This window comes from Pinus tabuliformis, chromosome 6 (assembly GCF_031772625.1).
Source record: "Pinus tabuliformis cultivar Carrire ecotype Pingquan chromosome 6, CPIR1, whole genome shotgun sequence".
NCBI classification, from domain to species: domain Eukaryota; kingdom Viridiplantae; phylum Streptophyta; class Pinopsida; order Pinales; family Pinaceae; genus Pinus; species Pinus tabuliformis.
Window position 1 is genome coordinate 621,425,970 of NC_142292.1, and position 72,089 is coordinate 621,498,058.

Genomic DNA, 72,089 nt, shown 5'->3' on the forward strand with positions numbered 1-72,089 from the left:
AGCCTAATATTCAAGATCACATAGCTTATTATTTTGTTTTGGAGAGATTCAAACAAAACCGACTGACCTTACGGGCATCAGTTTTAGATTCAACCAATAAATTTTGGTCAAATGTTTATGTTGACAGGGGCATCCACAGTGGAGTGGCACCTCTTATTAGCCTATTACTTGATCCTATAGGACCAATATGCCTTCTGCTTAGCCTCCCCCTATACACCCTTTGTAAGTTTGTGTTACTTATTAATAAGGATAGAGTATTTTAAATTTTTGTTGATAGAGTATTTTAACCTTTTTTTATGACAAGAGCTTGGCTAGACAAAATCATACCAAATTTTCTCCTCTAAATTCTATGAGTACAACTAAACCCATGTAATATCATCTTTCTTCCTCTCTTAGATTTCAATAATATTGAAACATTAATATGGAGGTGTATTAATAACATTAATAAAAAATTGGATTGTTTGTGAATATAAGTACAAGCAGAAATAGTTCTAATTAAGTGGGTATGATGGATGAATTGTGTTAATGAATTACTATTGTGTTTATCTCTGTATTGGCATGTAGAATTTGAGGAATAGTCAAGACGTCCCAGAATGGCCTAAGCCATCCTGAACCAGAATGCCATAAATTTAAAGGGTTGGATCAAATAACAACATATGCAAAAATATGATGTGCAATTGAAAACAAATATCAATGTGTGAGCAAAGATTAAGACGAAAATTTAGTCTTCGGTTATTTACATTATTTATCAATTTGAGTAGTGTCTAAACTCAATTTATGCAATGCGTAAAGGCTGTCAAAAAGCAAATACTTGGTGGGCGATTTATTCATTTTGGTATATCTTCAACATCTACCATGGGTACATTATCTCATCATGGATTGTAGTAATGGTGATCTAATATCGTCTAGAATGCATGTCAACGCATGGTGTCATGACATCTCATAAAAGAAAACAGAAAGTCATTCACAAACAATACACAGAATCCACTCACTCACCTAACACAAAGAAGGTTCACATAAGCCGTCGTTCATTAAAATCACATAAAATCCCATTCAAATAAAGAAACCAACCATTCATTCACTATGAAAATTACTTTCCCAGGGTATGAGTAACTTATCATCTTTATAGATGTGGGTCATCTCTGTAGTGGCATGTAGAATTTGAGGAATAGTCAAGATGTCCCAGAATGGGATAAGCCATATTGAACTAGAATGGCCTAAATTTAAAGGGTTGGATCAAATAATAGCATATGTAAAAAGATGATGTGCAATTGAAAACAAATATCAATGTGTAAGCAAATATTAAGAAGGAAATTCAACCTTCATTTATTTACATTGTTTATCAGGTTGAGTAGTGTCTAAACTCTATTTATGTAGTGTGTAAAGGATGTCAAAAATAAAATACTTGGTGGGAAATTTATTCAGTTTGGTAGATCAACATGTACCATAGGTACATTATCTCATCATCGATTTCAGTAATGGTCATATAATATCATCCAGAATTCATAACACATGGTGTGAGGACATCTCAGAAAAGAAAACAGAAATCCATTCACAAATAGCATACAAAAGCCACTCACTCACCTAACACAGAGAAGGTAACGACATATTAAAAAAGATGAAGTGCAATTGAAAACAAATATCAATGTGTAAGTGAAATTAAGAAGGAAATTCAGCCTTCGGTTATTTACATTGTTTATCAATTTGAGCAGTGTCTAAACTATTTTATGTAGTGTCTAAACTCAATTTATGCAATGCGTAAGGGTTGTCAAAAAGCAAATACTTGGTGGGCGATTTATTCAGTTTGGTAGATCTACAACATCTACCATGGGTACATTATCTCATCATGGATTTCAGTAATGGTGATCTAATATCGTCCAAAATGCATGTCAACACATTGTGCCAAGACATCTCATAAAATAAAACATAAAGTCATTCAAAAAAAACACACAAAATCCACTTGCTCACCTGACACAAAGAAGGTTCACATAAGCCATCTTTAGATAAAAGCACATAAAATCACATTCAAATAAAGAAACCAACCGTTCCTTCACTACAAAAATTACCTTCCTGGGGTATTAGTAACCTCTCATGTTTGTAGATGTGGGTCATCTTTGTATAGGCATGTAGAATTTTAGGAATAGTCAAGATGTCCCAGAATGGCCTAAGCCGTTTTGAACTAGAATTCCCTAAACTTAAAGGGCTAGATCAAATAACAACAGATGCAAAAAGATGATGTTCAATTGAAAACAAATATCAAAGTGTAAGTGAAGATTAAGAAGGAAATTTAGTCTTTGGTTATTTACATTGTTTATCAATTTGAGTAGTGTCTAAACTCTTTTTATACAATGTCTAAACTCAATTTATGGAGTGTGTAAAGGTTGTCAAAAAGCAAATACTTGGTGGGATATTTTTTCAGTTTGGTAGATCTACAACATCTACCATGGGTACATTATCTCATCATGGATTTCAGTAATGGTGATCTAATATCGTCCAGAATGCATGTCAACGCATGGTGTGAGGACATCTCATAAAAGAAAACAGAAATCCATTCACAAACAACACACAGAAGCCACTCACTCACCTAACACAGAGAAGGTTCACATAAGTTGTCATTCATTAAAAGCACATAAAATCCCATTCAAATAAATAAACCAACCGTTAATTCACTACAAAAATTACCTTCCCAGGTGTTATAGACATTTTTGTGCCTTACAGCTCTAAGCATGAAATGTCCATAAACCAAGGGCTCCTAAGTCCCTAAAAGTGTTGTTCCAACCCCTAAAGGAACAAGGTCAACAAATTACAGCTTCTCCCAGAAGTTCTCCACCAAAAACTGCTCAGAATAAGTCAAAACAGGATCATTTCAGCTGCTCCACTGGCTAGCTGCGTTGCATAGCACCTAAACACACTAGCTGGGTGCGTTGCAACGCACCTAAATGCACTATGAGGGTGCGTTGAGCGTGAAATGACAAACGACAGTGCCATTCCGCGAGGTGGAAAGACAATGGAAGCTTCCAAAATCTTCTCCTATGACACTTGCCTCACTGAATTCGACCAAGGATGAGTAAGAGGCTTTCAGTCTCCAAGTGGAAGCAAGAACTGATAGAGAGAAGACACTAATAAAATCACAGGCTGACTCATCCTCCTTGCATACATCTATATATGGATCCCTCATCCCAGAGATCCAGAGGCTAGAATTTTGCACATTGTAAGGAATTGCTGTTGGTTTTGAGATAGATATCAGAGTATTGGGTGATTTATGCTTTGTTGGAGGTGAAGAGGGGCTTCTTTGCTGGGAGGTTGATGCTGGGTCAGGAATCATCGGTTGTAACTCCTCCTGGATCTTCTTGTATATCAATAAAAACTATTTGAGTTTCCCCTCCATGCTTTTGTATCATTGATGCTTGTTACATTTGTATGGTTAGCTTAAATCTGATCCTAAGTTGTTTATGAATATAGATCCATGTCTTTGTATAGTTTTCTTCTTCTGTGATCTTACAGGTACTTGGTGAAGCTAGGCAAGTAAGGGAGCAAGTAGCTGGAAGCTGTCAAAGAAGAGAGGAATTGGATCAAAGGACTAGCACAAGGCACAGGTCCGTTCTTTCTATCCCCCTCTATCTTTAATTCATAAAGGAAATACAAAAGTAGTTTTTCTCTGTTTGTTTCTAAGGCAGCTGTCACACCTTAGTGGGATAGAGCAGTTCTAAATAGACACTTTTCCCGGTAACACCAGGGTATGAGTAACTTCTCATCTTTGTAGATGTGGGTCATGAATCAAGATCTTTCCGGGAAAGCATCCCCCAATTCTACTCTATATGTATTATTATATGTTGGTGGAAAGCAAACCCATCGCAAGTTCATATCTTCATCTCCATGGATAGCAAGATTGAGAAAGCTAGAGACAACCCTTCGTCAAGAAGCAAGTAGGATCAATGAGCATGTGCCTAACCTCACAATGTGTATCATTAGCGTAACAAATCATCGGGGCACTGGATAGTCATACAAAAAATTTCTAATGACAGATCCCTAATTCCATTAACACTAAATATACTATGAGTACAACTAAACCCATGTAATATCATCTTGCAGAGTAGATAACGATATGGTTTTTCGAGAAGCTTAGAGAGACAGAGAGAAACCATACCTACCAACTAGGGCATCACAAGTTTCAGCTGGAAAGAGAAGCTTAGAGGGGATGGCATGAGAAACCTTGCCTCATGGTCCTAGTGTTAGTTGCAGAGTAGTTGTCCTCATAACACCAACAACACCATAATATAGGAAATGCAGCTTGGTGATAGGAACACCAGTGACTGATTCCACTTCTGGATATGCATATACAACTATAATCCTGGTCGAGAAATTGAAATTAGAGAACTCAACACAAAATATATAGAAGAAAGAAAAGAATGTAGTTGTTTAAATAAAATTATGAAAAACTTGGCCCTAACTAATAACCATCAAGTCATCATCATAACATGCTTGTGATGTAGAGGTCGCCTTCTTCAGATGCAGGGCACCGCTGGCAAAGACGACTCCTTGTAGTTGTGCCTACTGTTGTTGCAAAGGCATTTGTTGAATCACTTGTCGTTCCAGCTACCCCTCCTCCTATTGCACGGGCGGTTATTCACGCACAACCCTGCCTAACAGGAAACTATTTTAGGGTTTATGAATTAATAAATTCGTTCCTTATGTTTTTTATTTAATTTTAAAACTCTTTTTTTAAATCTGATGGCAGACCATTGTTCAATCATCTAACAATGGATCTGACGGTCAACAATAGTACAGAGTGGCAGTTGGGGGAGTTCTTCCAAGAGGGAAACACCTTATGGCGTAATTATTATTTTATAAAAAAATCCAATAAATAAAATATGGTATTATCAATATTATTCTTTATTTATATTTGAGATCATTTATAACATTATATATATATATATATATATATATATATATATATATATATATATATATATATATATATATGACTACCATCCCTAAGGGTTAGTTCATTTTTTCGATTTCCTATCCTTAAAGAACTTCTATTATCGAGAAGTCACAAGTTCAATTCTCTTAACACTCTCGGGTTAGGCTCAGTGCTTGAGCCCAGTTTTCCTCTTGAAAGCACCTCTACTATTGAGGAGTTACAGACTCAATTCTCTCAACACTCTCAGAGTCAGGCTCCATGGTTAAGCCGACAGCAGGGAAAAGGGAAAACTACCTAATTATTTTAATTTAAAAATAATTTGTATCAATTAAAGTTAAAAAATTGATTATAATCACTATTGAAATTTAATGTTTTGTATATTGAATTTTTTATTTAAGATATATAAAAAATAAAAATATATAATTATTATTTTGGTATGTTTGAGAGAATTGATTTTATTTTAGATAATTAGGAGAAATAAATATTATCCATTTCATTCTATTATATAAATTTGAATTGGAAAATAAAATATGATGATTAAAGTCCACCGAAATCAAAATGATTTATCAATTCTTAAGAAGGTAACATATTGTTTGAAATTCTTTAGTATTTTATTTCTATGCTAAAAAGATAATAAAACAAGTGTTCCAAGATCGCCATAGTTTTAGTAACTTGTAAAAAAAATTGCTAGTGTCCAATACTTGCAAATGTAAGTGTAATGTGAGTATAAGCTAGAAAATTCAAGAAAAAATGCTTTTCATAGTCAACCTTCTTAGTGTGACAAAGGTGATAGATGATCTCATCCCATAGTATTTTGGAAAACCACCAACACATTTTCACTAGAAGCTCATGAAAATTTGTTCTTATTTTATCAATGTGTAACATATTCAAATCACACACATAATTTTTTTTTATGTATGGGCCAACGTTTAAATTCATGACAATTAACAAATATATATATATATATATATATAGAGAGAGAGAGAGAGAGAGAGAGAGAGAGCATCATGTAACTATATAACAAAACATAACTTAGTTATATATAATATTTAACGATAACATAACATAACTATATTTAGCTATTATTATCTATGTCGCTAGCATGATATCTCACATTCGATATGCATTGCCTTTCAATTAATTTGGTAGTTGACCAAAAATTAAACAAAATTTTACAAAGTTAACATTAGGGTATATGATTTTATTTTTATTTATTTATAATTTAATCTATTTATTTGCATTTTTATTGGTTAAGACCAATAGAGTCTTATTGTGCCATCATTACTTTCATTGTCAAGTGGTATCACATTTCAAGGCAAGGACGTCTCAATTTATGGTACTAATTTGAAATTTGTGCATAAGACTCTGATTATGAAAAGACTCTCTGTGGGTAGTGAAAAGGGGAAATCCTTTCAGCCCTCTTTTCTTCATTTGTACAAATTAAAACAAGTTCTAAACTCGCAGCCCTTATGTGAATCCAAAATACAAGTCCAGTCTCACTAGTGGCTTTATAAATCAAATCTCATGTTCATTCCTTGCCATATCCCATAAACAGTTCAATCATCATTCATTGGCTAGACCGAGACTTCATGGGTCCCATTCCAGGTCATGATTCGAGGCTCTCACCATAATTTGATCAAGGCTTGTTCTAAAGCCCAACCTCTGACTGGTGGCTCACTGAAGTTGGTAGTTAGAGGTAAACTTCACTGCACAACGCTTAACACTAGAGGTTGATGACACATTCGCTCCTACAACTCTCCCGACTTCCAATTAGTTTGTTGGGTTCTTCACGTTTCTTCATGTCGTCGTGTGTTTTTAGGTATTGATATATGACCTCTGCATTTTGACCAAATTATGAATAATGAATAAGTCATTTTACTCGGTAACAAAAAAATAAATTGAAAATACTATATTTTTCAAATTTCCAAGGTTGCACACTCATTTTAATAAATTGTTGTAAGTGTATTTAACATTTTTGTAAGTGCACTCTAATATATATTCTTCAAGATTTAGTTTTGCTTTACCATTTTGTTAAGTGTACTCTAATATGATTATAATTCTACCCTTGAATTAATCGTTGGTTGACCAAAAATTAAAGAGGCAATTTCTAAAGTGAACATTAGAAAACAAAAATAATTTTTTTTAATTATATTTATTTTCATTTTGATTGGTTAATGGGCCTTGGGTCTTATTTCGCAATGATTTTTTCGTTGCCTTTTACAGTAATGTAGTGTACTATTGTATGATTAGTCATTGTTCTGACCGACTGCCCAAGTGCATTTTCAAGGGTGTTGAATTAATGCAATGTACGATGAGCAAAAAGATTTGATAAATTGAAATGTTACACATTTAAATGCACAAAAGTCATGACAAAAACTTGAATGTAGACCAAAGACACATTATTAATTACTCGTATAAAATTTCAAGGAAATTTAATATAACAACACCTCTACATGATTCCATAAAGAAATTCAAGGTCAAGGCTTTTCTCTGTTCGCCAAGTTCTTTCACTATCCACTCCCAACTCCCGACTAGCCAGCAGAACTCAGGGAGCAAAGTGGGAACACAATAACGTAGTGGAACACCAAAGATTCAACTATACATATTATGTTTCCCTAGGCTTATATTTATGTGATTCTATTTACTTATATTTGTACAGTAATGTTCAATGTGCTTGTTGCAGGATAATTCCAAAGCATACACAATTCAAAAAGCAGGTCGGGGTGAGTTTACTCCTTCCTATTTGCAGTAGTCTTAATATTGATTTTTCTGTCTGCCTACTAACTGACGACCTAAGTGCATTTACAAGGGTGTTGAATTAATATTATCCCATGCATCAAAGCACATATAATATTAAACAGAAAAAAACATGAATGTCCTTTCCACCCAAGGGGTTCAGTTGCCCAGATGTCAGTGGCAGTATTTAGGTCAAGTACTAGTCAAATTCAGTGTTATCCATCAAGGCAGCCACTTTTGTTGTTTCTGGGCCCAACCCCCGACCTTCGACCTAGTCGGGGTCGGTTCTCTTCGTTAGTGAATTGACCTGGATGACCTGGGCACATTCTCGACCGCGACTATATATACATATATATCTATATATATATATATATATATATAGCAATTTATATTATTTTAAACTATTTCTTATATTTATATTCATTTTTATAAATAGCTTAATTATCTTATTTGCATAACAAATAATAAAAAATTTCCCAGGTGGCAGTGTTTCAATGGCCCACATGGCAGTGGAAATATTTAGATCAAGGAGCAGTCTAAGTCGACGCTTATCATTGTTTTTGGGCCCGACCCTAACCTTTGACCTAGTCGGGGTCAATTCTCTTCCTTGGTGCATCGACCTGCTTGACCAGGGTGCATTCCCAATATATATATATATGCAATTTATATTTATATTCTCGACGTGGAATTAGCACATTGGCGTAGGTGGCAGTAGCCATCTGAAAGCCCTAACAGAATGGGGCTTATCCATGAGTGGGCTCAATTTTAGCTAAGTACTCCACATGGCAGTATATCATTGTGACAAGACCATCCATCATGTAGGCATAAACGTCTTTGTGGCCATGGTGGAAGATGTGAGTTCAAAGCCCAGTCGGGGTCAGCCCTATCCATTGGTGCGACCAACTTTGTATTTTTGGCCTTGACCCTTGACCTTCAACCTAGTCGAGGTCCATTCTTGTCTGTGGTACATCATACTCAGTGCTGGTCCCATTTCTTGGTACATTAATGTGCTTGATGGTGGGCCATTCCCAAATGCAACTACATCTCGATGCTTGATGCTTTGCTCATTCGTTTGTCTCGGGGAATCTTTCTACTTCCAACTTAGTGCTTCTTCCACTGCATAGTGATAGGGTTATCCGTGGTTATCCAATCTAGAGTTAGCACAACTAGGTCATAGTAAATCTGGATGGATAAGCATTATCCGAGATGTGACTATGTGCAGGGTCTAAATGAGCACTTCGATGTATTTTGGATCTGGTGGATTTTACCACAATTTCTCTAACATAGATTTTCCTATGGCTTGGTTATAGTAGTTGTGCAATCAGCTTGGCCTTCATGGACATGCTACCAAAGCCACAACTTCTCACTATAGTTCCACGGGTGTTATCCCTCCATAGATTTCGACAAGGCGATTGTTTCTTAGCCCACCAAGTTCTCAAAGAATAGTGAATGCCACACGAAGATTGACATTCAACAAAGGCATGGGGAATATGTTTTCAAGGTTAAATTAGGGCCCTAAATACTATGGACAAGTGTACATTGGATGCATTATCCACGTGTAAAAATTTATGCGTTGGGGGTAGGGAATTCGACACATGTCTGCGCAGGTAATGTTTCAGTCGCTTGCTGCTAAGAACTTGGTGACTCCTGCAGAGTATTTAGTTCAAGTGATATGGTAGCGAGTCAAGTCAATGTTGAGGCAATCTGCAGGATGGAGGTGTTGGCCATAGGAATTTCAACAATAATGCAATGCAAATTAATTTCTCGACTAGATACAAAATCCTTCATGTAAAGTTAGAGTTTTTCTAGTGTGTCATTGCATTTTGTAACATAGCATTATTTCCCTCATTAACTAGCATTCTAGGTTAACAGCCATTCACCAATGTAATCTATTGATTTCAATAAATAAAATACATTAATATGTTTTATTTAGGCCCTTTTCCTCTCGCTTAAGGGTGTAAATACAGACAAGAATAATTTTGGGCATATTAATTGAGTATGATCTGGATAACAATTGAAATTAAGATGGCATCGAGTGAGCTAGCAAGTAAATCAAAGCAGTATAAATTTGATTGTAGGACTCACAATTGTGATTTGGATTTCTATTGATTTCTCTTGCTTTGTATTAATTGCATATTCCAACTTCTCTTTTAACTCATTATTTATTGTTTATACAAATTCAAAATGAAATTTAATATAGCAACACCTCTCTTCTACTCGTGCTTTACTATTTCCATTTATTTTTTTAGGGTTTCCATGTAATGAAAACATAAATATTTGAGCCAAATCAATCACAGGACACACATCAATGTGTAAGCTCAAGGTAAAAATATTTTATGATACTCCCACACTTGTAGCGATAGAAAACATTAATGGCCCAAGTACAATTTCCCAAGGGAAGTCGGTGATCAGGACTTTTCTCTATTGGCCAAGTTGTTTCACTATCCATTCCCGATTGATTGGATAACAAGAACATTGTGACTTTAGCGTAATCAAGAAAATATTATAGTTTTAGAGTTTTGTATTTCCATTTATTTTATGTGACTAAAAATTTATTATTGTAAATATTATTCAGTACTACGCACAAAATTTCATAATTATAATATAGTTACAGTAATAATGATGAAAAAATATCAAATCTTTTGAGCTTTGGATTATACTACAATGTTCACTAAATTTTATGCAATCCTATGCATTGAATGAAATTACTTAGAGCTTTAACACTTGAAAGAATATTTTATGCCATTGCCAAAGAAATCAAATAGTAAGTCTCTAAACATTTATGTCTGTTACAATTCATTCTATGGCAAATACTTCATATATCATTTCAACTTTGCTAATAGTTTTCATGGGTTGAAAGCACCTGAAGGAACTGGCAGAAAGGTCTTTGAAAGAACAGGAAGTTTGGGAACCTTGGTGCAATTGAATCTATATCGACATTGTCAATAAGGTATGTGAGTGTCTCAGTTTTTTTTCTAAAATTCAACATATTCATTAGTTGTATTCTTTGCTTAACCCCTTATGTGTCCTTATGGTTTTCTCTATGTTGTGAGTAATCTGTCTATGTAAAAGATCATGGGTTTTCTTTTCGCTATTGATAAAATCCATTTAAAAAAACATATGTGAATTTAGCATTTTAAACAAGCTCTTCCGATTTCATTATTCGTTGTCTACAGTCAAGCTCCTGAATAGGAATATTTACACATTTGTTTTAATTTGAGTGTTGCATTTGCATTTAAAAACATTTTAAACACTAAGTAACGTGAATATTTACACTATATAGCTCTTAAAAAAAACTTTAGAGCTAGTCTCATGTACGACAGAGAACATTGCTACACAACAAGAAAAAAATCCATAAACAAACTTGAATTTCCTAGGAAGTGCATGTTCCTTTAGATGCTATAAGAAATTTCACATAATAACTAATATATTTAACCTACTAGGGAACATAAACTAGAGAAAGGTTGGCAAGCTTAGTCCATTCAATGGTCGTTATTTTGCTTGCTTGAAGATTTTTACTGCTTTTGTTGTATGCCATAAGTCAATATTTTCACAGATAGAAACTCATATGTCAACTGCATTATTTTCTTTTGCAAATGTGTTTTGCAAATACATGAAAGTGGAAATGTAGAATTATTTTCATGCTGTGTTGTATTGTTCCTTTTTGTCCATTATTTCATTCCGAGTACAATTGTCACAAACACAAAGCAATTGCATTTAGCTAACCAATTTCAACGAAAACTCTCATGGAACAACTATACAAAAATGCCTAAAATAATTGATGTTGACAGTTGGAAATCGAAAAATATATGTAGCAATCATGTAACTATTGATGATGTCTTGAACACAAATAATCTTTTTAGACTTCAAGCAATTTCATACACCCCAAGTGATTGTGTTTTCAATGCAATTGAATTACTTTTGCATATCTGCTATACATTGACTAAATTACGAAATGGAAAAAATTACCACTTCTTGATATGTCTTAAACAATGCCAAATAGAAGCAATAGAATCATTTCATTATGAGCTAGCACCGGATTTCCTATATCAGCTTCATGGAATTCATGACGTTGAAACATATATATCAACTTCATGGAATTCATGACGTTGAAACATATATGTGGAGGATGTGTTTCCCTGCTTCCAATGGTCCTGTTGAAAATGAACAAGGACCATGGGGAGATACATTTTGCATAAGTTATTTGGCCAAATGGTTGAACTTACCAATAGGGATCTAGTCAAGCACCCAAAAAAAAAGGTATCTTCTCTTCAATTCAAGCAAAACAACAAACCCATTGCATATATTATTCCATGATGAGAATCCTCTTAACAGTCACTATGAACCATTGATGTACAAGAAAATAGGCCAAAGCATTGTAACATGCAGTGAATAATTTCCTTCTTCTTGCAAAGATATAAAAATATATTGCAAAGCGGTCAATGAAAAAATGCAAGCCCATGAATCGCATAAGGTGACAAATCCTATATTTATTTGTGGAGATAGCATGATGTCTACACTTTATCATTTGGTCGCGTCTGACTTTGATACAAGGTCCTTGAGGCTTTACATTTTCGATTCATTTTTCAATTTGATAATGTGCATCGTACAAGATGCATTGCATTGTTTACAAAAATATCTATCAAAAGATGTCATAAAAAGTAAAAAAAGAGTTGCAAATTGGCAAGCATACCTTATCAATATGGAAATTCCATATGAAAAAGGTGGGGTTGAAGGTGGGTTATTTTTCTTGCAATTGGCAACAATAATATTGAAAGTGAACATTCAAGAGTGGTCCTTTTTAACTAGAAGCATTGTAAATTATTTCCAATGCAACAGTTATTCAAGCCAAACATATAGCTTAATGTCACTTCGAACAAATAAATTGCATCCTCATTATGCACCTTTGCCAATAGATGAACATAGCAATAGATACATTGTATAACATCAAATGCTACCAATAGGAACAACCCCCATGCACATTGAACATGGACCCATGCCAAAAAATGCACATATGCATCAAGGGACATTGCAATGTGTCATACCACCAATGCAAACACAAAAAAGACAGTAAGATCAATGTCCATAGATTAAAACAACTACTATGTTTAGAGACAAAGAAACATAAAAAATCATGGAAAGAAAAATTGCAAAGTCGACTTGTTGCTTGTCCAAGAAAGATCCCTTGAAAATTTACCTAGCCAAGATAGAAGACACGCTTGAAAATAAATGCCTGATATGTAAAAATTGCAGTTCCAGAAGAATATAGTAAGCATTGGATAGGACCTGGAACAATTATATGTAGATTTATCGATAGTCATAAGAAACTTTGTACAAGAGTAATATGCAAATTTTTCAAAAGAGCACTTCAAAATGGAAAATTGCCGCAATTTGTTGTTCCTAAGACGATTAAATGGAAAAAAACCATTGCAAATTAACCACACTCATAGAACTTGAAGAGCATCTTGTTGCATTGAGAATTGCATTTTCACAAATAATACAGTGGGGATATAAATGAGCACAAATGGGCTTCATGGGATCGATTATCAATGTTCTTGTCTAAACACACATTGTCCAAAATGCATTGCCATAATCTATGGAGGACACAATAACAATCATTGCTGCATTAAAAAGATGATTGAAATATAAAAATACATTTCAAACAAGAAAATTTTGTGTTCACAATTTGATGAACACATTGAGAGAGTTATGTTCTCGACACTTTTACAAAGCTAAAAACTTAAGCATAAATAGAGATTTGAATAACATTCTACAATCAACTGCTTTAGCTGCTTCAATTGAAAATAATGGCATTGAAGACAAAAATGAAACAACCAACGACTCAGAAAATGAAACACCAACTAAAACTTTGGTGCATGGATACATAGTGTCCCAATGCATCCGTGATTTGCAAGACAAGCTTATCGAGGTTGCTCCAGCTAAAGGACAACAACCCCATGGAATTTTTAAAGACAAGTATGCATAGGTGATTAACTTTCCATCCATTTTCTTTATAGACCCGCATAATAGTGACAATGTTGAAAGATTCCACTACCAAAAAAGTGTGCAATGGGAGGTTATGCATTATAGTGGTGATTTCTCTTAACACACAACTAATCTGTTTTTCAAAACATTGCGATTAATAATTGAAAAAGTCCTTTCATGCATTTCAATAATAATTAAAAAATAATAATAATAATAAATAAATAATAATAATAATAATAAATTAAAAAGAAGAAAGTTACGAGCTAATGATGTTAAATACAAACCCAACTTGGACAAGAATCTTAGAAGTGACATTGGTTACATGGATTTCAAATACATAAGAATTTCTCTTAATTTCTTGCAACAAATGAAGAAAAATATATTTTCCATGATACGTCAACAAGGACCGCCAACTTTCTTTGTCACATTTACAAGTGTTGAACATCGGTGGGCTCCATTGGTCAACACATTGACCATATTACATGACAAAAGAAGAAAAAGAAAACATATTGAAACAATAGAGGACTGCAATATTGACTATCTGATAAGGGAAAATGCAGTAATGTATAGTCATTCTTATAAGCATAGAATTAATGTGTTAAAGAAAATGATATCTCAAGATAAAACATTCTTTGGAAACATAGTGGATTACTACTTTGTAACTGAGTTCCAAAATAGAGGAAGTGAACATGAGCATGGGCTTTATGGGTAGAAAATGCATCGATATATGGAGTCAATAGTAACACTGACATTCAAAACTTTGTTGATAGTTATTTGACTTGTAACAAATACCACCTTGATCCAGGGCTTTCAAAAATACATCAACACCATCATACAAAAATTTATAAAAAGAGAAAAAACTCACATTATAGATAAAATTTTCCAATGTCACCCATGAGAAGCACAAAAGTTCTTGAACCAATTCCCTTGGTATATGACACAATGAATGAAAAAGCTAAATTATTATATGGTATTCTAGAAACCAAAAAATATGATAGCAATAACACTTTTGATGATTTTTTGGATCATATACATTTGACTAAAGATGATTACATCGTAACAATACAAAGTACATTGAAACAACTGATGATTTTACTATAACAAAAACCATGTCACATTTGGAGCAATATATTTGCAAAGAACATGCCACAATTATGGAATGCAAATACTGATGCCCAGTTTGAGCTTAATGCATATGCAGTTGCATCATATTTCACATCTTACATAACAAAAATTGACAAATCGATGACATATGCATTCAAAAGAATAAGAAGAGAACGTGAAAAGAGTAAAATAAATGCTATTGAAATGATACGTTCATTGGGAAACGCTTTTCTTAATCTCCAATGGATCTCGGCGCAGCAACTAGTGCATTTAGCTCTTTCTCTACCATTGAATCATAGTTCACAAGAATGCATATTTATAAACACATGACCAATGGATGAACACACATGTATCCTTAAACCATTGTCCCTAATATGACAAGAAAATGACAATTCTGAAAATGTCGCATGTAATTCCATTGTTGATTATTACATTGCTAGACCTAATGCTATAAAGCATGTATGCCTCGCTGAATTTGCGTCAAGGTAAAAAAAAAATGGAACGCCTATTACAAAGAGAAAAAAACCAAAGGTAATATGATTCATCAAATACAAGAAGCACATTGACTATGAAAACTATTGTAGGAAAAATCTTTTGCTACTGTCCCATTTGAAGAAATTGAGAATGCATTGAAACAAAACTTGGGTTCATGGGAAGTCACTTATATATTACATGAAAACATGATAAAAATAAATGAATCTGAATTCACATATAACATCAACCCAATATGGGGAAATCTAGAGAATGTAATCCATGAAATCCAGAACAATTCCATGCATTCCAGTAATACAATAAAAATACAGAAAATCAATGAACACCTCAGTGAGAAATATGATTTGGAAATAGATCTGCAATGTTCCCATCACCATCAAAGAAAAATATAGTTGAATATTGGATTCCATTTGTCTAAACATCCATTTCTACTTGAGAATGCAGAACATCTCAAGATAAGAAGAATGCTCAATAGGGAGCAACAAGCAATTATCAAAGACATTGCAATGAAAAAATGTATGAACATAGAGAAACCATTGTATCTATTTCTAACTGGAGGAGCCAAAATTGGGAAAACATTCACAACAAAAGAAATATTCCAAATTCTATAAGTCTTTACGATGCACACTATTCAATTGATCCTTTGAAACCAAACGTATTGATACTAGAATACACAGGCAAAGCTACATATAATGCAGGTGGAACAACTTTCCATTCTGCACTTCTCATGACATTTAAAAAGTCGGCCCCTACACCACTTAGCAATGAAACACTAGATGCACTCAGAAAACTTTACCAAGAATTGAGACTAGTTTTCATTGACAAAGTTTCCCTTCTAGGAAGTCGCTTCTTGTTTTACGTTGATGATCAATTGAGAAACATTAAACATGTCTAGACAAAGTACTTTGGAAACATTGACATTATATTTTTTGGTGGCCTTTATCAAGCACATCCTATACAAGATTCCTTGATATTTGAACAACCTATTTTCAAAAAACAACCAATCGCATATGATTTTTGGAAATAAAATGTAAAATGCTATGAATTGCATACTACAATGCATCAAATAGATGAGAAATTCATCTCAATATTGAATAGAATGCACACAAACACTCAAACAGAAGATGATATGATATATTTCAACAAAAATTGTGTTAGACCTACACCTATTGACCCTGTTTTTCCTTATTTCTTTTATAAAAATGAACATGTTGCTTTGCACAACAAAAAAATGTTGGAACTTGTTCCTGAACAGGAAATTGTCATCAAAGAAATTGACCAAGAAGAAGAAAACCACAGTAATTTTCATTCACAATTACATATAGCAACATTGCCTTCAGAAATAGTCATGAAATTAAATATGCTAGTTGAAATTGATGTTGGCAATTATGATTCACAAGATGGCTTTGTCAATGGAGCAAATGGAATCATTAAAGATTATACACAAATGATATTGATTTCATATGGATCAAGTTTTTCGATACGAACATAGGACATTGCCAAGCAAGAAAATTGGCTAGCATATATAACAAAGGAATTTCCAAATATTGGATCCAATTATTGTGAGTAGCAAAACCAATAACACCATCAACAATGATAGGCTATATCAAAATACGAAAATAATTTCCTATTCAATTGGCATGTGCACGCACAATACATAGATCACAGGGCTTCACACTAAACAATCTTGCATTTTATCCTTTTGGAATACATACTCATGGATTAGTATACACAACATTGTCTCGTGTTAGGAAAATGAAATCCTTGTTCATGTTAAAGCCTTTACAAAAACAAAACTTGAATTTTAAACAAAACTTCAATTTTAAACAAAAAATAACAATTGAAATGGACCATCTACAACAAAATGAAAAATGGGAACTGGATTACAAGTATAAGCCTTTGTACACACATCCATGCACATTAGTTCTGTCTTTAAACACCCGCAACCTAGAAACCTAGATTAATGATGTACTCAATGACTATGATCTAATGGACACTAACATTTTGTGTTTTCAAGAGACACATTTGAAACAAGATACACTGCAACAAAGGTTCAAAACCTTCACTTTCATATCTAACTATAGAAAATATGGATTGCTCATATGCTTAAAACAAAGCATAACAATCCTTGAACACATGCAGTTTGAAGAAGGCAATGTAGAAGCACTTATGGAAAATATCATTCTACATGAAATGAAAATTAGAATTGTCAATGTCTATGCAGCACCCTATGCTACATTGCCCAATATACTAAGTATTATTGAAAAAACATTCTCCAATATAGCTATTGGTTAACCAATGCTCATTGTAGGAGATTTCAATGTTAACGTGCGTCAAAGCAGCAATAGAACTAAGTCACTAACATACTATATGCATAGCCACAACCTTAGTTTCCTTCTAGATGCAAATTCCTATTTTCACACATTGCTTATTGATCATGTACGGTCTAACATAAAACATAGCTACAAGATCTACAAAATGGATACAAATTAGTTAGATCATGACACAATTTGTTTCATAATGGACCATATATATGAAAATGAACCATGAAACATTTTGAACACTTTCCATATTTGCAATTAAACCATTTCCCCCCTTTTTGTTGCCATTGAACCTTAACCATTTACTAATGTCCTTTTGCAAGCATCCATTGCATCCATATGCAAAGAAAGCTTCTAATGCAATTTCCTTTCTACTATAGAAGAAAAATGGATCAAAGTTGCAGTGAGAAAAGACAAAAATGGTAAGTATTTACAAATACCATATCCACCTATATTTTGTTCCTTTTATATATATATATATATATATATATAGATATATATATCTGTATATATATATATATATATATATATATGTATATAGATATATGTATATATATATATGTATATGTATATATATATATATATATACATATACATATATATACATATATCTATATATATACATATATATATATATATATATATATATATATATATATATATATATATATATATATATATATATATATATATATATATGTATATATATATATGTATATATATATAGATATATATACATATATATATATACATATATCTATATACATATATATATATATATATATATATATATATATATATATATATATATATATATATATAAGTTAGCATGTATCCATTGTTACTAATTGTGTTTTTCCTGCCCATTGCCACTTGCATTGCAACAAAAAAACTTGTAGGTTTGAACAACAAAACAACACAACAACAAAATAAGAAAAACAATTGCAAAAAGAAGCAGAAAGGCAAGTCAACCTATGCATATTGTTTTTGTGCATCTGTCATATCTTCCATATACACATCAACATTTTCTTATTGTAATTGGCTCTAATTTGCATGATTTGTGCACAACAAGAATGCATTGTCATCCATTCCGATATCAATTGAAGAACTACACATTCGCAAATCTTAGAAATTGTTTCATGGTGATGTCATGGTAGTAGACACCACATTTCTTAACAAAGAAACAAAAATTCATCAAATATTCTATGTTGATTTGACTCATCAAGAAGGATTGATTACGGTGACGATGGTTGTTCCAAGTGACCTCATCGAAAAACACAAACAAAAGATCATGCCAATAAAAGGTATTACAATAAAAAATTTCCAAATTGCACTAAAAACCAACTATGACCATGGTGATTGCGAATGCACTCTGTTGTTAGACAACATGATCACTGTAGAAAACGTTGAGACAGTTTGTGCAAAATACAATTTTTTTCCCAATGCAACAACTGGGAGAAAGCATAGAAACATTCCCAATTGCAACAGTTGCAGCGCTTGTAACAGTAGCTCAAAAAGTTGGAATGCAATATACACTGCAAATTAAAGACAAAAGCTCTGAAGACAAGAAAGTATCAGTAACATGCTAAACTTTGCACCACTTATCCATTAGTCTTATGCATTTCATATTATTGTCTACATGCAATTTGAACAAGTATATATATATATATATATATATATATATATATATATATTATTTTGTCCGGGTGTGCTTTATACTACAACTACAACTATTCGAAAACTTTGCATCTATTTACAATGAAATAGAACAACACTTGCAAATTGGAGATATGCCAACCATGCTCTTCAAAAACATAACAAAAAGAAAAGATGCCAAGGAAAAAACATTTCATACAACATGGGTCACTTTCATTACACATTTGAATATTGAGATAGAACAAGACCTCAAAAAAAAATTGAAAAATAGATCCAGGATGTACATACTCAGTAACCAACTTATGTTTCATACGACAGTTACTTATTTTTTGCTACAAATATATTGACTAGTTTTCTTCTCTAACAGGTGCAAGGAATACTTGCCATTGAAAATGCATACTCAACACCATTTGAACTTGTTTGTGTAGTATGCAGTTTCCCAATGTCTTCCTCTGCAATGATAGAAGATATGTCAATATTTTGTGTTAAGTGCAAACAGAAAACCCCTTTTACTTTTCAAAATTTTATCAATTGCACTATAAGAATTCCTAATAACATCATCATGTGGTGTTGTCTCAGAAACATGCTAGTTCTAAAGAAACTATTGCCTTAATTAGCTACTATGTCTTACCAAGAATATCTGCAAAAAAAAAGCAACAATTTATATGTTGCAGAATTTACAAATACATGGTCTTTTCACTCTCAATGGCGACAATGAGATTCTGGATGTTGAGAGCAACAACAAACAAAATAGAACAACCCAAAGTTCCAATTAGCAACTTTCTCTTCTCTCCTCATGTATCATCGCCTTCCTCTCAAGTTTACTTTTTAGTCATATAACAAAATGCTACAATTTTCTATTTATGTAAACATCAATAAGAACTTTGTATTATTTTTTTCCTCATGCAAGGATGATAAAAGTGCAAAAAACAATACACCAGGTTATTATAGATCTTAAATGTCAATGTCGAAGGAATAATGAACATTATTCTGTTTAGGCACAAAAAAACCTAAATGTTTTGAAACATTGTCCAAAAAAAAATTGTGTCTTGCTATACATGATTTTTTAATTCTTGTCAACTAAATAGTTTTGTAAACACTGAATTCTATTTAGTCGAAATATTTCTAGAAACGTCCAATGCAAACTTTTGCTATACTCGACTCTCTTTCCTTAAGTATTGAATTCTGTTTATTCAAAATTTTATCATTTTTATGTTATTCTATCAATATGAATGAATGTTCTCTTGAAATTTCAAGTCTCAAAATGTTAATTGCAATAGAGACATATTTGCAAAAAATTCTCCTAGCCATCTGCCAAATATAAAAAACAGGAATGGGAACAAAGACATAACAACAAACAGGTCTCCTAGTCTTGTCTTGGATATCATTAGTCCTATATTGGATATCATAGTATCAAAGATTAACATTCTTACCACAATAAACTAACTACCCCATCTACATATACACGGATACCATGAAAATCTATTTTTGGTACTTATAAGGCAACACATTCCTGAACTTGCCCTCAAAAGTGCGGCACCCTGCCCTATGCCATGGATAACATAGGAGACAATTCCCTTGATATAGCCATTGTGCTTCCCATAGTCGAGATTGCGAAAGCTGACAAGTCCTATCTGTGTTTCATGTGGGATTTGAACACCGACCCCACTCCATTCCTCTCTCCTTTGATTTTCTCATCAACCCTTCCTCCCCCAATATAGAAAAATCGTGACGAAAGAATCTGATTCAGTCCAGTCCAGCTCTCTTCATGGAAATTTGGCAAACATATTAAATTATTTTTCTCTACTCTACCAAGCACCAAACCATGACAGAAGAACCTTCTTCAGTCCAGGTCTCTTCGTGAGAAACATATTAAATTATGTTTTCTTTGCTCTGTCGAGCATCACAAGGCCATTGAACATACCTTCCCTTTCCTTAACATGGTCAAAACTATCTCGATTCCATGATGCCTAGCTTTTACAATCATAAAGTCCAATGTCTGCAACCACTTTCCTCTGAATTAGGGCTTTGTTGAAAAGCCAAAAAAATATCATACATGCATTTTACACGTCCACACCTTAATATCTTGTCACGTCCACACCATGGTTGAGAGTCGGTGTTATCTCCCTTCACATTGTCAAATGAATAGGCTCTAACCCCTAACTAGATTGTGTTGGGTTTCTATTTCATCTCCCGAGAATTTTAAAATTGTGTCTACAACTTGGGAAGAATTATTTTATTTATGTAATCAAAGCTATATTGGAAAAAACATTACAAACTCTTTAAAACACACTCTCAGATGCAAAAAACAGTTAATTTATCAAATGTTCCTATTGAAAGGAAAATAGCATTTGTATATAAAATAAACTTTATGTAAAAAAAATTAAAAATGAAATGTATGTATATAATGATATAGCTTTCATGATTTGCTCAATGGTATGCCAAAAATTGTGAATCTTTTTACCAAAATCTATGTTATCTAGGGTTTCACAATTATTTAGCTCATGGTACTGCTACATGGGTCATGTTTGTGGTCTCATGCTAGCAAAAAAGACAAATAGGGGATCTATGTCGATTTTCTTTACTATAAGAAAATTAAATAAAAATTTATATACATTATTTTGTGTAAATGTGCTTTACCAAGTTTCATAAATTCATAATATTGTTCCAAATCTAGTTAGAACCCCTTGCAATTCGATTTTATCAGAGCTTTTTTAAGTTACTCTCTACACTCTGAAGTATTTATTATATATTTATTTTATTGTATTATTGAAATAGTTAATGTTAAAAGAAATGTGATAATTTAATAATGTTTAATTTTTCTAGTTTCCAACATTGCTACCAACTCTATCATCAAACTTATGTAATTTATATTCAACAAAACATGCATTATGTCAAATGACTAAAACCTACAACTAGTGTTAGTTACAATGAATTTTTATTATATTACCATTGAAAATTGAATTATTAAACTAAGTGACATGGAACGCTAACTACGTGGCCTTGTTTAACTATAACATCACATAGCTATATATTATAGTTCTATATATAAAATATAACATAACATAGTTTGATAATTGTTTAACATTTAACATAACTCTCTCTCTCTCTCTCTCTCTCTCTCTCTCTCTCTGTCTCGCTATATATATATTAGATGACTATAAATACTATAAATTATGTATAACATAACATTATAACTATGGCATAACATAGCGTAACATGTACAACATACATGTAACATAATATAACTATAACTATAGTATAACTATTTAAAACATAACATATATATAATGCACTTTTCATGATGGATTTAATGTATCTATTAATGGTGCATTGTTGAAACTTGAACTTATATATATAGTTATATAATTATATAGCTATATATATATAAGTTCAAGTTTCAACAATGCATCATTGATAGATACATTAAATCCATCATGAAAAGTGCATTTAAAGTGAATAAAAGCATTTTGACTCTTTTCTAATTTGTACCATATTGTTTTATTATGTAGTGTGTTGTACAAGAAACATTGTCTTCATGTGCTTGCACCTAGTACATGTCAAAGTCAAACATTATAAGAACTTAAAGTCTATTGGAGTATTTGGTTGGCATGAAATTTTATTAGTTTTGCAAATAGGTTTATTTTAAATTTTTACATATATATTTACATATTTATGCCATATGAATAAAATGCATTATTTAGAAATGGGAAAAAGTGTGAAGGTAGATTTGATCACTTCTTTTGATTGTATTTACATGGAACTCAATAATTTGCCTGATAAATTATCAAAAAATGAACTCTAAAGTTTAGGACTTCAGGCTATATTATTCTACTTGAGTTTAGAAATAATTTTCTTGTCAACATTCTTTATAAGCCAACATTTTTTTCTTGGATTAGTTTATATGTATTATATGTAATAGTTTTGTATTATATGTAATATGAAAAGGAATCTCTTATACACCCCCAACCATAGATCGTTTAAGTGTGGGAGGATCCGCTATACATGGTTGAGCTTGTGATAGATCGTTTAAGTGTGGGAATGTACCGCCACGTTCGAGATTGTTGCACTACTGTCTCAAAGCATGGTATTTCCAACAAAGCTATAGGAGCCATCGTAACTCAGTGCTAAGACTAGGGATACCATTTCAGATAGCATGCAAACATCATTGGTTAGTGCATGTGTTGCATTGCATGGAGAGATTAGTAAAGTGCCATGATTGCCTTGTGAGCCACCAATTCCTTTATATGATGATTTAGTTCTCGCGAGTTTTCCCGTTGACCAGCTTTTGGCATATGCATCTATATGTTGTGATGTCATCCGTGACACTTGGAGGGTGTACGGCGCGCATGACACAAACTAGGGACACACACACACACACACACATATATGAAACTTTTGACTCTTATCGTCAAATTATGCATAATTATTTATATTATTTTAGTCTGATTAGATTGCATTTATATTAATAAGTTCATGATAAAATGTAGACATAGGGCTCCAGCTACATGGATGAGCTTATGAAGTCATCCGATGGGGCAGTTGATTAGCCAGACTGTCCTCCATGAGTGCATGCTTCCATGGATTCTCCTCCACCTCCACCTCCACCTACACCTCATAACACTAACATGGAGGATGCAAGTCAGATAGGATGCGGGTCCATTAATGTAGGCCCCAATCTTTAAGCCACAGGCAAGGGAGCACCAAACCCAGATTCATTAGACCCCCATCCTATCTGACTTGCATTTGGACTTGAGTGAGGTTAGTAGATTCATATATGTAACTAAAAATGTGGTTCAAAATCATTTATTTCCATATTGTTTATGATGTACAAATAATGATCTAATTATTTTGAATTTGTATGTGTTGTATTGCGATACTGGATTGTGGACACTTACTTTACGCAATGGAACTTGCATAAGAGTTCTGGTGATACTTAGAGTGGATAGTTTGTATATTTGCAGGCCCATTTCATGGGGCACATTCACATGTGATACCAACTTTGTATATTTTCATACATGGAAATTTTATGGATGTATATGGACATTATTTCAATTTATGGTGTAGAAATTAGGTTGTATATTTGCAACTTCTCAGGAAGTTTTAAACTAAATCACATGACACAAATCTACATTACTGATCTACGAACATTAATTCACATTTTAGAACAAAAATTTCAGACATGCAAGAAGAGATAACACACACGCAACAAATATTTTTATCTGGGGAAAGAAATATACTAAAAACCCCAATGTATCTTGCATTAATCAAATGAAATAGAGATGTATTACAATTGCTTTGCTCAACTACGTTCACCCTACAAGTGCACAACCTATCTCTATGCTCACTGAAGGCCTCTAACCCAGACTCAGTGAAATTTTGCCTCCTCTTGAGCTCCTATTTCCTTGCATTATTCCTTTAGGAATTAGCCCCTATTATTTAGGAAATTCCTCTAATTGAATTGTGCAATTCCTTAGGTTGATCATCTGACTGCATGCAACACCTGTACACTCAAGACTAGTCTACAACTAATGTTACACTGCCTTGGAATCTCCACCTCAACTGGGTAACTTGAATTCTCTGCATGCACTAGCTATTTTGGGTTGATTGATCAGTTAACTGGATGATCACTAAGTTTGACTGAAGTCCCATTGCTTAACTGACCTTCCACTAGTTCCTCCAAAAGTTGGAACTAGTTTAACTGAAAACAACATGAGATAATTGACCTTGATTGCTACAAATTAGCAATCACACATGCAGAACTGAACTCTAACTCCTCCAACTCGAATTTTCTGAGTAAACTGGGTGAAACAATCAATGTAACACAAGTTAACATAATCCAAGTTGTTTGCTGATGTGGAAATTTGAATTTTCTCAATTTGATAAATTTCTTGCTGCATTTTTCAACACTCCCTCTAGCAAAGAAAGAGATTATCAACCACCCCTATCCTGCACCCGTGCAACTCGAACTTCCCTCTTAAAAAGGCCTTTGTCAAAAAATTAACATCATGTTCCTCTATCGAAATGTACTGCAACAACATTATATGCCTCTACACACAGCCTCGTAAATGGTGATGTCAGATATCTATATGCTTGGATCAATTGTAAAATCATAATTTTTAGAGAGCTTGATGCAAATCTGATTATCATAGTAGATCACATTTGGATCCATCATCTGACCAAACAATCCAACAAGCATCTTTCTCATCTAGATCGCCTCACATGTTGCTTGACTGGCAACCATGTATTCTGCTTCTCTTGAGTTGAGTGCCACAGATCTTTACTTCATGTTATACCATGAAACTGTTGCGGATCCAACACTAAAAATTCCACCTGATGTACTCTTTTAGTTTGATGGACTCCCTGCCCAATTTGCATCTATGAAGCCACAAAAATTCACTCCCTTTGTCTGTTTGTAACATAGTCCAAACTGGGTATTGCCTCTGAGGTACTGTAGAACATGCTTAGTTTCCCTCCAAAATAATTCCGTTGGCCTAACCATAGCTTGGCTTAGTTGGTTGACTTCATAACACATATCTAGTCATGTGTTCACAAGATACATTAGTGAACCCACCAATTGTCGGTAAACAATAGCATCCACTTCCTCACCTAAAGTGGCATCCTCTTTCCTCTAGTTGGTCACTAGAGGTGTCTCCATGGGTTTGCAACTATCCATGCAGAACCTCTAAAATATCTCTTTGGCATACTTTTTGTGAGAGACAAATAGTTCCCCATCACCTTGTCATATTTCCAATCCGAGGAGGTAGTGTATGAGACCCATGTCCTTCATTTCAAACTCTCTTGCAAGGTCCTCCTTGCAAGATCTAATCAGCTTCTCATCACCAGTTAAAATCAAGTCATCAACATATAAGACAATAATCAAAAATTTACCTTCTACCAAGATATGATAGAGGTTTGCATCCAATAGTTATCGATCCTAGTGTATTAAGCACGAGGTGCTTGCTTGAGATCCTACAAAGCTTGCTTGAGTCTGCACACATGAGACTCCCGATCAAAAGTTTCGAAGCCTTCTGGTTGCCGAATATACACTTCTTCCTCAATAAATCCATTGAGGAATGTTGTTTTCACATCCATCTGGTGGATATTCCACCCCATCTGTGCAACCAGAGCAAGAATTGATCTAATGGATGAGTACCTTGTTATAGGAGAAAAGGTCTCCTCATAGTCAATCCCCTCAACTTGAGAGTACCCATTGGCCACAAATTTTTCCTTGTACTTTTAAATGCTTCCATCTACTATATTCTTTACCTTGAAGATCCATCTCAAACCCACAACTATTTTATATGTTGGTCTTGGGACCACTTCCCAAACTTGGTCTTTACAATGGATTCATATTCCTCCACCATTGCATCAACCCACATAGGTTTCTCTACTGCTTCCTCAAAATAAGATAGCTCAATCTCTACAAGCTCAATCATCAGACCCATGTAGCCAGTGTACCAATCTGGTGAGCTTCTTTGTCTTCGTTGATTTGAAGGAGCACCCACATTCTCCCTCGCATCCTACACAAGTCTCTTAGCTTCCCTTATCCTTTTCCTTCCTTCTTTGGATGGTTATGCTTTAGTGGTTACCTCCACTCTCTTCTCCTCAATTTTTGGTTGATCCAAAACTTCCTGAGGCTTCTCCTTTGGAGCTAAAAGCTCCTCTTCTAGTGGGATATGAAGCTTTCTCTGAAGAGAGCACTGCATGGCTTTGTCTACATCAGATTTTACATCCCTTCGCACAAATTTCATTATGAGGGATGGAAAGTACATATGGTAGTTGGGGGGAGTTTATGTGTAACCCACAAATAACCCCAATCATGTTGCCAACTCTAGCTTCTTCCTTGATTCTTTGGAGACATATCGTAAACAGAGGCTCCAAAAATCCTAAAGAGTGACACATCTGGCTTTCTCCCCAAGAAAACCTCCTCTGGTGTAATCATGCCAATAATCCAATGAGGACTCCAGTTCTGCAAATAGGCTAGTGTGTTGAATGCCTTGGCCCACAAATGAAGATCTAGTGCCTGATCATGCAACATCACCCTTGTTTCTCCCACAATGCTACAATTCTTCCTCTCAGTCACCCCATTCTGCTATGGGTTGTGGGGTGTTGTCAACTCTCGTTGAATGCCTTCTTTTGCAAATAAATTTTTAAATTCATTCAAGTACTCACACCCATTATCGCTCCTAAGATCCTTCACCTTTTTGCACATTTCTTTCTCAACCAGCGCCTTGAACTCTACGAACTTGGAGAATGCATCATCCTTCTTCCGCATGAAGAAGATCCAACACTTCCGTGAGAAGTCATAAAAAAATGAAAGAATATTTGTGCCTGACAATGGAGGCCGTTAAGAAAGGTCCACAGACATCAGAGTGGATCCTTTCAAGGATTGCATGTGATTTTTTGTCCCAATAATGGAATGTATTGGCTTAAGGGGGCCTAACCCAGGTTCAAAGTTGTTTCCGCCAACCAATAAAACCCTAATTGTTGGCCCTTTCGGCAACAACCTGCATAGTGCAGGTTGCAGTCTCACCTGAAGCAATATTGGGGGATGCTAGAACCAGGTTTCTGCATCTAGAGACAGTGTGATAAGTGGTCTTAAGCTCTCGTAACTCAGATCTGCCTTCGTGTAGATCAGTATCCTTCTATGGCTTGATGTTGTAACTCTAAGAAGATGGCTTCTAGACCTTCGCGAAGGTCTGTGATCAGTCTTTACAGACCCTAAAGAGGCAAACCATCCACTTTCACGCACCAATTAATAACCCTAGATCTGCCTTCATGCAGATCTATTCAGTTCATCAGAAATCATAACAGAATTGACCCTTAACTTCGCGAACACAAATAATTACTTAAGACACACATAAATGTGATAGATTCAGTAGGTTCATGCAACATTTATACATTATTCCATTGAAACATATTATAGAGTGACAGAACATAATATAAATAGAATTAACAATAATACTCAGATGCAAGATATTTCTTCAAAATCAGCCTTTATTTAGTTCCAGCGTTTAATTTACATACTTCTCCACCCTGCGCACTCAGCTGCAGGGGTTCACGCACTCATTTGCGAACTTACCAAGGCCTCCTGTGCACTCAGCTGTAGAGAGCCTTCCCCTTCTGCCTAAGTACATGAAATAGAGTTTTCCTGCCTTAGCATTTGCCCATAACAACAATCTTCATTCAAAAGTTACTAACTACTTCCTCTAGACTCGCTATGACTCAACCATATGTAGCTTTTTCCAATACAATACCATGGTCCACGGACAATGGGTGAGTCTCAAAACTGACCTATTACTTACCCAAACAAGGGGCTAAAAACCCCTTTGACTCCTATCTAGTTACGCGCTCCGCATCCACATTTCACGGATACTTTACATTCTTTACAAAACTTTTACAAAATTGGGTTAAACTGACCCTAGGGACCCTATCCCAACATAATTCGGATTTTGTGTACTTCCTCAAAGTACATCCTTTGCATACATCTTGCTCCTCAAGTTCTCCTTTAGGGAGGCATGCGGTGATATGTTGCATGATCTTCAAAGCGCCATGATGCAAATGGCCAAGTATTATATGCCAAAGTTCACTAACATCACGGATCTACACCTTCTACGCCTTTGTGTTCAATGCAACACAATCCTCCACATCTAACTTGTGCAATTTCTTCACACGAACCCCGATCTACTTCACCTGTCCCATGGCTATGTGTCTCAGGAATGCCTTTCCTTTGCTGAAGATCACATCATAACCATGGTCTTCCAAAATTGCTACAGAGATGAGATTTTCCTTTAGGCCTGGAATGACCATGACATCCTTGAACCTGGGGGGGAGCTTGACTCCCTCTTAAAGGTGACTATACCAATCCTGGTTGCACTATACCTTCTATCATACCCCATCTCGATGTGCATCTGCAAATATTTTTCCTCCATGTCACTGAAAAAATATCTATTTCCCATCATATGGAATGATGCACTTGAGTCCAAGTACCACACACTCCCCTCACTACGCTAGCCATGCATGTAATGAGGTTAAATTCAAGCTCGAACTGTGAATCCAACGCTTCACCCACTTCTCCTCTTAAGGCCTTCTTGCTTGTCTTCTTGTGTGTGGCATAGTGCCCGAATTCATGACAATGGAAGCACTTAATTCTTGACAGATCTTTCTTCTTGCCCCCTTTACTGGATTCTAGTTTGGATTGGGGTTTCTTCCCATTTCCCTTCTTTTCCTTTCCATCCAATGCAAATTTTTCTTCATCCTTACCCTTGGATGAAGTCCCATATTTGGTATTTTTCCTTATTTCCCCCTCTACCAAATCATACCATAAGCTCTCCCAACTTGGTAGTTTCTCCCTCCCATTCAACGAATCTTGATAGTTGTGCCATCTCTTAGGAAGGCCCAGAAGGGCTAAGGTTACCAGGTCTTCTTCAGGGACATTAACACTGACCCTGCCAAGTTCATCACGACATTGTGTAAATATGCTCAGATACTACGGAATTGTGTCATTCTTATGCATCTTGATACTTCGAAGTTTATCCTTGAGCGCTAGCTTCCTATGGCCACTGCTATTCTCGAATAATTCTATCAGTGCTTTCCACATCACGAAAAAAGTTTCTTTTCCGTGGATATTTGAGACAATATGATCCCATACTCCCTCCAAGTTGATTCTCCTCACCTTGGCTACATATTTATTCCACTGAGGAAGCTTATGAGCATCAAATGTTTGCGGTTTTGCAACATCTATCTTGATGTATTCTAGCAACCCATTTTCATCCAATATTGCCTCCATGTGGTCCTTCCATGCAACAAAATTAGAGGTGCCTTCCAAGACATACTTGGTGAGCTCCAGTATTGTAGCAATAATGCTACAACTCCTGGGGCTTCCTGTCTCTTAATTTTATCAACCCGGTAGTTCGTACAAACTTGGAAGCGGCGGTGCTATATGCACAAGTACTAGCTCTTGTCGCAGCTGTCACTTGGTCAGCTGGCACAAGTCCGCTAGGGCTCAAGCCAACTTCTATAGGCTCTCAGAAGAAGCTTGCTAAATGATGGACGAAAGCTAGCTCAGAGAAAACTAATCTACTTGGCGAACATGAACTGAAAGCAAACCAAAGCATGGAAACCCTAGGAAAACCCTAATTCTACCAACTAGTCCTACTGATGCAAAAATGAGAATGCAAACTATGAGAAGAGATGCTATTACTTCTAGGAAGGTAAAATGCATGTGTCTAAGTTATCACTATCTGAAGAAAACATCTTTTTGTATTTTTGTTTAAGTTATTGAAATTATCATGCATGTGCTTCTAACTAGTTTTCCACTGTGCAGGGATGGATCAAGGGACGAATTGCTTTGGGAAAGGTTGGGATGGTACAGAGAGGGTCTAAGGGATACCTGACATTCTCTCTGAGAGTTTCACAAAGTTTGGATGACATGCAACCGTGTTTATGAACTTCTACAGGAAGTCTGCAGGGGTTTCTACAGGAAAGTCCTGTAGGTCTTCTACAGGATGTTCTGTAATTCTTCTACAGGATGTTTACGAATTGGATTTTTGAGGATGGATGGTTGATGGAAGATGCATGGATGGTTATGGAGGTAGGATGGGGGTCTGAAGTGACCTAGGAACTGATGGATGGAGTGATGAGATGATATGTGGAAGGCTGATTTGGCTTTAAGGTAGTTGAGGCAACAATGGAGAAGAAGGTAAGGTTACTTGGCAAAAGAGAAGATGGGAGATGAGGGAACAGACTTGGTGATGGAGGAGCTGATCTGAACGAGGCTCAAATGAACGAGGAGGTGATGAAGGTGATAGAGATGCCCTGCATAATGCTCATTCACACAAATCAAGGAATTCTTGCAAACAAACCAAGTCCTAGCTAACTCAATCCAACTGTCAATGAAATGAATAAACAGCAGCTTTGTTTGGAAAGAGAACCATATACATCACGTGAGCAAGAACATGCCAAAAGATCTAAATGCATAACAAACTCCTACCAATCTATTATAAACATGAAAAGCTACTTGAACCATCAAAAGAAACCTAAGTAACAAAGCACGAATTAAGTCTAAAGAGCAGATTTTATTTCAAGAACGCAGCAAACACATAAAGAGAAACAAGGGAGGTACTGGGCGCTTGAGATGGGCCCAACCCCAAGAGCTACAGCCTCCCATGAAAGATTTAGAGCTGGTGCAAAGCTGGATCCATCTTTATTAATCAAGAAATGAAAAGTACATCAAAACTGTCCACAAGGAGAGCTTGAACATGAGCTGAAAGCAAAGCTAGTCTATTGCATAAAAATCGAATTACAAAATGGCTAACTAATGGCTAAAACAAAATGACTAACTAGCTAAACGAATTGACTACCAACTAGCTAACCCAAATGAGGCCCCAAGCCTTCTTATTTATACAATTTGAGGACCCAACAGTCCTCCTAAAAGTTAGGGACTTGGCTGCCCAAGACTTGGAGTTAACAGCAGTCCAACTTGACTTGCTTGGCTGCCCTTGTGCTCATTGATTTGGTGGCCTTTGAAATCCGAGCTGATGGTGGAGAATTCGAGGTAAGGGCCCATAAATGAGGGGGACACCTCCCTACAAATCCTCTAGCTTGTTCTCCCACGAATTTGGCTGCCAAGTGCTCATTAAGACCTTCAATTTTGTCTCCAAGTTGACCAAAAAGGCTACACAAAGCACCCATTAGACTTGTTGGCATAATGACTAACCAAATTCACTCTATTAACATAAAAATAATCAAAAACATGCAATAAACAAATGAGAATGGTGGACTAAGCCAAATTAGGAAGTTGAATGAGCCCAAATAATTGTACATTTTTGGGGCTCATCAATACTCTAGCCTTAGTCCATTGAAGGCCATATTCTCAGCTTTGAAGAAATCCTGCTACATTGATCTTCAAATTCGAACCTCTAAGAAACAACTTCAAATTTCCTACTCTAATGTGAATCCAGCTTTGGTACCATGTAGAAATTAGGATGTATATTTGCAGCTACTCATGAATTTTTAATCTAAATCACAAGACACAGATCTACATTACTGCTCTACAGACATTAATTCACAATTTAGAACAAAACTTTTAGACATGGAAGAAGAAATAACACACATGCAACAAGTATTTTTATCTAGGGAAAGAAATATGCTAACAACCTCAATGCCTCTTGCGTTAATAAAATGAAATAGAGATGTATTACAACCTTCTTTTCTCAACTGAGCTCACCCTACAAGTGCGCAACCTATCTCTCTGCTCACTGAAGGCCTTTGACCCAGACTTAGTCAATTTTCGCCTCCGCTTGAGCTCCTATTTCCTTGTGTTGTTCCTTGAGGAATTAGCCCATATTATTTATGAAATTCCTCTAATTGAATTGCACAATTCCTTAGGCTAATCATTTGACTACATGCAACACTTGTACACTCAAGACTAGTCTACAACTAATGTTACACTGCCTTGGAATCTCCAACTCAAATGGGTAACTCGAATTCTATTTATGCACTAATTATTTTGGTTTGATTAATCATTTAAATTGATGATCACTGAGTTTGCTTGAAGTCCCACTACTTAACTAACCTTCCACTAGTTCCTCCAAAAGTTGGAACTAGTTTAACTTAAAACAACCTGAGATAACTTACCTTGATTGCTACAAATTAGCAATCGCACATGTAGAACTGAACTCTAATTCCTCCAACTTGAATTTATTGAGTAAAATGCATGACACAAGCATGTCACACAAGTTAACATCATCCTAGTTAAGCAAAGTCTTTCAGTAGAAATCACATAAGAGGATTTTTTGGCTGACGCATTTCGAACCAACAAGTGTGGTTCATCATGAGGACAAGTGTAGTTGATGTGGAAATTCTAATTTTCTCAATTCAATCAAGGCAAAATCAAATTGAGAATTTCTTGTTGCATTTTTCAGCATACGGATCATGCTTATTATTTCAGTTTATGGATGTTCATGTGATATTTGTATTTTGTATATATTTTCATATGGATAGTTTATCGATACATTCATTATTTTAGTTTATGGATTTGTATTAATATTGTTTATGGACGTTCATTAATTTTTGAAGTTTATGGATCTGTTAAAATTATTTTGCTAATTTAAAAAAATAATAATAAATAAAATAAAAAATAAAAATCTATATACTATAACTTTTATTAAAAATATAACAATTTTGATTTCTATTTTCATAGAATAAGAAAATAAGTGAAATCTTAAGTTATGATGCAAGTCACTTTTATACTTAAAATGAAGTAAAATATATGATGGTTGAATTAAAAAACTCATATAGGATTGAATAAGCTTTAAATTCAATTTTAAAAGATGTCTGGTAAACAATAAATAGGTTTTATTCAATTTTATTTATTTTGAGATCATCTACAAGAGCTTAGTCATAACATTATATTTAAGTCATATGTATTGGAATTTATTATACCAAAAAACAATTAATGATATATGTTTTTATAATTACATATATATAATTAAATATGAACGTTCCTAAATTTAAATTGAAATAACTTGTATTCGATTTTATTTCTTTTGAGGTCATCTACAAGAGCTTAGTCATAATATGATATAAGTGTAATCTTATTATGATGCAAGTCACTTTGATTATTAAAATGAACTAAAATATATCATGTATCAATTTAATATTTAACATGGAAATAATTACATTCATGCTTCATATTGGCTTGTAGAAAGTGTCTTTTAGTGCAATCAACATGTATTTTATTATATGATTCAAATTTTAAAATAAATTATTTGAATTATAAAGTCATTTGTATTATAATAAGAAATCTATATATGATTTTTTTTTGTGACCCACCCTATACCATTGCATGGTCAATTTTTTTAAGTATTTCAATCAATTTCTTAAATATCAAGGTTCAATTAAAAAGCAAATAGAATTGAAACACATTTTATTCAATTTTTAAAGATGTCATGTAAACAACAAATATGTTTTATTCAATATTATTTCTTTTGAGATTATCTACAAGAGCTTACTCATAACATGATATAAGTCAATCACATTGGAATTTAATATAGGTCAAAAACAATATATGATAACATTTCTATAATTTTATATAATGTTATCAACTTTCCTAAATTTACTTAGCCATTCAAGTATTTCAATCAATTCCTTATGATTGAAATAAGTTCTATTCAATTTTTAAAAATGTGGAGATGTAAAAGTTGCAAATAAGTTTTATTTGATTTTATTTCGTTTGATGTTATCTACAAGATCTTAGTCATATATGCGTGTGTGTGTGTGTGTGTGTGTGTGTGGCACTTTTTACAATCTAATATGAAGCATGGAAAATTAGAATAATAAGAATGTAATTAATTACAAATAAATTAAAGTTTCAAGAAGCAAACAGTTCAATTAAGTGAACATTTTATTTGAGATAAAATTTCAAGTATTTTATTTATGGTTGAATTACTATAACATAGAAATCAATGCACGTCATCAATAATGTTTTGGTACTTACACTGAAATCAATGTACACCATACATCTAGTTACACTGCAAATCAGAAATCAACATCTTCACTTAAATCAATGCATCTAATGCAAGCAATCAAATAAGATGAGAATTTAAATTCTACACTAAAATTAATGCATCTAATGTGAACAATCAAGTAGGATTAGAAATCAATGCATCTAATGCAAGCAATCAAATAGGATTAGAAATCAACATCTGCATTGAAATCAATGCATCTAATGCTATCAATAAAATGGGATTAGTGATCCAGGAAAATTCACCTCTTCCTACGAAGTTCAACTTCTCAATCTAGATTACATGCACATATTCTGTTATTTAATCAATTAACTATTATTCACCACATCTCAAAGCATTTTAAATAACACACACAATAATACAAACAATCATACACAGAGGCTTTGGTGAATTTGCATTTGCATTGAACAAAGAAAAACTATACATGCATAAATTCATAATCATACACTTCTCCCTTGGCCTGATTCTAAATTCTTTTGGCCATTTGTTTTCCCTTTTAGGTTTACAATATTTATAATAACATATACAAACAAAATAAATTTTCCTATATGCATAAATCAATCCAAAAATCACTCATGCTTTTCAAGTAGACTAGCTTTTGCTTTATTGACAAAATCTTTCCTTTCCGTAGCTTTTCTAAATCCTAAAATCACCCCCAATAGTTTCTAATATTTCTAAACTTTTTCTTATCCTAACAACTTGCTAATTTCTACCAAGTTTTTTTCTCCTACAACATCTCATGATTTATTTCCTAAATTTTTCATGCCTTAGAAGGCAAATTTTCTACTTAAAAATCTTATCTCTATCTATAGTTATCTAATAAATAAATAAATTAAATTATTTACAATAAGGAAATAAAATTCATTTTCCATGTTAAGACCCGGTTTGGAGCTTTGTCTCCAAAAAGCTTGATGACTTGGAAACTCTAATTCTCCTGCATTAGACTCCCAAGGTAGAAAAATTTGATGGCCTCCTGGTCATGTGTCATCAATTCCTTAATCCTCTAGGATCCCAAACCTTGTGTAGTTTTTCTTTCATCTTTGCATGTTTTTGTCCTATTGTTGATGTTTCCTTCACTTCTCCAGGCTTCCAAACTCTATGTTGTTCTCATCCACTTGCCTTGTTGATGCAAATTTGCTCAGTCAGTTGTACTTTGTTGCTTGATGTCCTTTTCCTCTTGTTGTACCTTCTCCTGATCATCCTCTTCATCATTATACATAACCTATCAATTTCCTCATCCAAGTTTGTCCTTGACTACTAAAACTTGCTATCATCTCTTGCTTGTTGTTGCAGATCTTCTTTGTGCATAAGAGTTTCAATACTCTTTCCATACTCGAGTTTATATACCTTCTTTTTCTTCACCATCTATTGATTATGCCTTGCAACTTCCTCTTCATTATTGTCTTCCAAGACAATTACCTCTTCTTCCAGGTTCAACTTTACAAGTTGAATATGCACTTTCTAATTTACTAATCTCTCTACAAGAAATTTCAACTCTTCACACAAATCAGTAAAATTAACTTGAACTAAATTTGTAAACTCGTCACTTATGTCCTTTGTTGACCATTCCTTGAAAATTTGTGTTTCTTCCTTGAATTCCACATCTCTTTCCTCTATCATAAAAATTTCATCGACGATTCCATTAATTGGAATTTCCTCGATATTTCCTTCATGAGGAAACACTCCATCATCTACATCTGCATGACATGCATTCACAAGAATTTCATTAGTTTTAAAATCATGAGATCCTTGGATCTCATCATCTCTTTCATCTTCATCTTCATCTTCATCTTCACCAAGAATTGGTCCTTGTTCTAGTTCATAAATGCAAACATCCATCTCTGTTAGCTTGTGCTTTTCTTCCCTTTTTTGAATGCTCAACATGTGCTTCAACTTCACCCGCAACTTGTGACGTTTCACTTTCTTTTGTAGCACCCATCTACATCTATGATCTTCAGCTTCTTGTTGTAGTAAGTCCATAAGCACAATCAATTGTGCCTTCATCCCAGTTATCTCTTTCTAAAATTCCTCATCCCTCATCTTCCGCATTCCAACTGCTTTCGAATTTTCTTTCATCTTCTTGTGACTTCTCCCTGAACCCTTGACATGACTATCAATAGTCATTGTCACTTCCTTCTTATTGTGAACTCTCCTTGTTCACTTGTGAGTTGCAATCTAGCAACCACCTCACCAAGCTATCTTCTCTAAACTTGGCCAATGGTTCACTTCATTTGAACCTTCTTTTTTAGCACTCCTTGCTCTCTTGGTTGTTGCATATACCTTACTCACTTATTGATAACTTCCGCTTGTCCTCTTCCTCTTTAGTAAAGTTAATTTGCTCCTAGGTTATGAGCACTAGTATTACAGCAAGAATGCTGCAACTCCTGGGGCTACCAACTTTACTTTATCAACTTGAGGTTCATACAAACTTGGAGGTGACAGTGTTGTATACATAATTAGATGCAATGGGTCCGCTCTTTGTCACTGCTAAGTTGGCGATAGACCACTTATGGTTTCTCAAACCAGCCTTCTATTGATTAAGAAGAAGCTTGATTACCAATGAGAAAAAAAAGGGGGAAATTTACACTAAATGAAATCTTGTCTATTGTAGTAAAGAAAAGACTAAAATCAAATGCTTAAACACGCCATTCATCTAACTAACTGCTAAGAGAATTTTCTTCAAAAGAATGCTAACTTAACATGTGTGTGATCCTACTATCCTAGGCATGCAATTTGAAACATCTAAGCATTCTACTCCTATGAATGTAAATGAACTCAATAACTCTTTTTCCTTTCTGTCTTTTTTTATGTGAAAATGTGGATGCTAACTTCTCTTGGTGATGTGGCAGATGGATTAGGGATGATGGTGAATGGTTAGATGGTTAGATGGCTTGGGAGGCAAGTAGGGGTATTCTCCTATCTTCCTAGGTGTTGTTTCCACCATTCGGCTTCAAAACAGGCCACTACAGGTCGACCTACAGGATGTCCTAATGCCTCCTATAGGATGTCCTAATGCTCCTATAGGATCCCATGTATTCCTACAGGATCCGTTCAAGAGCAAGAGGAGGGATTTGGAAGGTGGTGTAAGGATTAGGGAAGGTGAATGGTGGGAGAAATGAGGCAAGGCAGTAGCTAGGACTCCTTCATAGCTCAAAACATAGTTTGTGAGATGGTTGGATTTGCTTAACAAGCTTGGAGAAGTATTCTTATGGAATGATTAATTTGGTGAACAAATTAGTGGAAAAAGTGATAATCATGGATGGATGAGGCTAGGATGGGGTTTCTGGTCATGAAATCCCTCTACACTGTTGAAACTCCTGCACTGCATCAATCACTGACATTTATCCATGAATCATGTTAAACAAGAAAGATTTTCAATTAACTAAAGAAAATAAAATTTCATGAGCTAGCTGCCTATTTCATGCATGGGAAAACTTGCAGAATAATGTGAAACCTTTATGAGATCTAATGCAAGGCTGAAGACATCAGAAATGACAATTAAATACTATTCTTGAAAACTAGTAAAATGTTGGCCTAAGTAACAAAAAACCCTAAATTCCATGAGAAATCAGAATTCTATCTTTTTGGGGCTGCATAGGAGTTCTTTCCTCAAACCATGGTCCCTAAAGGGAGGAGTGAGGCCAAATCCACCTACTAACAGCTTTTTTATATTCCTTTTATCTTTCTCATCTAATACTAAAGAAACGCAAAAATGGAAGAAAACTAATCAAATCCACAACTACTTGCAATGAAATAATGCTAAAGACAATTCAACCATTAATCTATGAAATCAACTAAACATACAAACACAAGAAGAGGAGCATTTTATGCTAGGGTTGGGCCCTAACCCAAGAGCTTCATCCCTCTGAGTCAACTCAATGTTGGATCAAGGAAATGCTCATTCTCATTATCATATCAGAAAATTACATAACAATGTCTTCCACAAGTCTTGAACTCGAAAAATGCTTAGTGCTTTTACATCAAAAATTCGAATCCTAATGAGGCTCTAGGCCTCCTTATTTATACAACTAAAGTTTCCAACGACTTCCTTAAATCTAGGGAGGCTCGGTTCCCAAACTCAAGATGAACTGGCTCTTTAACTGTCACTGGCTCGGCTGCCTTTTGATCTTCATGACTCGACTGCTTGCAACTCTGAGCTAGTGTGATTTGATGGAGGAATATTCAAATGAGTGAGGAGTAAATGAGGAGGATCTATCTCCTACAATCTCTCCTCCTTGTCTCATTCGATTTTCTACCCTTAATTAGCCAAAATTTCCATTATTTTCTCTCAAAAACCTGCAATTAATGCACATTAGTCCACTAGGCATAACATCTCACTTTTACTCATCTCATTAAGCAAAATATAATCAAAATATGTAATGAATTATGAGAAGAGTTTATTTAAATAAGCTTGGAGGTTTATTAAGGTCCATATAGTTACCCAATGATGAGGCTCATCATCACCCCCCTACTGAAAGTGTTTCTCATCCTTTGAGAAACTCAATCTATATATGTTGGCTTAATGGGCCTTGACCCATGTTCAGCGTTAATTTAGGCAAACAAATACCTACACTACTGGAGCGCGGATTGAAGTCTCACCCGAAGCAGTATGGGGGGATGCTGGAACCAAGTTTTCACACCCAGAGATGGTAGTGATGTTGTTTTGTGTCCTAACTCTACCTTTGTGCAGATCGATAAGCCTTGTAGGGCTTATCGATATACTTCTCTTAATCGGCCTCTAAACCTTCGCGAAGGTCTACGAATGTCGTTCACAAACCCTAGCCAGATGAATCAACCACTTACGCACTTCTGTAACTACTCTTACTTTCGTATTTACCCAGATCGAATTAAGTATCTAATAAATTTAATAATCATTAATATGTTCTTCGTGTAAACATATATTATTATTTGCGAACAAATAACAATGTAAAACATGTAGATTCATGCATCAATATAGCATTAAATCATAAACCCATTATTCAACATAACATAATTGCATTCATTCATAACAAAAGTAAATAGATCAAACACAAATATTTCTAGAGTAATCTTATTTATTAATTCTTCAGATCTTCTTACAGACTCTAACTACCTTGCGCACTCAGCTGTAGGGGTCTACGCACTCAGTTGTGGACTTTTACCCTAGGCCTCTGTGCACACAACTGTAGATCCTCTCTTCTACTCTAAGATTCTTCACTCTTTTTCTAATGACCCATTAGCTTTTTCAAAATCTGAACTTCCTTAAACTCTTCTAAGACTCTCCTCTTTATACAATCCCATGGTTCGCAGACCATGGGCAGATCTTCTAAAGCTGACACAACTTACATAAAATAAGGGCTAGACCCTTTATGACACTTTACATCTATGTGCTTTGTGACCACAAATTTCGGAGACTTTACACTTTACATACAAAAACTTGAGCTTTCTGCCCCAAAACTTGGGCTTTTAACCCCCAAAATCGGCCCTAGGGGACCTTGTCCCAACAGACCCCCAACACAAATATGGTTACTCGCCCCTGAGTCACTTTGCTGGCATGGAGATCTTGTTGCGAAGACCTCCCAACTCCACTTGCACCATGACAACTTTAGCGGTACACTACATCACTGCCTGCTTAACCTGCTCTACCAACTGCTCTGTTGTTGGTCCTGCGCTATCTACCTGGATCCTTTGTTGTGTTGTCTCCAAGCTAGTCAACTTTTCCTCAATGGTGGCGGTGAGCACATAAGTCTCATCCAGCCAAGGCCCCAATCTAGCCTTGAGTACTACCTCTCTTCGTTGCACTGCATCTGCATGTTCTTTCAATTCCTTCTCTCCTGCAGCCTTGCCAATTTTTGTGTGATAGTGACGGTACACGCTCCCACTCTTGCCTTGTCATACCACTTCTTCAATTCCATCACCTCGGTTGCTAACTTCCTAGGGTTGGGATCTTCCTACAGACTAGTAAGTACCTCTAGTGATTGTTCGAAGAGTGCAGTGCAATCTGTCAGCATGGTATCTACTACAGCAACTGCATTCTTGACAACTACCTCGCGTTGTTCTCTGACCTCTGGTGGAATTGAAGGATGTGCCCTCAACTCTAGCTCTGTAATTTTGAGGTTCAGCTCAAATTTAACCTTGGCTATCTCGGTCTGAGCATCACGCACACCTGCAGCCAACTTCTGAATATTGGCCTCCATCGATCCTTCTTCGGGGATGTGCAGTTCTGGAACAGTTATGCATGCCTCTTCTACCACCGTTGCTATGTGCTCATTCTTCTCCTGGAACTTCTTCCAGGTTACTATCATGGATGTTTTCTCAACGAAAAATTGTTCATTGTTAACCTTCTGCTCGTTGATCACACTCAATATGCACTACTCTCGGCCCTCAGCTCCGCGATCACACCTGCTTGCAGTGTGTGAAGGAATTTGCTTGGGAGTGCAACCAAGTTGAGACTAATGTTCCTTAAAGAAGCCCTGTCAACCTCTGTCTCCGTGCTTAGGGCTCCATCAGGTAGCGCGACGCCCCGAGGATCCAAGGAGTGAACCATCTCCGCTGCTCCGATGGTCCTCGATGCCAAACTATTCGACACCGCGCTGCTCTACCCTACACCGGCATGCAGTTGAGTAGTTTGGATCTGTAGCTCGCGCAGACCTGTTTGAATGGCGACCAAGGCTTGCTTCTATTGCTACGCAAACTGCTACAGCAGTTCTGCAGTCGCATCCCTAACCTTATCCCCAATGTAATCTAAGTCACCTTCTGTCAAGGTGATCAAGTCGAGCGACGACTTAGTAGCCTTAGCCTTCTTTCGCGACCCTTCTTTCTCTTTCTCCCGATTCCATTTTACCCGGAAGGGGGTGCTCTCCTAGTCTCCACGACCCTGTTCAGATTGCTCCTCTTCCTCTGTCTGCGGCGAAGGAGACTTCTGACTTTGGTCAGAGTCACGCTCTTCCTCCTGTTTCTTCACAACGTGCTCCGCTTCTGCTCTTGATTTTTCCTCTGTCTCCTTTTTCCATTTTTCATCCAACTGCTTCATTTTCGACCGGGCCTCTTCCTTATTTTTCTTTCCTGTAGACTTACAGGACTCGACTAATAAATCTAAGGTCATGCGCCACTCAGCTGGCCAACGATCAAGGACCGTTACTATGGCATCATCCGTCATAAGGTATGGAAGATCATACCATTTCTGTTATGGTTCCTTTCGCACCTAGATGGAGATACAGTGGAAGTCCACTTTGAACTTTGTGTATCCTGACAACTACTCAAAGACAATTGGTGACAGTCTTGGCTTGCGGTTGATGGCCATATTGATGCTCATCTCCATCAAAACCCAGAAGACCTTGCTCTCGCGGACCCGCTCAACGTCCTTCGTGGCCCATAACGAAGCAAACTTCGTTGCTTCTAGAAAATATGTCACGATCAGAGGAAATTGATTGTCCTCTGACAACTTCCATGCAACCAACACAATCGACAGCAACAACCATGAGTAATGAAATGTTTTAATGTGGTCATGTATCTCCCTACAATGCGCGAGGAACTTGATGCATAGGTAGCGTGCCCAATTGAATTGTATGCCCTTCGTGCACTGGGCCAGTAATGAAACAACTGGTGCCGACACCTCATTTGCGTGACACTTCCTCATTACTTTCCCAACCAATATTTGGGTGGCTACCTTCACCGCAGGGTCGGTTATGCTTGAAATTGAATATCCGCGTGGCTTCTTGACAAGCTTAAACTTGTCCTTCATTCACTCAGCGAGGTCGTGCTCGCCCACCTTTCCGCCAAATGCCTTGGCCAGATTTAGTCCTGAATGGGGTAGCCGGGTCATCCTATGGATCAGCATATCAGTTATAAGGATTGGCTCCTCCAACCATAGGCACCCGTCGTGCACCAGGCACAGGAACTGTTTGATAACTACCACATTTATGCGCACGTGGTGATAATGCGGCACCCATAATAGGTTCAACAATCCTACCTTCTCCACCCCATGAGTCCACTTCACTAGCTCCAGCACCGTGAAACCCGAATCCTTATAGAATACCCTCTGCATGAAATTATCAGTAGCTAGGTGAGGGAATCGCTCTGTGTCTGCCAAGTCCCAATATTCAAGTTTTAGGTGGGGGACACGCGCCAAGCGTGGTCCTTCAAACGCGATCTTTTCTGGCAGCAGGGGTGTATTAAGCATAAACTTTCCCTCGTCTGGGTCCTTTGGGATCTTCACCTTACCCCAGCACAAACGAATGTATTCTGGTAGCTTTGAGATAGGGTCTACACCCTCAATGTCCTCTGCTCCCATACTAGTTTCTTCAACACCCTCATCAGATTCTAGGTTTACCACCTGGCCTTTCTCCTGCATTGTGGGCTTATATTTCTTCTTGTGCTTCCTTGGCGACTCGTGCACTGGCTGTGTCACTTTTTGTTTGTCCTTCTTCGTCTTGGAATCCTCTCCTGCTAGCATAGGCTTCGGTTTAGGTGACCTTAGTGATTTTGGCACTGCAGAGAGCATCTCCACACTTACGACCTCAGGGGCATCTCCCTCAAAGGCCATCGATCCTCTAGCACTTGCAGTTTCCACAAGCGCCAACATCAGGCTATTATGGACCTCCTGAGTTTCCTTAGGCAACATGTCAAACACTGAACTGGCCACCAAAGCCTCAAAACTCGCAGGGTTCATGCGCAACCGATAGCTTGACACCTCAACTCTCAGAATGCAAAGTGTTTTTCGTTGGGCGGCCATCTGTAATTTATAGGAAAATTCAAATTCAAATCCAACCATTCCCCCCAAAATACGTTCATAAATTCTATATTGGCAACAGATTTTCAAAGATCTCGCATTTAAATTCCGCCTTAAATTTCACCCCCCCCCCCGCCCCTCTTAGTCGTTTTCTCACTGTCAAATCATGAACAGTGATCATAACGACCACTTTCTGGCTGCCCTACGCAGTCTCTCCTCCTATAGTGCAGCTCCCTTCGTGCTTCTACTGATGTTGTGACATTCTTCCATCTCGTGCAGTTCCCCAGTCACGTAGCCCTACAACCCAGGCAGTGTAGTTTATAGTCTCGTGCCTCCTTTCAGCTGCCTGGAGCGTTAAGAATGTGCTTCCATCATATAGTCATCTGGACAAATCCCCGGTGTATGGCTTCAATCAGCTGCCATTTACCTTTCTATGAAATGGATCTCCATTCAATTTCACCAGTTGAACTGCTCCACCATCGGTAATCTCTTTGATGACATATGGCCCCAGCCAATGCATCTAAAATTTTCCTAGAAATTTATCAAACTTTCTGTCATATAATAAAACCAAATCGTTTACCTTGAAGGTGCGTAGTTTGATGTGTCGATCGTGCCATGCCTTTTCACGCTCCTTCTGAACTTGCTGATGGAATCTAGCCAAAAACCTATCTTCTTCAAGCTCTGTCAGCTGCGCGAGCCTCTCTTCCAAGGCTTCGCGATCCGCCATTCCTATGAACACCACTATGCGTAGACTAGGTATAATATACTCCATTGGCATCACAGCTTCTATGCCATAAACCAGCCTGAAGGGTGTCTGTCCAATCAGTTTCTTACAAGTAGTTTTGTAAACCCATAGCACTGCAGGTACGCGCACATCCCAATCATTCCTTTGTGCATTGCAAACCTTCGTCAATGCATTCTCCAATATCTTATTAAATGCTTCAACCGTCCCATTAGCCTGCAGGTGATATGGCGTGCTCTTTTGATGATAAACTTGGAATTCCTCCGTCAGCGTGCTGATTGTTTCATTAAGGAAATGTGTACCATGATCGCTCATCAAAATATTCGGGAAACCAAACCTAGTCAACACATATTCAAAGAGGAACTTCGTTGTTGTTGCCCCTGTACAGTCCTTCACGAGTTGCGCCTCTGCCCATCTGGTCAAATACTCTGTCGCGGTGATGATATACCGTGCACCCGTCTTCTTTCCTAGAGGATAAATCGGGCCTACAAAATCAATGGCCCATTTCTCGAATGGTTGTAACGACACTTGCGGATTCAAAGGAAGCTCATCCCTCCGCGATGGCCTGTCTATCCTCTGACATGCATTGCATGCCTTACAGTAAGCCTTGGAATCCTTATGCAGTGTCAACCACCACAACCCAATGAGTAAAATCTTTTGCACTATTTCTTTTCCTGCATAATGTCCTCCCGCAGCTCCTCCATGAGCTTCAGCGAGGATGTTGTTCCATTCAAACTCAGGTACATAATGTCGCAAAATTTCATCCGAGCCCATTTTATATAAATGTCCTACAATGACAGAAAAGTCTGTCGCGTGCACCACCAGCTCCTTCTTTTGTTGACTAGTATACCCTTCTAGAGTCATCCCCGTTGTCAGGAAGTGTATGATATCTGCAAAGTGATTTTCAGCTACGTGCACCGCAAAGAGCTGTGCGTCAGGTAGTCCATCCTCCAAATTAGTAGGCTCCTCTCTTGTTTCAATGTGTGACAGATGATCTGGTCCTACATTCAATCGTCCTGGCTTCACAATGACTTCGAAATCATATTCCTGAAACAGTAGCAGCCATCTGCATATCTTCCCCCCAACACGGGCTTGTTAACCAAGTACTTCAATGTAGAAGGGTCTGTATACATCTTAAAGCGTCCGCCTAGCATGTAGTGTCTGAACTTCTAGAGCACGTACACCATAGCCAAACCTTCACGCTATGTCATTGAATAGTTCTTCTCAGCTTTAAACAACTTCCTACTTGCAAATGATATAGGGTGATCCAACTCTCCCTCACCAGCCTGTGTCAGTACCGCTCTGAGCGCAATACATGACGCGTCCACATGTATATGAAATTCCTTCTTCCAATCCGGGAATACTAGGATTGGAGCGATGACCATCTTTTCCTTTAACACATCTAAACTTTGCTGACATTCTTCATTCCAATAGAATGTAGCGTCCTTCTTTAGCAACTTCTCCATCGGTGCGGTAATCTGGGCATAAGTCTTGATGAACTTTCTATAGTATCCCGTATTCCCCAATGTTACACGCAGTTGTTTCACACTTCTTAGCACCTCCAAATTAATTATAACTACTATCTTAGCTAGGTCCACTATTAATCCTTGTCCGCACACCACATGGCCCAATAAGATTCTAAAAGGAACATAGAACAAACATTTCTTCAAATTAAGCACAATCTAATACCTTTGACATGTATCCAGCATCAAGCGTACACTAGCTACATGGCGTTTCACAAACCCAAACACCGTCCAATCATCAAAGTATACCTCCAAAAACTTGTGAATGAAGTCCTTGAACGTTGCGATGACTACACGCGAAAAGATCGTCGATGCGTTCTTCAATCCAAAAGGCATTACAATATACTAAAATCATCCCCATTCGGTTGCGAAGGTTGTCTTACTTCTATCCTCTGACGCGATCTTGATTTCATGGTACCCCAAAAACCCATCAGTGAACGAATATGCTTCTTGTCCTCCTACATTATCCAACACTTCATCGATGAACGGAGTCGGAAAAGGATCATGCACGCAAGCATCATTCAGCTTCCTGAGGTCTATGCATATCCTTATTTCATCCTTCTACTTCTTTTCCTGAACTACTATTATGCTCACCCAATCAGATTCTTCTATTGGTTCAATAATACCTGCTGCAAGCATTTTATCCAACTCTAAGCAGACCTTTTCTTTGTACTTTGGATTGAGGCGGTAAGGCCTTTGCTTGATCGCCTTCGCTTCTGGTTTCAACGTAATTTTCATAACTCCTAGGTCCCCTATTATCCCCTTTGAGTCTAAGAACTTCGTAGGAAACAAGTCCTGGTATTCGCGGAGCAACTCAACAACCTTATCCACCATAGCATCATCCCAATGGCCCCTATCTTCACAAACTTTGGCTCCGCCTCTGTCCCAATGTTCACTTGTCTTGTTTTCATTGGTGTGGTGATATCTGGGTTTTCTATCTGCGGCCCCTCAACTTCACGGTGTCCTTGTGTCTCTGGGATATTAATGTTCCTCAAATCCTCATCCTCCTCTTCAGCAATCACATTGTCGCACTCCAGCATGTGGCGCAACTGGGTGGTCCAATCCGATTAAATCAAATCTAAGGGATCCTACGGTATTCTGAAGATTGCTGCTTTGACCTCCTACAGCACTTCATCAATGCACTCAAATCCATCTTCAAAGTTGAATGTCATCGAGAATCCCTGTCTTAAAATGTCCCATTCGTTCGTGCCATGGTGGAGCTCTGTCTCCAAGTACCAATTCATAGCTATTACATCCAAGGTGTGATATAACAGATGCACCCACTCCAGTTGCGGTTCTGTTTCGTAAGCATCAGTCCATTTGGCTAAGTGATCACGCGGATCACTCCTTCCATCGTATTTCTCTGTCAACCATACCTTTGGGTGACCAAACTATACCCTCATCATTGTTCTAAAGTCGTGCCATCCATCGAAGTTGTCTTTATGCGTACCCCACCATCTTGCAGGCGTAGCACGCAGTGCCAAGTCCAAGGCTTGAAAGCAATGCTTCTCTGGTGCTTCCCTTTCAAATGCATCCAGAAATTTATCAACATCAGTTAAACCATCATAGTAAGGTAGACTTCTTACCTCCGATGATACATAGCGCAACGATTTGGTCATCATGTTACATCGTAGCGTAGATACTTCGTGTAATCTATTCTGTCAGTGTTCCACTTCCTCATATGAGTCTAATGTGCAGGAGATTTCATGGTCCCATGCAAGATGTCCATCAGTTGTCAGATTCACCCAATCTTGATCTCATGTCGTTATCTTATAAATTTGGTCCAAATTGTCATCACTTTCGTAATCGCGAACTAGTTCAGTGTAGCGCGGTCCTTTTGTAGGGTCTAACAGTACTACTATGTAGAGCGATTTTCTTTCAAATGACATCGTCCTCTTCTTCAAATTAATCACCATGTTCATGTCGATAGCCCAGTTGATCCCAAGGAGTGCAGGGTAGGGGTTGTTGTCATCCACAATCTCTATCACTTCAAAATCGTCCAACGCGTTCACGCCTTCAATATCGACTGTCACTCCAATCTTCCCATGGGTATAATATTTTGTTGATTCTCCATCCTCAATTGAATAGGAGACCACTGCAGCGCAGGTCTTCCCATTCTCTCCCATGTCTATTTAGGAAAAAAATTCACGGCGGACCCTAGATCCAAAATAACTTGGTCCATTTCATATTCTCCTATCTGCATGGTGAGTCTCATCTCCTGCCCTATTCTCGCCTTATGCTTACCAGTCTTCTTGACCACGTGCGGGCCATTGGGAGTATTACCAACACATTTATTGATCATCTCCTGTAATCCCTTTACGGCCTTGCTATCTCGAAGCAACTTCATACAGGTCTCCAAAAATGTAGTAAGCATGGATGGGTCCATTTCTTCAGACTGCTTATTCCGACTTCCTGAGGTAGAAGCTTCAGTGAAGCTTTTCTTCACTTCCATGAAGGTTTCCTTCTCGTGCTCCAAATCAAATCCAACCTCCTTTTCTATAGCTTTACGGACCCATTCACCTTCTTGAGGCTTCTTTCCCTTGTCTTTGCTAGTCTTCATTCCACTTCGTAGCATGATGTTCACATTAGGATCCTCTTCGCAAGGTTGAGCCCTCATCATCTGAAGATTCTGGGTAGGCTGCTGAGGTTGTGCTTATTTTTCGCGTATCTTAGTTAGTAATACAAGGCAGTCTTCTGTCGCGTGATCAAACTGAGTGCAATATCTACATGACAAGCATGTCAAGTTCATGCATTCTTGCACGTAGTGTCCTGGTCCCCCACAGTTGTAGCAAATCACTTTTCCTCAACCTCTACTAGATCCTCCTCCACCTTGACCTCGCCTGCACCCCTGAAATCCTCCTCGTGCTCCCCCAGCGCCTTCATCCGAAGGTGGATTTTCTGCCTGCACTCTATATGCAGGTGTTCTATCCATCATTAGCTCATAGCTACTGATCCAAGTGGCTCCAGAGACACACACAGGACAAAGAGGGCTTATGGAAGCTTGAAAATCAAAATGATCATAATGTTTTCGAACTAGGACTAGAGCGTAGATCTCGTTGTCCTGATCACGGCAGTGTGAACGGTTCGTCAACCCGAGCTCGTATGAGGGAGAACGAGCCTGTCAATTTTTTTGTCAAAGTTGGACTATGGGCCAGGTTTAAGTGTCCTACAAGTTGACCACCCCGGGGCATGAAACCTAGCTCTCAAAAGCATTCAAAACTGTGGCCTCGTTAATTTGCCCAATATCGCTTATTTTCTAGAGATTTGAAAAAACACCTCTATTTTAAAAAGTCAAAAAAATATATATTATGAGGTGGTGGGCCATGACCCCTGCCACCGCCCTTTTCAAAACTAAATACTATATTTGGATCGGTGGCCATTACCTCGCCGAACCTTCCCACAACCCACCATATAAAGTGTTAACCATTATTAATATGGGGTGGGCGCGGGCCACCTCTGGTGGACCCAGCTCACACCCCACAAAACCCCAACACATATGTCGTTAAAAGGAGGGGCTGGTGGGAGTTGAACCCATGACCGGCGGGAGGGCTGGCCCTGCCCACGCAACGGTCTCATATCACACCCCCTAATACACGCAACCACCAAACTTTAATGCACCTATCGTACCAACAACCACGGTACACCAAAACAAATGCGCCCAAACATTAATGCTCCAACATTCAAACCACGCCCAAAATGAACTACGGAGGTAAGGGGCGGGCTGCCCAATGCGGACCCGACCCACGAAACATATGCGGTTTTAAAAACTGTAATGTGTTAAAACGGGAGGGGCAGGGATTGACCACCCGACCCCTCCTCAACTAATGTCTATTATCACCATTATACCAAATGGGTTTTTTGTAAACTCCGCCTGAAATTTGACATACAAACTCAGCATTTGTCCAGTGCACCCAAGCATGGAGGAACCAGGAGCAGGCATGGAAACCAAGACTGTAATTTTTTTTAATTAATTTATTGAAGGTGGAACCATGATTGAGCGAAATTTCCAAGAGGGTGAAATTTTTGCAGTGTCCAAATTAGACAAATTTTATGTCGATCTTACACCTCTCAGTGACACGAACTTGACGGTGCAGTCGGTTTCTTGATCTGAGCAGATCTTCAGAGGACCCGGAGGAGGGAAGCTTTGAGGAATCTAGGGGGAATCTAAAAGATTCCTTGAGCCCTAGATTTTTCACTTTCTCATAATTCAGAAATTTTACAGTAGATTTTGCACTATTCGACACCATAAATCTGATGGTGCATTCAGATTTTCCATTTTCTCATTTCATTTTTCAGCCACTTTTCAAATTGGATTGTAGGTGTCAGCATTCATGTGCCAGCAACCATTCCATGAGATTTGACGCCGCGAGATTGATGGTGTTAGCTCCCTATACTACTAATGTAACCCCTTATTGTTATTAGTACAACCCCCTTATTATATTGTTGTGAGCATGTAGTCCCCATATTGTTATTATTGTGCCCCATAGAAGCCCACTATTGTTATTATTGTGCCCTTACATTAGTATTTTTATGTCGGCTCTGATTATATTATGACCCGTTAGACTCCTATATATAGAAAGGAGGTCTTGTCATTTGTATCATCGAAGAATTATTCTTTTGTGTAATGTAAAGGAGGTTGCCCCCTTGAAGAGGCTGATGTCTAAGGTGTTCATCTATCTTTTCTATCTTTTTGTGAGCTGGTTTCGTAACATTTGGAATCAGAGCTTTGGATTCTAGGGTTTCGCTGCTCCAAACCGATCACCGTGGAATTTTCGATATAACTTGTTTTCTACGCAGTTTCAGAAGCTAAACAAAAAACCCATTTGAGAATAAATCAGTGTGAACCTCGGGTCTGAATTTCAGATCTTGTCTCGCTATATTTTCGAATATATGATCTGAGGAAGTTAGGGTTTCTGCAAGCTCCAGAATTTCATCTAAAAAAGGTCATCGTGGAAGTTTCGCTATAATTTGTTTGCTACGAAGTTTCAGAAGCTAACAAAAAAACCATTTGAGAAGAAAACGGTCTAAACCTCGAGTCCAAATTTCAGATCTTGTCTCGCTATATGTTCGGATATATGATCTGGGGAAGTTAGGGTTTTTGCAGACTCCAGAATTACATCTTCAACAGGTGACCTTGGGAAAATCGTCATAAATTTCTCTCTAAGCATCAGATTGAAATTTCGTAAGAAGTTACAGAAAGAGGACGGACTATAGTTTTATGTTTATAGTTTTTTTATCCGAATGTCAAAACAGTGACACATGGCACTTCATACAAGTTCGCTCTTCTGAAAAGGTATATAATCAGGTCATCTTGGGAGATTGTGCATAACTCTTTCTTGGAGAATCCAATTTCGACCAGACCAGTGGCATTGGAAGGAGGATGTAGAGGGCTACTGTAAGTCGTGATTTTAGAATTGAAAATTTTGAAATTACGGAGTTACATTTGTTTCAAGATCGAACTCCTAAAATCAAGAAAAGGCAATATGAGGAATTTTGATGGCAAGAATCCGGTAAATTGGATACTACAGATGGAGCAATATTTCGATCTACATGAGGTGAAATTGTTACAAAAGGTACGTATTTCATCTTCATATTTAGAACTGGACTAATTTTTATGGTATAAAGGGTTGTGTTCTCGAAAACTGGATTGTAGGTGTCAGCATTCATGTGCAAGTAGCCATTCCACGAGATTCGACGTCGTGAGATTGATGGTACGGCCAGCTTCAGCAATTTGACATCCTCTTCTTCAGATGGCCTCAGCATGTGAGGTATATGAAATGTGTTCATGTACTTCCTTTTCTATGCATTGTGCTGCACAGATCCTTGTTTGATGTTTGATGTGGGATCTTGTTTTCTTACTTGTTTTCATGATTCCTACTTGATGTGATGCAGAATCATTTGTGGGATGTACTTGTTGTCATGATTCGTCATGTTGTTTGAGATCCCTTTGTCGTTATGTTGATGGGATACTCATGTGTTGCCATGTATGATTGCATTGAGATCCCTTTTATGCCAAGTTGGCGGGATGTTCATTATCATCATGCATGAGTTTAGGTACTGATAGGAGTCCTTTTTGAATGGGAGTTCCCGTAGAGGAACATCTCTTGGATCCACTCCTGCGTGAGGGCATTTTCCTTGTATGATAGTGACATCATCACTATTGACAACACTTAATGCAACAGCCTACACCATCCTGACACCAGGGCCCGGAGACGTAGTACCTCCTGGACAAACTCCGTTATCAACGGCTTATGTTTTCATGTGTTGATGAATGTCATGTTCCTTCTTCCTTACTGTTGAAGCCCCGAAAATTGGGTCGACAACAAGAGGGATACCTGCCCGGTCCGGACCTTGGTTGGCAACTCCTTATCCGTTTGGTATAGCGGGTCCGACTGGGGATAATGGGACCAGTTTCCCAATCTATGAGTGTGTGTGTGTAGAATTTGATGTTGCTGATCTAACAGTTCCTATTTAAGATATTCTAATTCTAACTTTAATCTAATGCTATGCTACTGTATTCTAATAAACAGCACATCTAAGTCTATACTAACCCGGGATGAAATTCTTGTATTATGCGATCTAAAGAGATTTCAAATAACAACTGGTAATAAAGATCATTCAGCGATTATAAGAAAGGAAATCAATAAAGATGAACCACTTCACATAAAAAGTTAGACAAAACAGTTGTGAAAAACATATCGCATAATGAGCTATTCATACATTAAGCATAAATAAATAGCTATCACCGTACAAAAGTGCCAAATGATAACTCAGGCATTCATGCAATAATACATAAACAACTAAAAACTGTATATCACTTTAACATATAAGCAGAAATGGTCAAGAGATAAAAGTACCATTTATGACTAGTCCTACTCATAAGCTTCAAGCGACAATGATTTATCTCTCCTTGCTCTAACATCCACTAAGAGTACAGAAGTGCAACATCAGTAGCAGATATCAAATGCAAACATCAACAAATCTTGATCCATTCATTCACCAAAACCTCCTCTGAGGGTGCAAAAGTGCATGTTCTGAGGACAAGTTTTTGATAAATTTCTGGACCCTTCTCTAAATGCATGAGAAGGGTTTAAATACTACTTACTAAATCTAATAATAACTTATTTACAAAAATTCAGGATGCGGTTTAAATGACCGCCCTTTTTCTAAGCAAAATTAAAGCGAAAATTGAATCCAGAACTAAACTACTTTTGTATTTAGTCTTTAAAATTGCATGTATGCAGCATCAGTTTAAGGAGAGTTGGCTGGCTAACTTCTACTTTTAATTGAGCTGAGAAAATGGAATCGATGAGAGTTGGTGCCATATTTTCGGCCGCATTTATGATACACTTAACAGTCATCCACTGGTTATGCGGCTTCACCAAGCATGCCCAGTAATATTCCCAATTTAACCTGTTCAGCCCTTGAATTTATTTTGCCTTTTCTTGCGCTCTCTGTTTCCATTCTGCCTCTAGTTGTAGTTTGTTCGGTAAATATCCTGGGGTGGTTTTTGCGATCAAATTTTCCCTGTGCAAATTCTCATTTACACAATCAATAAGACTGCTTGCTGCCGTGGCTGCTGTTTCTATCGCTTGTTCTGCCTCCCTGATTTGATTGTCCCATTTGTTAAAGAGCAGTTCTTTATGGTTCTCATTTATCCTTGGTGGGCCTATTCTTTTTCCCTCGTCTTCATCCTGCCAAGCCAAGTACTCAGTCACCCGTTTATCAATCAGATCATAGTCACTTCGTAAATCGACCACTTGATTAGTGATCTTATCACTAATTTCACAATAATAACTCCACTGTGATATCTTTTGGCCCAACACTTCTTGCTGCTGTAGTAATTGTTCATTCAAGGAAATAGATTCCGAAATAAACTCTGTAAGCTTAGGGTCATCTTTGTGCATCTCTTGTAAATCCTGTAACTTCTTTCCTTTCTCATCCAAACTTTTCTGATATCCTATCTGCATTTGTTGGAAGTCCTGCTGCAACCTTTCAAGCTATTTTTGTGCTTCATTATTGGTGTTAGCTTGTTGCAATTGTTGTTGCAGTACTTGTATCTGATCTTCCCGTTCTTTTAACAACTGTTGTACTTCAGATGCTTTATCAATAGTCGCAGAGGCGTATGCTCCTGCGATCTGAGATAGTTTGGTGAGATTTTCAGTAGGATTGCTAGTGGGATCTTTCCACAAGACGTCTAATTGTTTTGCGTCTTGAGAGAGTGTATTTTCCAATTTCCTTTTCTTTCTCTGTCTTCTTACCACTGCTTTATGTTGTGGGCTATAAAATATATCCAGAGGGGGAATTTCTTCTATGTTGAGTATAAGCTCAGAAGATGGGGCAACAGGAATATGCTCCGTATCTGAGACATCGCTGACTATTGTTGTGACTACTTCTTGTGCTACCTGTGTATTGCTCACAGGTGTTTTTAGGGCTTGTCCTTCAAGATTGATCAATTCGTTGAAGGTTTCCCATTCTTTATCTAATTCGGTTGTGACTGGTGGTGCTTGAATGATGAGAGGAGGAGGATCTCTTTGCGGGGAGGCAATAACCTGCTGTTGTAGAAGTTCCATTGACTGAGCAGTATCCTTAGCTGACTCTTCGCTCCTATCCTGGTCATTTCCGGATCTTTTAGAGTGTTTGGGCATTTCTTGTTTAGATTTGGATTTAGATCCGTTAGTGCTTGAACTCCCACTGAGACTAACGCTTGGAGTTGGTTCTCTTGCGGGTAGTCGTAGTTTCTCTAGAGGAATACTGGCTAATCTTCTTTCTCTGTATATCATGAACTTTTGAAAATCTTCTGGAGACAATTGCAATTGGGCTTCGCGCAAAATATCTTGAAGTGTGCTTTTCTGTTGGAATATATCATCAAATAAATCCTTTTTCCCAATGAACACTTTTATCTTGATTGTAGTTGTGAAATTCTGGGCAACCTCATTCGGGTCAAATGGTCTTCCCAGGAATTTGAATAGTTGTAAACACGTCATATTCTGTACTTCAGTGAGCGCGTGACCTACATCAAATAGCGAAAAGGCCCCACAGGCTATAGGAAACTGTGGCCATATAGCCTTCTTTTTATCCTTTAAGTCTTTATTTAGGCCACCTTCTCCACAGGTTTGATATGCAATCTCTCGAGCTAGGAGTTTATCAGGGATATACAAAGGTAGAACATGCGGGGGTGTGGTACTTCCAAATACCCTAACATAAGTGAACAATTCCTCTCTGAACCATCTTGCGACGGGGAGAATGTCTACCTCTGCTTCAGGTGAGCACCTCGGGGGGTGTTTATCATACAACATTCTATACAAGGGCAGCATAATTCCATGACAAATTTGGTAGAAGTATGGAGTGAACTGAGAGTCCCACAATTCCTTATGATAGACATGGATGGGTAAGGGGTCTTGAGTTGTCCACTTCCAACCCATAATAGGAAACTTAGAAACATAACATATTGAATCCATAATATAGGCAGACAGGTAAAAAGGAGGTTAAATTCTTTCAGACGTAGCTCTTTTGGACCGGTAACTGACAATAGCCGTGATTAGGTTATCAGATAAAATTTTGGCCCAATCTACAATAGTGGCATTTGTGGCAGCATCTAGTAACGGTAACCATTCGGATGAAAATTTATTGATATCTGGCATTCCAAATATTCTACAGAGCATGGCAGCAGCAAAGCAATATGGGGAGGTAAGGGAACCAGTACTGTACATACCATGTTTATCTTTCTTGAGCGGTTCATCTTTCCTGGACCAGTATTTGGTGGTTTCTGCCAGGTTTTGGTTCTCCTTTACGAATTTCTGTATGAATTTCTTGTTATAAGTTGCCTGTGGCTCAAGCAGATGATACATGAGCTTTAAATCCTGCGTAGCCAATGAACCGATGAGACCTTGACCATGAACCTTGAACTGTCTATTTTTTATTTCTGCGCTATCAAGTATCCGCTTGACCATATCTGTGTATGGGAGGATTTTTGGCCTCGCTGCTATCCGATGTAGGGATGAGCAAGCTAGCTCTCTTAGGGTTGCTTCAGAAGAACTTCGTGAGCCCGCAATAGCAATAACTTCCATTACTGTGGGGTTCTCCTCTTCGAGTAGCCTATACATGCCTTCCCACGTAGCTATTCCCGCGTCTCTATTACAAGCCGTGTGTGTATACAAAGGTGTCAGTTCCTTTTCTTCGGAACTCGGGGCTTTGTTTTTCTTTCCCATTTCAATTTGCGTATTGCTTTGTATCGTCCTCCGTTCTCCGTTCCTGCAATTCAAAAATGAAGTAGAAATGAATGACCAGGAAGGGTGATGGGAGAGTTTTAAATGAGGCAGACATTCCAAATACACCACCTTACGTGAAGTGATTCTTCCAAAAGCACGCGTTCATATTCTATTAATAACTTACAACTAACTCCTTTATTAGCATTTAAAGCGCATAACCATGTGTCAGCTTATGGAAAATACTTTTCTTGAATATCGTGCCCGATAGATCTGCGATGGAGCGATTTTGCGATTTGCTTCGCAACATCGCAAATCACACCATCACATATCGCAATATCGCACAAACACAACGTTGTTGTTTTGATCTGGTCTGACATCGCAATCATTGCTTTATCGCGAGATCGTGACATCGCAATATCGCAGATCGCAGGAGTTTTATGTATAACACATTTTGTTAACCTGTTTCTTGCGAGATGAGATCTTGTGATCGGCATCATCGCAAATCGATAAATTCTGAAGTGTTTCATGTAAGTTTTGTTGAATGCGACGCGATATTTGTTCATTGCCATGATCTTGCAAATGCCGGGATTGTACTTGAACGGTGGCATCCCGTTATCTTTTTACAATGTGATTTTAAAGATTTTTCCCTTATCATAAACTTAGATTTTAAGTATTCAAAGGAGTTTCCTAAGCTTATGATGGTAACTTTATTTGCGGAACAGGAATTTAAGCACTACTTTTGCTTTTCCTAGATTTTAACTAAGGGTCCCCACACATTTAGCATTTCAAATGATGCTTAAATGAGAGGGGGGGTGTTGCTGGTCACAACAATTGGCGATTCACTTGGAAGAACCAGTTATCTCTGTTTTCTTATTGAATTTTCTAAACTTCCAAAACAGAAAATTTTTCAGAAAATTAAACTTTATTATGGAAAGATAAAGTACATTATGCTCTAAACTGTCAATGATATTTTGTTTCACCCATTTTCCACTTTGATTATTTGCTTCCTCAAGCTAGTTCTTGTATTTACATCAGTCATTACTTGGTCTTGTAAAGATAAAACAAAGTCTCCTCTGTAAACTAGTTTTAAATATGCTCATTTGTCGTAGGTAGAGCCTCTGCTGCCAGCAGGCGTTTATAGCCTCGACAGGGTTACCTGTTACCTAGCAATGATTCTGTATCCTACTTAAAGCAACCTACAAGTTTCAAAGTAAAATCCATATCCACACTTATTGCTTTGATTTTGTATTTTACCCTTAAAGAACAATGTCTTGGTTTGGTAGCCAAATTATGACACAGCCATTCACTTGATTTATAACTTTGCTGAACAAGTTGGCTCGTGATGAGACCCCTTGTCTTTTGATTGCAACAATCTTGAGTCGTTGCCCTGTTGTGGTGTACAGTATTGGCAAAGTCAGCAAGTTATAATATCTATGATTATGATAAGCTGGCTCATGATGAGACCTCTTATTCTTCAAGATAAATTGTATCCTTGGGTTATTCCTCTGAAATTTGTGATCTCTTTAGTAGGGAGGAAGTCATTGTTTCCTTAAGATAGCTTTGGACGACAATAATAGAGTTTTTGGAAACAGCTGTTCTACAGAGAATCTTTATTTCGTTATTGATACCTTTCATTGTACTGAGATAAAACAATTTCTTCACTAAAGGTTGCTTTCATCAAACTTTATGAAGTTGAAACTAGTATCATCTCTAGGCTAGAGTCTTTAACTGTATCTATCAATAATAAAGATCAGTTTTCTAGAAGATTTGCTATTTATACAAGTGAAAAGTTCAAAATTTGCAAGAGAATTGGTGTCTTTTCGTAAATGCCAAGTGCAATTAAAGACAGCAGATTTTATTATGGAAAAACATATTTAAGAAAATGAGAGGTAACTATTCCCTTGGATTATTTATATGATATGAAGAAGGCTAATTACTTCTTTTATTTTGCCTGCAAACTGTTAAAAATAAACTATCAACCTAACAAACTAACTAAATTAATTCTACTCTTATTTTAACTATATACATAAAATTGACTAGGTATGATGATATTTCCAGTGTAACCATTTTCTCATTTTTATTCCTGGACATATATTCATTTCAAATATTAGTACTAGCAATAAAATTTTTCCTGAACTGAAAACGTTAAATGTGAAATTAGAATGCGCAACTATTGTCAGAATTTTGCTCGAAATCTCCTTCTTATGAAATTTTCTTTCCAATTGAATACCTATTGGATCATAAAAATCAGGATGAGTTTCCATTATGGATTGGTAAACGTTCAATAGGAGCAATGACGGGCCAGATTGAGGATATGAATTTCTGGATTTAACAGCCTGTAACATATTATTATTGTTATGTGTGAAAGTTAGGCCTTTGACAAGTTCTAATGAAAGAAAAGTTTCCAAATATATCTCTCTGAATGAATCAATGAAGAATGGATGGAAATCTCTCAAAGGAAAATTATCAATTAACTTGAATTGTTGGCAATTTTCTAAAAATACATTCTTTTGTTGATATTGTTTTGGATAAGATAGAAGCTTTTCAAAAAACCTTGATATTGATTGGAATTGAAATTGAAATAGTTCTACATTCTTTCGAAAAACTTCAATTTTCCAAAAGGGTAAAACATCACTCGAATGTTTGACAGTAAGGTGCTCAATATGCCAGAGTAATATGTCAAGAGTCTGAAAATTAAAATCTAAAGCAAAATCTGGTTTTATACAAAATGAGGGCAAACGGAAAAGAATGCAATGATTATCTGTACAACTAGTCTTATAGCACAATTGGGATCGTTTTGAAATATTTTCTCTTTCATAAGGATTGGCCAGAATTATGGGATTCGAGTAATTTTGAATTCCATCTTGCGAATTAGAAAACAAATTATGATTGTGAACAGGCGTGAAGGTTTGTTCATGATATGAATCATAGATTGGAATACTCTCTTGGGTAGTGAAATCATGCAGATGATTTGCTGCTTTAGAATGAGGATCGGTTGAAATGATTTTTGATTTAAAATATCTCTCATTCTCAGATATTATTTGAATTTTTTGATGATTCTCTCGAGATAAATCAACATCTTCCATATCAAAGTAATTATCATAAATGACTTCACAGGATTCCCTAGATTCTTCTTTTTCATCCAGTATATTCAAACAAGGAGGGACAAGCCGTTCATGTTTGTTAATGGCAAAAGGGTGTTCTATAGCTGCTTCTCTATCTTGAAAACCTAATGGTGATTCATTTAGATCAGCCTCTATATTTTCTAAAATATCGTTAATACTGAGGGGGGGAATTACCATCATTAAAAATATCAGGATAAAGAGAAAAATGTGACTTTGAAATAATGCATTTAAAAATATCTTTCTGTGAGAACTCTTGTGCATTACGTTCATCGTAGATTTCAGGTTTTAGATCATACCTTTGTGTGCTTATGTTTTTTGGAAGAAGATTATTTTGCTGTTCTAACCTTGGCATTTGCATTTGTCGAGTTGCGATCATATTTTCTGAATTTGTCTCAAATTTGCTTTCTAATTCCAAGGCGGCCTTTCTTCCAAAATTTTTGCTTTTGTCTTCTTGTATTGGATCAGACACATCCTCTAAGCTTTGGGAAACTTCTTCATCATGATTTATTTGCACATCCAAATTGGATCTCTCATTTATATTAGAAGAAAATGGAACAAAGCTTGGACTGATTTCTACTGGATCGGGGATAGGAGGCAGAGAATAATTATGATCAACACAATCTAATGATTCTTCACTTATGGGTTCATTTTCAACATCATATTTCAAACAATTAAGATGAAATCGAATATTAAAATCTCTAACAGATTCATCTTCTTTGCATAGATATTCAATTTCATCATATACCTGATCATAATCATAGCAATCAAATTTACAAATGAAAATCATGACAAATTGATCCCAGCTGTGAATTGAGGCAACCGGAAGGGTTCTACACCAGTTTCTAGCTTCCGCTACAAATGTGAGAGTAAAAATTCTGCATAAAATGCCTTCGTCAATTCCTTGAAAATTTGAATTTGAAACATTTTGAATAAATTGAAGGGCATGATTAAAAGCAGAAGAATTTCTTTTACCATTGAATTTTACCTAAGACAAGAGTCTTACCACTTCGGGTGGAGTGTTGGAAGAGGCACGAACATGGATACAACTCCAAATGGGAAGTTTAAGAGAGGCCATCCTAATTCGAATGTTACAATTGAAAACAAACCCCAACAGACAACATGTTTCAGGCCCTCCTTCTAGCGCCAAATATGTTGAAGCCCCGAAAATCGGGTCGACAACAAGGGGGATACCCGCCCGATCCAGACCTTGGTTGGCAGCTCCTTATCCGTTTGGTGTAGCGGGTCTGATTGGGGATAATGGGACCAGTTTCCCAATCTATGAGTGTGTGTGTGTAGAATTTGATGTTGTTGATCTAACAGTTCCTATTTAAGATATTCTAATTCTAACTTTAATCTAATGCTATGCTATTGTATTCTAATAAACAACACATCTAAGTCTATACTAACCCGGGATGAAATTCTTGTATTATGCGATCTAAAGAGATTTCAAATAACAACTGGTAATACAGATCATTCAGCGATTATAAGAAAGGAAATCAATAAAGATGAACCACTTCGCATAAAAAGTTAGACGAAACAGTTGTGAAAAACATATCGTATAATGAGCTATTCATACATTAAACATAAATAAATAGCTATCACCATATGAAAGTGCCAAATGATAACTCAGGCATTCATGCAATAATACATAAACAACTAAAAACTGTATATCACTTTAACATATAAGCATAAATGGTCAAGAGATAAAAGTACCATTTATGACTAGTCCTACTCATAAGCTTCAAGCAACAATGGTTTATCTCTCCTTGCTCTAACATCCACTAAGAGTACAGAAGTGAAACATCAGTAGCAGATATCAAATGCAAACATCAATAAATCTTGATCCATTCATTCACCAAAACCTCCTCTGAGGGTGCAAAAGTGCATGTTCTGAGGACAAGTTTTTGATAAATTTCTGGACCCTTCTCTAAATGCATGAGAAGGGTTTAAATACTACTTACTAAATCTAATAATAACTTATTTACAAAAATTTAGGATGCGGTTTAAATGACCGCCCTTTTTCTAAGCAAAATTAAAGCGAAAATTGAATCCAGAACTAAACTACTTCTGTATTTGGTCTTTAAAACTGCATGTATGCAGCATCGGTTTAAGGAGAGTCGGCTGGCTGACTTCTGCTTTTAACTGAGCTGAGAAAACGGAATCGATGAGAGCTGGTGCCATCTTTTCGGCCGCATTTATGATACACTTAACAGTCATCCACTGGCTATGCAGCTTCACCAAGTATGTGTTGTAGGGAAAAGTATCTGACTCGGATGACCCTATCCCACTCTAAGGGTGATAGTACCTCAGCAACAACTGTAAAGAAAACTACTTAAGGTTTACTTCTTTATGAAAGCAAGAGAGAATGAAGAAATGCACTAACCGTTTGCCTTGCGCTTAATGTCGAATCCAAACTCTTCTCTTTGCTGCTTGCTCCCAGCTCCTTGCTCTTTTGCTGGCCCAGCTACAATGAGATCCTGCAAAATAACAAAGAAGGAAACTACAAGAAGCATGCAATCATAAGTGATTCAAGGATTAGCATAAATCAAATATACAATTATCACAATACATCATTGAAACAAGTGCATATAGAAGAACCTCAATAGCTTTTATTAATGGAAGAAGTAAAGTTCTGAGAGTGTTACAACCATTGAAGGCCCCAATCCAGCAACACCTCCCAGCAGAAAGAATTTCTCCTCTTCACCTCCTTCAAGCAATCACCCAATAGTTCTATAGTGAAACCAACAGCATATCATTACTTTGAACAAAATTCCAGCCTCTTGAGCTCATAGGAGAGAGCTCAATATATATATGAATTGAGAAAGGATGAGTCAGCTTGCAACTGATGTGTAGCTACCTTGTGTCCTCTCTCTCTTCAGTTGATCTTCAGTTCTTGAGTCCACTTGGAGAACCTTGCTTCCACTTGGAGAAACAGAGCCTCTGACTCATCACAAGGCGAAATCCCTGATCCAAGTGTCATTTTTGGAAGATTCCAGAGCAATGACTCAGTGTGCCACTTGTCCCATCTCGCTCAGCGCAGGTGGCCTTTTTTCTACCTGCTTTGCAACGCAGGTACACCATGGAGGAGTTGAGTTTCAGCGCAGAAGCCTAGTGGAGCACCTGCTTTGATTTCAGGATTGCTTGTTTTTGAGTGTTTTCAGGTGGAGAACTGATCTGAGAGCTGTTGGTTTGCTGACCTTGTTCCTCTAGGGGTAGGAACATCATGTTTAGGGACTTTGGATCCCTTGGATTATTGACAATTCATGCCTGATGCTGCAAGGCACAAAATTGTCTATAACAGATGCCCCCTAAAGTATGAGGTCGTTTATCGGGTGAAATGCTTTATCAGGAGGATCCGAAGTTCATTCAATCTGCTGAGAAGTGTCCTGTAATAAGATACAATACAATACATTATTTTTCATTCTTTTTCATGATCTAGCTGAGGCGGGCATTCCCATGCTCAGCTTTATAAATTCATTTTGGTACATAGCACAGACGATCGTCTGATGATAGACTGATAATTCTCTGCTGAAATTATCATCCTTTGAGAAGGATGATCATCTGCTGCAATGATGTACATATCAAATGTCTTTATATCCTGAATATATATCGCAACCCGGATGGATGAAACTAGATCCGGGGTCTTCAATCTCTTCCGATCTTCACTCGATGTACAAGTCGATCCATGTGAGAATTTCTTGAAGTCGAACATGGAAAGACATCGCTTGATTACCGGTCAATGATGTAAACCGTTAACAAGCGCGAGAGGAATCACCGATAAGGATGATGACCCTCAAGGTACAGCAGTACAATTCACATGGTGGGAATAAAGGACTTGGCGTCGACCACCATGCAAAATCTTCTGGTCGAAGGTCATTGATGTATACCTGTCGCCGGAAGTGAGAAACTTGCCATTGAGGCATGCAAGCTTCAAAGTACTGAAGGGGTTGTTCCTAGATCAACTCCTTGGATAATGAGCTGATGTCGACAAGGAGCGATCCGTCAAAGGAGGGCCTTAATGAATCCCACATCAGTGACACGGAACGGAGCTAGTGATTGTGATGAGGTGAAAAACAAACTGTGATGTATGATTCAGGGTGGCGGTCATGAAATGGATGAAGGACAATGTATGGCAGTGGATGGGACACGGTTGACTCTTTGCAGAACAACATCTCTTGAACACATAACGACACTGATGTGATGGATCGGTAGCATTACCCCAAATGTGGATGGTGTGGCGAGGACCATGGTGATGAGACCGGTGAATGAAACAACCCAACCCGATGTGATACGGAGGACAAAGTGTCATGTTCAAGAGCGACTTGCTACCATTAAAGCTGTGAGGTTCTCCCAATTTTTCCCCAGTCATTGCTGACCAGTACCTCTTTATTTTTATCAAGCTTGAGGAGGATAATATATGCTTGTTCTATAACCTGCCCTTCGGGCAAGCCCATCGCTATGTTTTAACGAGCCTAGCGATAGGGAAACTCGTTCTCGTCTAAAGACAAGTTTGTCGCTATTTAATGAATTTAACGAGTCTAACGACAAGGATAACTCGGTCCTTTTCATTTTTAGAGAGTCTGAAAAGGTACATAAAGTCAACTCCAGAATTCCTTTTTCGTCATCTAATCCCTTAAGTCCGAAAAAGTATAAAACAATACAGAAGGGATGAATTTTCGATTGCTTTAACGAGCCGAACAAAACAAGCGCTCGATCTTTTTGTGCAATAATCCCTCAGGTCCAAAAAGATTAAAATCTAGAGGAGGGATAGCTCTTCCGGTCGTTTAACGAGCTGGAAGGCCAAAACTCGGCAAACTTTTCATATTTTACGAGTCAGGAGAAAAGAGCTCAAAGAAGACTCGTCTTTTGAGGAACGAGTGATAAACAGGGATAGCAGCAGATTCCAGGTACAGGTTGGAATTTTCCAATCACGGCAGTGTCACAAGGATGGCTAAGTGAAATCACTCTTCGCAGCTGTTCCTCAAAATGGGTAAACAAACATATGGAGATGAACGATTGGCCAAATGAACGGATGGAGGTGAGACTGCAAGAACACGACCAACGGCTTTAATATGGCTGTCAAAGGTTACATTTACCAAGGTTATCTACCGGTTCATTTTTTCTGAGTGAGCTTGAACTCTAGGGGAAGATTGCTCACAACTTATGTTTATTTTTTAACGAGCATGAACTATGTGCTAAAACTGCTCAGTTCTTGCGTTAATTTTTTAACGAGCATGAACTTTGCCAAAACTGCTCGTTCTTTTGCATGCCCCCAGCATCATAATAACGCATGTCAAAGGAGGGTTCCCCCCAAGCTTCATTGCATTCAACTTGGTGGTTGGAATGAAGGTTTACCTTTGAATTTTGAAAAGGGGATTTGTTTCATTTTTCAATGAGGTTGACATAGTAAAAGAACTATCCTCGTGACTCCTTGTTTCATTTTTTAACGAGGTTGACATGAGATAAGAACCGTCCTCGGAGCCCACTGTATTTACAGTATTTCCATTAGGGCGATGATCCATGCGGACAAAATATTTAGGAATCTTCTGAATCCGTTGGATATAGAAGATTTCATATTGTAGGTTTCCACTGTGGCTACTTCCGCCAGATTAGTTGCCGGCGGTAGGGCAAAAGTACCCATTAAGGCAGGGTCTTTTAGGATACCTACTCCAATATTTTGGAGCGATTGATTGCTCTCATGGATCATTGTGCTGCTTCCCGTAACTTGAGAACTGTTGGGGAGAAATGTTTGTTGGTCGACGATTGTAATTTTTCCTTGAAAAGGAAATACAATCTTCCTGAAGTAGGTCGACACAACTGCAGCCATGGCATATATCCAAGGCCTTCCCAGTAGGATGTTGTAATCGAGGTTTCCGTCGATTACTTCAACATTAACTTCTACTGTTTTGCCCCCCAGTTCAACTTGCAAGTTATTTAAAATCCCGTATGGAGTGTATGATCGTCCATCAAATGCTTTTAACGTCGTTGACGATTTCGACAAGGGTGGTGAGCCTAAATTTTTCCAGCAACTCATCGACATAAGACATGTAGATGCCCCCTCATCAATAATTGTTCGATGAACAGTTTTGTTGAGGGCTTTCACTTGAATAAGGAAAGCTAGTTGAGCTGGTAACTGAGGGTCATATCCTTTATGATCAAAGGCCACAAGATTGGAATCCATTGGGCCAATCCCACTTATCGCTGATAGTAAAGCTTGCTCTTGGGAGGGGCAATTTTGCGGTACCTCAAGTGTCGACATAGCGGACGGCGATTGGGCCATGTCCTCTATTATATTATAATCCTATGTTATTTTTTCACGAGGATTAAATGTCGATTTGTGCACTACTCCCTTTGGCGACTTTATCGTTTGTTCAGGAATGATGGGTGGCACAACTTTGGTCAAAGTTGTTGTTGAACTACTAGGTTGTTTATTTGCCTTGTTGTTCAACTGCTTTGGATTCCTGTAATCTTTATTCCTTGTCAAAGCATTATTCTGCTGTTTCGAGGTGGACAACATAAGCACTTGGGATCGGGAAGCATTTTGATTAGCAACCAGATTTTGTCTTGGACTAGGAAACGGATCAGTCAATACTACTGGGGTTTTTGAACTCTTGAAGAGTTTCTTAACTTCAGCTATATGAGGACAATCTTTCGTCCAATGATCCTCATCGCATATATGACACCCTGTCGGGGGTTTCCCTTTCCTTTTCTTTTTCTTCTTGCCCCTTGGTTGCTTCAGTTGTTTGCCCTTGTCGGTCGACATGGCATTCACTTCTGAGGCAAGAAGTTCCTCATGTGCATTTTGACTAGAGATTTTGCGTTTGCCAGTCACGCCATTACTGGCGTGAGAGTTAGTATTTGATTTAGGAGGGGGAGGAATTGAAAATTCAGGTCTAGGGGCGTCAGGTATTTTGTCGTAGAGCGTGCCCGACTGAGTATATACTAAGTCTAAGTATTGAGCACGAGCAATGACTTGCTCCTATGTTACGACTCCTCCCTTGGCCACATCTTCCGTTATAGCCGGAAGTAACGACTTTATAAACCATTCAGCTAACAGCTGATCGGGAACGTAAGTTTTCACCATCCTACGACGACGTCGCCACTCATGTATATGATCAGATATGTGAGTGGCCGTTGTCTGTTTGAAGTTGGTAAGGAGTTCTGTTCTCATTTCATACCTTATCGGTAATTGAAAATGGGTTAAGAAAGTCGTGGCTAAGGAGTTGAAATTGTCGAAAGAGGCTCTTGGCAATTCAATGTACCATTTAGCCGCTGGACCTGTCAATGTCCTCTGGAAGAGGCGAAGTCTTATCGAATCATCGTTTAGAGTGTTCGATGAACACCACAGATGAAAAGTCATGACGTGATTCGACGGGTCTTCACCTGGATTTCCATTGAATTTAGGAATGTCCGATGGAAGTTTATGCGGAATCGCTGGCCACCAAGGGGCATAAGCAATTGGATCATTCGTCAGCCGGTTTAGATCTGGCAATTCTAGAGTTTCTACAAAGGGCAACTGTTGGTTCAGGTTAGGCGAAGCATATCCAGGATAAGATGGTATCGCCTGAGCAATGGGTCTTTGCAGACCAGCATAGTGCTGACAACTTTGACAAAGTTGATGGGCATAACCATTATAGCATGGTTGCCCATTACTTACAAAGACTTGTTGCTCAGGTCCTTGATATGATTGCTGGAATGGCGGTTGTTGAGATTGAACCAGCTCTGGTTGTTGGACCATTTGTTGTTGACCAATACTGGATGATTGACCAAGATGAGGAGTCACAGTACTTGTTCGAGCCTGAGTCGCTCCAGATAAGGAGGCACTACCCTGAGATTGTGATTGAGCCGCCGAGACAAGAGGTTGTTGTATTACAACAGGTAGCGCTTGTACTTGCGACGCATTCGCCATAGCAGGTGTGGTGGGAATATTCAACACAGGGTGTACTGGTTGCATTGAATATGCAACTCCTGATAGTTGAGGCAGTATTGGTACCCAACCGCTAGATGTGATTCCAGTTTGACCTGAACTTTGTTGTAAACTCCCACATGGTTGTTCTCCGGGAGGGAACAATGAAAGAGCATACTGCCCTCCATATGGTGGAAATCCAGTACTTAAAGGGTAAATTGGCCTTTGAAGACACATTGGATCAATTTGTTGAGTTTCAACATAAGAAGTACCAGATGATAATCCGGATGAAGAAATAGGAACTAACCATATTGTTGTCCCTGATGGGACTCCGGCTTGTTGTTGGCAATTTGCCGGGACAGATGGTATACCAGCAAACATCGTTGGAGTGGCAGCAGGAGGCTCTGCTGTTGCTGTGTCGGACGACACAGTCCTAGATGTTGACGGTTGTTCAGACATTTTGAGTCTATCCAAAAGATTTTAGTGATTCTACAAGAACTTACGATGCCAAAAGACTAACTTCGAAGATCAACGTAGGAATAGGAGGTGATTATGTTCCGTTTAAAGTAAATTTTATTAACGACGCTTTAGACACAACTTTGCTTTTTCATGTTTTAAGAGTCGAGAAAAAGCTAAAGATGACTCTAGTCTCCTTCGATGTATTAACGAGCCCGAAGTGACAAATGCTCGGATGGACTTTTTCAGTTATAGAGTTTGAAAAAGGCCAAAAGAAACTACTCTGGAGTTCTAGGCAGAGGGTGTGCCAAACTTTTCGCGAAACCACAGAATACGTTTTACGGTACGGGTGGTCGATCTTCGTGAATGCTGTGTTCACTGCATCGCGATCAGTAGGGCAGCCGACACGGCTTCCTATGGATAAAGGCTTTGTTCCTATAGGGGTCTCCCAATATATACGCGACGGTACGTGGGAGCACAAGTCCGTATTAGTGCCACCGACTCTCAGGAGGAATCACCCACCTTCGTAGAGATCGACAGTCACTACGTTTAACGACGCCGAAACACGTCTCTACCTAGACCTCTATGTGTTTGCGTTATGTTACAAAGCGTTGTTATGTAAATTGAATTTATTTTAATGTTGATCTTGTTTAGCAGTTTGCCTTTAAGGATCACCACGAGATGTATGTAACAAATTCGTGAATGCAGTCTAAGATGAGAAGCAAACTTTTCAATCTTTCAACTTTGAAAATCTTAACTACTGAGGAGAAGAAAGGCAAATCTTTTCACACAGATCATAGAGCACACACTAATGCAAAATTTCCTAAATCAGAATGCAAACAGTCAAATGCAAAATGCACAATGCATGTATTTTCTTTTCCCTTTCTTAATGTTGATGTATTACAAAAAGAAAGTTGTTATATAACTTTGATTTCGATTTCAAGCGAAAGTAAACAAGCTTGTCCAAAATCAAAAGACACCTTAAGATTTACTTGTTTAAACACTGGGAATGCATGAAATCAAACCATAATGACGAAAGTAAAAAGACTAATCAGCTATGGACAGCAAACAAGCTAACTCTTTAGACCAGCAAAATGCCTAACACAGGTTCAGATCTAAGAGGCCAAAGCAAGACTAGTTCACTTTCGTTATGGGAAATTGTAAATGATGTAAGAAATACAAAAGAACAAGTACAATTTCGTTATATAACAGAGGTGGAATGATGGCAAGTAAGGTTGGTTTCAGAACAGGTACAAGACTGGTAACTGGCTGCAAAATCTATAGTGAAAACAGGCAAGAAAAAGGGAGGAAACCCCAAATGCACAAGGCAAAATTGGGCCAACGCAGGTGCTGCACAGCCAGTCTGGCTCTCAGCGCAGGTAGCCCCTTCGGGACCTGCGTTGCAAAGCAGGTAGCCTGTGTACTACCTGCTTTGGAAAATGAAAGTTGCGTTTTCTCAGTTTCCGGGTCACAATTTTCTCAAAAATTCACAGTTTTTGCTCAAATCAGAAGCTATCAGTCAAGCACACACTAAGGGATGACAAGGAAGATGAAAAGCTATCACTAAGAGCTTACAAGGATCCTTGTAGATCAGCTCTTCAAATCATGAACATGCTCAGAAATGAGCTAGAGTAGCTGCCCTCTACTTCGCTTTTGATATAGTCAAAAGCTTTTCGATTTGGTACTCTTTTGTTCAGGAAATGAATAGAAAAATACTACAAACAATCAAACAGATACGATCCCCAGTGGAGTCACCAGTTTGTTGTAGGGAAAAGTATCCGACTCGGATGACCCTATCCCACTCTAAGGGTGATAGTACCTCAGCAACAACTGTAAAGAAAACTACTTAAGGTTTACTTCTTTATGAAAGCAAGAGAGAATGAAGAAATGCACTAACCGTTTGCCTTGCGCTTAATGTCGAATCCAAACTCTTCTCTTTGCTGCTTGCTCCCAGCTCCTTGCTCTTTTGCTGGCCCAGCTACAATGAGATCCTGCAAAATAACAAAGAAGGAAACTACAAGAAGCATGCAATCATAACTGATTCAAGGATTAGCATAAATCAAATATACAATTATCACAATACATCATTGAAACAAGTGCATATAGAAGAACCTCAATAGCTTTTATTAATGGAAGAAGTAAAGTTCTGAGAGTGTTACAACCATTGAAGGCCCCAATCCAGCAACACCTCCCAGCAGAAAGAATTTCTCCTCTTCACCTCCTTCAAGCAATCACCCAGTAGTTCTATAGTGAAACCAACAACATATCATTACTTTGCACAAAATTCCAGCCTCTTGAGCTCATAGGAGAGAGCTCAATATATAGATGAATTGAGAAAGGATGAGTCAGCTTGCAACTGATGTGTAGCTGCCTTGTGTCCTCTCTCTCTTCAGTTGATCTTCAGTTCTTGAGTCCACTTGGAGAACCTTGCTTCCACTTGGAGAAACAGAGCCTCTGACTCATCACAAGGCGAAATCCCTGATCCAAGTGTCATTTTTGGAAGATTCCAGAGCAATGACTCAGTGTGCCACGTGTCCCATCTCGCTCAGCGCAGGTGGCCTTTGTTCTACCTGCTTTGCAACGCAGGTACACCATGGAGGAGTTGAGTTTCAGCGCAGAAGCCTAGTGGAGCACCTGCTTTGATTTCAGGATTGCTTGTTTTTGAGTGTTTTCAGGTGGAGAACTGATCTGAGAGCTGTTGGTTTGCTGACCTTGTTCCTCTAGGGGTAGGAACATCATGTTTAGGGACTTTGGATCCCTTGGATTATTGACAATTCATGCCTGATGCTGCAAGGCACAAAATTGTCTATAACAGTATGCCCAATAATATTCTCAATTTAACCTGTTCAGCCCTTGAATTGCTTTTGCCTTTTCTTGCGCTCTTTGTTTCCATTCTGCCTCTAGTTGTATTTTGTTCGGTAAATATCCTGGGGTGGTTTCTACGATGAAATTTGCCCTGTGCAAATTCTCATTTACACAATCAATAAGACTGCTTGCTGCCGTGGTTGCTGTTTCTGCCGCTTGTTCTGCCTCCCTGATTTGATCGTCCCATTTGTTAAAGAGCAGTTCTTTATGGTTCTCATTTATCCTTGGTGCACCTGCTCTTTTTCCCTCGTCTTCATCCTGCCAAGCCAAGTACTCAGTCACCCATTTATCAATCAGATCATAGTCACTTCGTAAATCGACCACTTGATTAGTGATCTTATCACTAATTTCACAATAATAACTCCACTGTGATATCTTTTGGCCCAACACTTCTTGCTGTTGTAGTAATTGTTCATTCAAGGAAATAGATTCCGAAATAAACTCTGTAAGCTTAGGGTCGTCTTTGTGCATCTCTTTTAAATCCTGTAACTGCTTTCCTTTCTCATCCAAACTTTTCTAATATCCTATCTGCATTTGCTGGAAGTCCTGCTGCAACCTTTCAAGCTATTTCTGTGCTTCATTATTGGTGTTAGCTTGTTGCAATTGTTGTTGCAGTACTTGTATCTGATCTTCCCGTTCTTTTAACAACTGTTGTACTTCAGATGCTTTATCAATAGTCGCAGAGGCGTATGCTCCTGCGATCTAAGATAGTTTGGTGAGATTTTCAGTAGGATTGCTAGTGGGATCTTTCCATAAGACGTCTAATTGTTCTGCGTCTTGAGAGAGTGTATTTTCCAATTTCCTTTTCTTTCTCTGTCTTCTTACCACTGCTTTATGTTGTGGGCTATAAAATATATCCAGAGGGGGAATTTCTTCTATGTTGAGTATAAGCTCAGAAGATGGGGCAACAGGAATATGCTCTGTATCTGAGACATCGCTGACTATTGTTGTGACTACTTCTTGTGCTACCTGTGTATTGCTCACAGGTGTTTTTAGGGCTTGTCCTTCAATATTGATCAGTTCGTTGAAGGTTTCCTATTCTTTATCTAAATCGGTTGTGACTGGTGGTGCTTGAATGATGAGAGGAGGAGGATCTCTTTGCGGGGAGGCAATAACCTGCTGTTGTAGAAGTTCCATTGACTGAGCAGTATCCTTAGCTGACTCTTCGCTCCTATCCTGGTCATTTCCGTATCTTTTAGAGTGTTCCGGCATTTCTTGTTCAGACTTGGATTTAGATCCGTTAGTGCTCGAACTCCCACTGAGACTAACGCTTGGAGTTGGTTCTCTTGCGGGTAGTCGTAGTTTATCTAGAGGAATACTGGCTAATCTTCTTTCTTTGTATATCATGAACTTTTGAAAATCTTCTGGAGACAATTGCAATTGGGATTCACGCAAAATCTCTTGAAGTGTGCTTTTCTGTTGGAATATATCATCAAATAAATCATTTTTCCCAACGAACACTTTTATCTTGACTGTAGTTGTGAAATTCTGGGCAACCTCATTCGGGTCAAATGGTCTTCCCGTGAATTTGAATAGTTGTAAACACGTCATATTCTATACTTCAGTGAGCGCGTGACCTACATCAAATAGTGAAAATGCCCCACAGTCTACAGGAAACTGTGGCCATATAGCCTTCTTTTTGTCCTTTAAGTCTTTAGTTAGGCCACCTTCTCCACAGGTTTGATATGCAATCTCTCGAGCTAGGAGTTTATCAGGGATATACAAAGGTAGAACATGCCAGGGTGTGGTACTTCCAAATACCCTAACATAAGTGAACAATTCCTCTCCGAACCATCTTGCGAC